Source organism: Amblyomma americanum, chromosome 1 (assembly GCF_052857255.1).
Source record: "Amblyomma americanum isolate KBUSLIRL-KWMA chromosome 1, ASM5285725v1, whole genome shotgun sequence".
Lineage (NCBI taxonomy): Eukaryota > Metazoa > Arthropoda > Arachnida > Ixodida > Ixodidae > Amblyomma > Amblyomma americanum.
The window spans coordinates 411,463,075-411,535,163 of NC_135497.1; positions in this window are offsets into that span (position 1 = coordinate 411,463,075).

The window sequence follows — 72,089 nt, forward strand, 5'->3', positions numbered from 1 at the left end:
AGCCAAATCAGGCCCTCCCGAATCCGGAGCGCGTGAGCGCCGCACCGGCGGGCGACGGGACTCCGGAGGCTCCGGCCTGGACTCGAGCGGACATACTAGGTGCGCAAGGTTACACCACCCGCGCTCTTGGCCGCCCGGGAGGCGAAATCTACGCACCTTTCTGCTGCCCGAGTCGGTGGCGCTCTCCCCGCTCATTTCCCGCTCGCGGCCTCTCGCCGAAACAACGCCCCCCAACTGTCACTGGGAGTGACCCAATGGGGTCGCGAGGTCGAAGCGGGAAGAACGGAATGTAGGGTGATTTACAGCGGTTCTTCAACAGAGCTTCCCTTGGAAAGGAGGACAAGAAGCGCGGCCGCCTGCATTCCGCTCGCGGACACCCCGTGGGGGGGGGGGGTCTCTAACGAGCAAACGGCAGCAGCGGGCGCGCACTCCGATCGCTCAAGAGGCCCAATCCCCACAGTCCATACCGTGTAAAATTTTGGAACACATTCTATACAAGGAGATAATGACACACTTAGTAACAAACAATTGGCTTCACAGCAACATGGTTTCCGTAAGGGTTTATCTTGCACAACACAACTGATTGAATTTTATCATGACCTCGCATCTGATATGGACAACGGCGGACAAATAGATTTGGACTTTTCCTGGACTTTCACAAAGCTTCGGATACTGTTTCCCACTCTTTGCTTTTAAGTAAACTTGTCGCACTAAATACTGACCGTACAGTTCTTGCCTGGATCGAAAACTATCTATCGTTTCGCCGAAAATGCGTGTTGTTGAATGGTAAGCAATCCAGTTTTGTAGACGTTGCATCGGGTGTTCCACACGGCTCAGTTCTGGGGCCACTTCTGTTTTTAGTTTACATAAATGACATCTGTTCAGGGATCGGTTCTAATATACGGTTGTTTGCCGATGATTGTGCTTTATACTGAAGAATTAGAAATCAATGTGATGTTGCCCAGTTGCAAAGCTATTTATTACTGGTTCTTGAATGGTGCTCGAGAAGGGGAATGAAGTTACCGCCAAAAAGTGTGTTCATGTTACCTTCACACGTAAAAAACGAAGTTAACATCTCAGTACACCATCAACAACAATACACTGACGCAAAAATCACAGTATAAATATTTGGGTGTGACATTCTCGGCCGATTGTTCTTGAAATACTCATACTGACACGGTGGTTGCGAAAGCTGCACAGGCCCTAAATTTTGTAGAACGAAATCTGGGTCACGCGACGCCTCACCTAAAATCAACTGCTTTTCTAACATACGCTCGAACCATGCTCGAATACGCATGTGCGGTGTGGGACCCATGGCGAACAGCACTGGGCAATAAGCTTGAAAAAATCCAAAACAAGGCTGCAAGGTTTGTCCTACGTCGGTACTCCAGAGGTGATAGCTCTACCGACATGAAAAACGAAATAGAGTGGGAAACTCTTTCTGCTCGAAGAAGAAAATTGCACCTTAAACTGCTGTATCAAATATTTCATGATAAAACCGGCATTCAAAAGGAAAAATAGTTACACAGGCCCCATTATGTCTCTCCTCGCATTGATCACTGGTTTAAGATTTTGGAATACCGTACCAGAACTAATATGTATGCAAATTCAATTTTTGTACGTTCTATCAGTGAATGGAATCGCCTTTCAGATCAGCAAGTGTGCTATATGAATGAAGATGTGTTTTTTTTTTTCATCATTCTAACCCCCCTGCTGCAGCGCCTTCGGGCTAAGCGGGGTAAAAATTGAATAAATAATAAAGAATAGTTGCGATAAATTTAAAGCAAAATGTATTTTTTGATCAGACACGCGCACTTCGTTGATATTACACAAGGCATCTGCACTTCTTATTTCGTTTAAATCTTTTAAAGCAGTAGGATTCGATCTGCATTAATTTTGCATGTCTTGTTTGGCCCCTCCCCCTTCTGTAGTCGCGCTTCATTAGCACAGCCTCCAGGTTGACTTCGCTTTCACGACGGGTCAACGAGAATCAGCGCCAGCGTGGCGCGCGTCCCTGCAAGCATCATCTGCTGGGGAGTTCTTTGGAGCGGACCCTGTTACTGTTTGCGCGCAGCCGTTATACTATTCCACTGCACGAAAAGTTGCGTGCGTGAGATGTAGTGGACACGAGCTCTTGGACGAGCGCCCTCATCGCTGTGCGCGAGCACTTTCGCGCAGTTAGCCATTGTTGAGACGCAAGGGGCGAAAACACTGCATGCGATGGGAGCTAGAAAGGTCGTTCCTTGCTTCATGTAAGTAGCACAGCGGTTGACATTTGCACTGGCAAATTTGTAGTTCACACGCGCCATGTTTGCGCCGATTTATGCCCTGATAAGGCGTTAATCAGCAAAAAGGACTGGCGCTTGCGGGGATTTAATAATATTTCGGAGCACCAATTCTTCGCAAACCTTTGGCCTGTATTTATGTTGAGCACCTTGTGTAACTACGCTATAGACGGCGGTGTCTCGTTGGTTCTGTGGGATTCTAATCGGCGCGTAACGCCGTGGTATGCAACGAGCCGCAGGTGGCTTAATTTTGGCTCCCAAATTTATTGAGTCTGTTTTAATGCCCGATTTCTTTCGCGCACTGAGGCGCGAAGTCGCTTAGCTGCTTGTCGAGTCGTTAGAGAACTCCTTTCCTCTCGGTCGCTGGTATCAACTGCAACTTTGTCACGACGCAGCTGCTGCCAGTACCTTTGTAAGGCTGCCATTATACCTTCGTCGCAACGTCACCACCAGCGTCCCATTCCGCGTCCTCCGACGTTCATCGCGCCGTTGAACTCAGCTTTTGACTTGGCCAGAAATGGCACGGACCCAGAAAGCAATATCGCTACGGATGACCGCTTTGAATCATTCATCATCCTGATGAGAGAGCCAGGGAGGGAGAGAGAGAGAGTACAGGTTAGGAATTGGAGCTGAATGGCTCTTCGCATCTGCACGGAATCATCCCCGGTGCGTAAAAGCGTGCCTGCGCTATGTGGAAATTTCGCGCCGCCTCCATCTTCTGTGCAGCTCGGCGTGGAGCTGCTTCAACTTTGCACTGGCGATGCGAACGCCACCGATGCGGCCAAACTCTTGCCGCGCCGTGAAAACTTTTGCCAGTCCTCCGGCCCGAGTGCGAGTGCACTGGCTGCACTAGCGTCAGGTCACCACAGTACTCCTCTAGACGCTATTGTCTTGAACTGAACTGCTCTAGCTACTAAAGAAGAATTGACAACTAAACGCCCTTGATATGCTTCCTCTTGCTTTTGTTTCGTAGTTGTTTAATGGAAAACTTTCGTTTAGAATGAACAGCCGAGTTAGTCGTAACTCACGTCAATGCGTGAGTAAATATTATACTTATATATCACTGTGTCTGCGCTATACTGTACATGCTCAGGGAAATCAGTTTTGTGAGATGGAACGTAAGATATATCACCGTGGCTTTTCTACGGAGACTGTCGGGTACGCATGCGCCTATTAGGTTTATAACATTCCTTGTGCCTTTCACATGTTTAAAACCGTCCCCTTCAGGGCCTTTCAGGTGTTTTATCCTCCGCGTGCCAGCCGCGCATCCGACTCCTGTCCACAGCATAGAGTTTCTTACTATTAACTAGAGGGAAAGCTGGCGCCCGCCTATGGGAGTTTGCATGGAGCTTCCTCGAGACCAGGTGAGCCACCATGGGCGCTCTAAGCACCATGGGGCGGAGAGCTACCGACTGCAGAACCACAACCTTTGGCCAAAAAATAATAAAAATAAACGTTCTTCAATAATAAAGATTGCCCTAACATTGAATATCCTGTCTATAAATTGCAACAAACTAGCAGAAAAGCATGTAAATGTAAAGTTTGCCCAAAATAAGCGATGACTGGCTCTCCTATTGGCCAAGTATTGCGGACAACAAAAGCCAATATTTCGTGCTTAACAGACGCACTTTTAAAAATAAATATGTTTGCAGAAAAAAATGTTGTCGCTTTAACACTTTAAGAGGTTTTTTTAATGGCACTTCGGAAACAAAAACCTTTTAATGGCGTCGTGTGCTGTTACGTTTTCGCTACTATGGCTTTTGCGCACTGCGTTTGCGCCAAAGTCGTCTGCGCGGTGGACGGAACGGGACACCTCAGTAACGCCACTGTCTGTTCCCCCCCAAAAATAAAACGACCGTCCCGCACCAAGTAGCACTCCGCCCCATGATGCTTTGAGCGCCCATGGTGGCTCGGGTGCAGCGGCGCCAGCTCTCCCTCTAGTTAACAGTAAGAAACTCTATGGTCCGCAGGGCCTGTTCGCGTGCATCTCGCTCACGCGCGGCCCGATTTCCTGTTCCGGCCCGATAATCGCGGAGCGTCCCCGTTCTACACCTGTTACCGATGCGGCGCTCAGCAGCAGTACTGCCGCTATTCTTGACCCCTGGCGGCTCTCTCGGGCCACGCGCTGCTCCGAGGGGCGGGAGCAACGACCGCCGCCTTATCTGCGCTAAAAAGGCGCCAGACCACACCGCGCGCTCTGTGCACCGCCGCCGCCGCATCTGGCGCCACGCGCGTCCATCTTCATTGCTTAAGCCTCGGTAAAAGCCCCGACCGCGACGCAACCCGCGGTTCCACGAGCACCGCGCTCTGCGACGAAGAAATATGACCCCGGGGACTGGGGGAGGGAGGGAGAGACACTAAGTCGCGGGCCGCGCGCTTAATAAGCTCCGGTCTCGGCTCGCGCTATCCGCCGCGGCACACAAACGCACGCACTGGCCACACTGAGTCGGCCCACGCTGGGTATCGGATGGCAAACTCATCAGGGCTCGGCCGCTGTAAGATCAAGGAACTGCTCCGCCGTAATGAAATCCCCGCGCGGGGAGAGGCAGAACGGCCGCATTGTCCCGGCTGCGCGTTCTACGCGCCCCGCGCAGTCGGAGCCCCGTGGAGGGATGACGGCGGATTGCGTGGGCGCCGGCAGATGATCGCGTTTTATGCGCGCGCGTCGGATTTCGTTCCAGGAGCGCGGAAATGAACGGAGTGTCGGAGAATTAAGCAGTGCGACTGAGCGCCGCTCCGCGCGTTATCCGAGTCCGCGCGTCGCTTCCAGCCTCTCGGGCGCAGATAAACCGCTTCGAGCGTAATTGCGCCCTCAGAGTCATTCATTTGGCCTTTGCCGGTCCCGGCGCGCAGCTCATTTTATTTCCGCATTCGGCGCCCAAAGTTGGCGCGGCAGGGAGAAAATGGCCCCCGTTTCGTTTCCACTGCTCCTGGTTGTGGGCCTTCGACATCGAGTCGGCGGAGTAATGAAGTGGCACCTGATCCGAGCCGTACCGATGAGAGCGTCGCCATGCGCAGATTCGCCGAGAGGGGCCAATCTGGCTGTCGTACTGCCCTCTAGAGTAGATCGGGCAATATCAGATCCTGTGGGCTCTGTCCGTCGCAATCCTTCTTGTCAGTCGTCCCGATGATGCGCCTATTATACGATGATGCCCGGGAGCTGGCCGCAGCGGTGATTGGCTCGAGGCTATCGCGAAACCTCTTCAAGATAAAAGATCTCACAGGACGGTTATTGTTGTGTAGGCGAGATTCAGCAACAGCTGCTTACGGCGGGCAATACAATGTCGTTCATTCATTGTTATTTGTATTCTTCTCTGCTAGTGTGCATGTGACGCCACTATGTTCGGACCACTCAGCGTGCGGCGCGTTGTGATGACGTCATGCGAGACATCACTGCGTGCTGTCCAATCAGCGTGGCGCGATTACGCCGACGCCTCAGAACCGGTAAACGTTCCCTTAGCTGCTGCTGTTGTAAAATACATATCAGCATGCGTGGGACGCTTGAGCATATCGTCAAGCGATGGCAGCCGGACGGGCGCCTAACAGGCTTTACTTTCGCTGCTGCCTCTCGTTTCCTGCCTGTTCACTCTCTTTTCCCTCCTAACGAAGTAAAATGTTTGTTGATGCACAATGTCCAGTTGCCTTCCGCATCTGAAAACTTGGCCTCCACGTGTAACGCCATTTCAAGGCGCTTTGTCGCCGCCGCACGCGCCTCGAACAAGGCGACGACGGAGATGGCACGGGGCGCGTAGCACGAGACGCCAGGCCGGCGTGATAGCAATAAGCGAGCCCCTCATTTCCCTACCCTTGTCAGCTCAATTGCTTAACGAGGGCCGCCGTTCTGGCACTCTTCATGCCATAGACAGCGTAAGAGGGTTCTCGTACAGCTGCCGCCACACCGTTCGATCACGTTCCGTGACACTCGCGGTAATACATGACTGCTGCTATGGAGGATGTTGGCACATATGAACACTCTCAAGGTTAAGTTGCACGTGCAGAGGGCAAAACGCTTTTCTGGAACAAGTTCCGGGCGTGTTTCGGGCTGAGCACGCGGTATCTGGCGATAACATGTGGTTAAAACTCGTAGGATTTCATCGTCATTTTTTTACTCCCTGGTCGCAGCGGCTGTGGGAGCTGCGGAACACACAGTTCGGTCGTTTTATACTTGTGCTTTTACCCTCTGTAACATAAATGCCCCTGAAATGGGAAAGTTGGACAGCTACCGCCATTGCTTAGATGGTAGAGCATCGTATGCGAGATGTACTACCTAGGTCGTGGGTTCGAATCCCACTGGGGGCGTGTAGTTGTTTTCTCTTACATATATTAGCTCGTTCCTCAGTTTCGCGCCGTGATCTCCACCTGTGACCTGCCTCGGTTGGCAGGTGGCAAAGTGGAGAGCCACATTTAGGAGAGAAACGGGAGGGAGGGGGGAGTGGCTTGGGCGTCCGCCTCGGCTGCGGGAGGTGGCCGGTGCGAAACCCATCGCCGAACAAGTATGGGCACGCTGTCCCCTGGCCCGGCGCCCGGCTTCTTTCTTTGTCGTAACGTCACAGCTAACGTTTAAACATTCGCCTTACACGCTCATGACCGTCCTTGGATTTTTTTTCTTCTACTTTGTAAATCAGTTATCTTTCAGGCATAAAATGATTACGCTACTCAATTCCCACTGATCAACACCACGAAACAATTCCTCTCCGCGGCTTCGGTGAGTGTTGGCTTCTTTCACATGTATGACGGGCCTGTCTGGGTCAGCCGTGCGACTTGGCTGCGTTTCTTCATCACCCTCCAGTAACGCTACTCAGCATACCCGTTTCGCGAAATTACACACGAGATGCGCCTCCATGCCGAACAGGCGGGCCTACAACAGCGCCCGTGCACAGAATGGAAGAGAGCGTTCGCCTGTATTGGACATATAGGCAAAGTCCCCGAGTTCTCATCACGCAGTGTGCTCTCGGTTCCCTAAATTGCCGGGCCTCTCGCTGGCGAGCTGTCCGACCCGAAGGAGAGCAGCGTGCGCAGAGAGCGGTGTTTCGCTTCAGCGCGGCCGGCCAGAGAAGAGAGTGTCTGTCGTCTGCCTAACGTCACGCGGCCCAGTCGAGCTTCAGGAACGAGCGGCACAATGGAACGAAGACCAGACGGCCGTCCGAGATCTCGTTCGACGGACTGTGTAAGGATTACTGTGTATTAAACTTCTCATAACGGTGACTGGGGAAGCGGAAAGCCAACTTTAGCCCTGGATTTTTCAGTCCATAAGGGTGACCGCGTGTGTGGCTTTTGTTATGCGATGTTGACTTCGTTTTCATTTATTTGCTCTTTTCCGTTGTCTCCGCCCTCAGTTTTCCCTTTATTGGAGGCTGCCTGCTCGTGTGTGTGCGTGCTTGTATTCATTTGTGCGCACGTCTGTTCCAGCATCCCGCAAACTGTAATGTGAATGCAGCAGGTGAAGCCGGAAAGAGCCACCCTTCTTCACACTGAAAAATTTTGTCCTCAGATTACTCCTAAGCAGTTTTATTTGCTTTTAATTTCAACAGAGGCTTGCGGGAGGTGCGGGGTTCGATCACCTGTGCCGTCGGGTAACCACCGGTGATACAGTGAGTGCAAGCTTTCCCCTGGCCTGGTGCTCGGCCAATTCAGGGGTGAAATGCTTGGGAAATGGGTCTTTGACCCCACCTTGAGTAGAAGAAAAAAACAACAACTTGTGCCATGGCGCTCTTTGGCCAAAGATGCCCTTGCGTCATTAAAATACATCATAATCAGCAATATCAACAGACAAAATTGTTAATGTAGGGTAAAGTACACGCCTCCTATACGTTTGCCAAAAGCTGCACAAATCAGGTAAGCTGAAATTTTTTCCATTTGGGGCGCCTTTGCTCTGGGAAGCAGGACGGGAAAGAGCAAAGGAAAATTCGGCGAGCGTCTCGAGATTTGGCAGTACTGACAACGGTTGAAAAAATTATGTTAGTAGTTGATTTCCATGGGCATATTATTTTAATATGTCTCCTTAGAAGCTCTAAATGCGAAAGTTTTAAAGAAATCGAGCATCTATTTTATTTTTCCTGGGGGGGGGGGGGGGGGGGGGGGTGCGATTTTCCGCAGCTAGGTTGGTTATTTTTTGCATTCATTTATTGGCAATGACGTTCTGCTACTCAGCCCTAGGTCCATGGTTCGATTCCGGCCGCGGCAGCCGCACTTGGATGGAGGCGGAATGCTACTGAGATTTACTTCTGCGGTGTAAAATTCCACGTCGTATATGTTACTCTGCAGCCCTTCAGGCTTCCGTGCCAATCACTATTCGGTGCCCAGTACTGTCCAGCATTGCGCACTGGCAGCTTGCCGTGCATGATGAACCTCGCACAGTCTTCAGTGATTGAACGGGATCTAAGACCACTAAAACCTTGAGGTATCGGGCGGCTGGCTCCTAAGACAGCAGCCACGAGAGTTCGTAATAGGCGGCACCTTATAGCTTGGCGCCGAAACGTGCCACTCGAGTCCCAGCCTTCACTGTGGACCAGCCACGACCGAAGTCGGACTAGGAATGTTTCTGGTGGAAATGCAGCGCCTTGTCCCGCGGCACCGCGGATCGTACGGATCGCAGCTCAAGAAGTCGTAAGAATTTGCGAGAACGGCCCTGTTTTCTGGAATACGTCGCATTCCTTCCCTGCGACGTTCGCGCGCGCGCGTTTCTCGGACATCGTGTGATTGAGCCATGCGCCAGCTAACTCCGTGCCCCCCTCCGGACGGGGTCGCGTCGCCTCGGCCGCAGAAGCGCGTTGGCGGCGTCTCGGCTTCGCCTCGGCACGTCGATTGCCCCGGTTCGCCGGAGGAAACAATGGCCTCTGGAGGAACGCGGACCGGCGCGTGTCGTTGTGCGAGGTTTCGCAAGGACTCGTATCCAGTGCGGAGGGTGTCCCCCTCACACCCCCTTTCGCGCCCACTGGCCGTGCCCTCCTCCTGCCCTCTGGCGATCAACGTAACAGATCGGTTTTCCGCCCTGGGAAAAGCCGCCTAACGGCGACCGTTACTCCTCGGTACGACGCTCCTGTTCTGATGCACCGCTGCCGGATGCTCACTTGAAGCAGACCGCTCTGCTCTTCCATGAATCTCTCTCCGTAGTTCAACTGCACAGTTGTCCTCACCTAGACCTCTTGTTTCCTTGGCGCCTCTTTACTACTCTGCACCTTGATGTATAAGCTATATTGAAGCACTTCTGTTTAAGTGAGTGCATTTACGGAGTATCCGTACAGCAGCGAGAGCGCCGAATTTGTGCCGTGTGTGTTGCGTGAAAAGAAAACGAAACTATAAAAAGCTATACTTTGAAATTCCCGCAGCTAACTCAACTACTCAATATTTGCATCTGCACAAAAACCACAACTACACGTTCCCTCACGAGTACCCGCCGCGGTAGCTCAGCGGTTAGGGAGCTCGGCTACTGATCCGGAGTTCCTGGGATCGAACCCGACCTTGCCGGTCGCGTTTCGATGGAGGCGAAATGCTAAGGCGCCCGTGTGCTGTGCGATGTCACTGCACGTTAAAGGTCCCCAGGTGGTCGAAATTATTCCGGAGCCCTCCACTACGGCACCTCTTCCTTTCTTCTTTCACTCCCTCCTTTATCCCTTACCTTGCGGCACGGCTCAGGTGTCCAACGATATATGAGACAGATACTCCGCCATTTCCTTTCCCCCAAAACCAATTATTATTATTATTATTATTATTATTATTATTATTATTATTATTATTATTATTATTATTATTATTATTATTATTATTCCCCCAAGATATAGCGACTATACCACCGTCATCGTGCAGGCGTTTTGAATGCGCTGTCTCTGCTGATCCCCATCGCGCCGGTTTTGTGCGTCCGTGCTTGTGCGTGCCATCAAAGGGAAAGGGTGAGGGGCGAGCATGCGTCGAGTTGACACCGGATGATACCACGAAATGCAGCCATACGAACCGGAGAGCGCGCACAGCATGCCATTCAGTTGCTGCTGTGGCAAGTCATGTAATACGGATGACTGGCGTCCCACTTAATTTCGGCTGACGCGATGGTCACTCGCGTTCGCAGCGGCAATACTAATCCCTTGGCCGTATCGTCATGTGCTGTGCTAGGCTTCTTTTGCGTAATTAATCCATGTTTTATTTTTATTTTTGTTATTTTATTTAACTGGCCCTTGTTTCGCACTTAAATTAGGAGCAGGCCCGACCATTAATGACCTGTATTATCTAATCCCACTCTTTACTGCTGCATACGCATCTTTTCTTTGCGATGCATTATGTAGCACAGGCAAGTTGTTTAATATATATTTTGACTTGTATTCACGGGAACAAATAAGTACCCTTGTCAGTGCGGTACGAGGAACACAAGTGACCTCAGTGGTCCTTCAATGTATGATGTGTTGGCTAGAAATTAAATGCTGGGCTTTCAAACAAGTTCGACCTTAATTACCTCCTGTAGCATGAGCCTGTTATAAAGAACAAGCTTAAGTCTGGTTACATATGGCTGAATGCGCCTGAAGAATGCGCCCGTTCATTCAAGCAGCGGTGGTTTTACACGAGAGAGGCGTTGGACGTAGCTGCGCTGTCGAATGCGCAACTAGTGGCTATGTTTAGAGCTTTTTGAAGAGCCTGCGCCGTTGACATCATGTCACGTCCTGCAGGTTATTAGGCGTTCGCGTCGGCTTCACAGTGTTTGTTCTGTGTCTCAGCATGCGTCATCGTATACGCTCGGGCCGTCACTGTAGTTGCTCATGTAGATTTTGCTGCGTTGCACCACTCTCAAACTTCGCTCGTGCGGAGTGATTTACTGAATACAGGACACGAAATTTGGGGGTCTGGCGGCCGGAGGCTGAGCCTTGAGTCTTGAATGGAATCCGACGGAGGAAGTCAGTGCCGCGACTGGTGAAATGGCTTTTACTTTTCGAATTTTGAAAAAGAATAAAACCGAAAACCAGGACATCTGCATCTATTCTATGATATTCTAACGGACACAAGAAACTACGAAGGCAGTAAATTGGTGCAACAGAAATTAGATTTGGCAAGACTTTCCGCTTGTACACACGTAAACAAAATTTTCAGGTCACCTGGAAAAGGAGAAGCTTCGTAATTTCTTCTCCTAAGTGCACTGAAAATGTCTACAGGCCCTGAAAATTAGTTTTTTTATTCATCATAAACCTCATGTAGTACGATACCACCACCAAATCACACAATTCCTCATTAAAAAAAAACAAGGGAGAGAAAGAAATCAGCTGCTTAAATAATCTACTTTAAGAAGTATTTATACGTTCACAAACGTCAACCTTCTTCCTTTAGCCTCCAGTACGAGAGATAACGTGCGTTTATGTGTGCATTCACCTCAAGTCACTTTTGGCCTCGAAGTTATGGAAGTATCGAACGTCACAAGAATAAAGAAATTAGCAGTGCCTCAGCTCGGCTATGCCAGGATATACGTAGCGTGAACGGCAATTTACCTCTCCTACTCCATGGCTATACCACACTGGCAAACGCCCCGCTATACGTATACCCCCACTGATACCTCTGCGCATGCGCACAAAATGAGAGGCGTTATCAAGCGGCTCCGGCGCAGCGTCAGACTTGGCTACTGCGCAACCGAGGCGCACAGCTGGGCACGCGCCGGCGCCAGTGCGTCTGCCGCGGCTATGACTGCCGCGGAATGCGCAGAGCGGCGAGACGCGCACGGCGGCGGCGGCTCCAGCGCACCAGCTTTGCGCCGTGTCACGTCACTGCTCCTCGCGCATGCGCAGCACGGCTCTCCAGGAGCCACGTGAAACTGCTGAACCTCGGCCCGTGTAGCTCAGGCTACAAAATTAATGTTTATTTTTTTGTAGAGCTCTAGCCATGCCTGAACCTTGGCTTTAAGATGAAGTTATCAAGCAAGTTCAGCCAAATGCCTTGTCTTAACGTGTTTTAGCATAGTTGTTACAGATTTATTTTTATTTATCGTGTGAGCTAGGTAAGTCAGTCTAAAAAATGACTTGGTTTAGCATTGCTAAGCACGAAATATTGTGTGAAAGCACAGTTTGTGCAAGTGGACACCACCGCCACCTACCTGAAAGCGAGATTGAGGGGTCCACAGAGTCAGGGAGCCAGTTATGCGTGCCTTCAACTTTTTCATCGTCAATGCCAATTTACCTAATGTACGCCGGCGGCCTATGCTTCAGTGCAGCGTTTCTGCACCATTATTGTCAACGCCAAAATGTATTGCTCTATAGTGCCATGTTTCCGCCACAACGTTGTCTACGCCAACACATGCAGCGCACATATCTCTGTCACTAACACCACATAGTTCAAGGCGGGAATATTAGTTTGATGGCAGTATTAGTTGAATCAGTTGAGGAAGAAGACGATCTGCAATGCGCAGCGCGAAAGTGTGTTGCAGTTTAACTCTACGCGTGTTCGGTTGCGGCGATAGCGTATAGTGGTCTCGCGCAGTGGCCAGCGAAGCTGGCTTGTTCGCGCCGCCGCGGGTTTGAATCCCAGTCGCTGATATTTATCTGATTTCTTTTTATTTTTCCATTTCACATGGCACAAACCGAAATACATCGCAAGATCTTGCTCGGGGTTGACCCTTTAGAATAGTGCCTTCGCACCAAAACACTGTACTGAGCAGCAGAGACAGTGTTACCTGCAATGCATGGAATTGTGACACTAACTAGTGTTTTTTTTTTTTCTTTCCGCCTTTCGCTCTCTTTTTTGTTCTGTTTGGGTATAGTCGAGGCGTCTCGAAGGACGCGGAACGCAGAAGGCGCCCGTGTGTTGTGCCATGGCACTGCGCATTAAATATTCCCAGTTTGTCGAAATTCATCCGGAGCCCTCCACTACGGCTCCTATATACCATACAAAAACGGCATATGGGCGTCTGTGGAAAAAAATTATGGAAATATGTTTCGGTGCATAGTCTTTTATGATTGTCTATACATACCTGAGAAAGTGCTCATTGCCAGCTACTAAAATATCTATGCCACTAGAGCTGTAGTTTCGGAACCATACAACTATTAGCTGTCTGTAATAATTATAATAATAATAATTGGTTTTGGGGGAAAGGAAATGGCGCAGTATCTGTCTCATATATCGTTGGACACCTGAACCGCGCCGTAAGGGAAGGGATAAAGGAGGGAGTGAAAGAGGAAAGGAAGAGAGAGGTGCCGTAGTGGAGGGCTCCGGAATAATTTCGACCACCTGGGGATCTTTAACGTGCACTGACATCGCACAGCACACGGGCGCCTTAGCGTTTTTCCTCCATAAAAACGCAGCCGCCGCGGTCGGGTTCGAACCCGGGAACTCCGGCTCAGTAGTCGAGCGCCCCAACCACTGAGCCACCGCGGCGGGTCCTATTAGCTGTCTGTCAGTCGAAAAGTATATCCCCCTGAAACTACAGCTAAAGACGGCCGTCGGAAAGGCTATAGCTGTTTGGGCTAATATATTTTTTTCAATAATTCCCCCGCGCCACCAAGCGGCCGCGCTAAGCACTCTGGAAAAACGGAGCACCGCGCTCGCGTCTCTGACTCCGCTAGCAAGCCTGTCTGCGCTATCTCTTCGTCACCGATGCTTCGCGCTGTTTCCTCGTCGTCCTGTAGTGCCCGCTGTTTATTTGCATCGCATGGCACAGTTGGGTGTTGCGTTCTACGGCGATGCATCACCAGCCGAGCACAGTATAGGCCCGGTCACATTAGGCAGACGCGACGTCGGCTGTCGGCAGGCCAGCGGGCGGATCCCGTCACTGATGCACTGATGACGTCATTGATGACGAAACCGGTTGGTGAATGGTCACCCGGCCTGTCCTCGGCAGGCCGGCGGGCGAGCGCAAACTTCACCCCGACGTGACGACGACCTGCATAACTGCGCTTCTCTCTGCATTACCCATATTAAAAATAAGAAAAACAACGGGCTGCGTTTGATATGTTCACATCTGAGTGCTCGCCCAGCGACGAACTTTTGGCCACTTTTTTTTTTAACTTCACTCGACGCTGGCCCCCATCCACGGCGAATAGGCCTAGCGAGTCCGCATGATTCGTGTGAAATATTTTCGCGTTTGTGGAGAGAAAATAAGTTTTAGCGACTGCAAATTGCCTTCGAGTGTAGTTTTGGCTAAAATGACCTGAAATCAATGTTTGTTTGCATCGTAGGGCATGTGTGCAATAAGCGGTAATTAAGTGCCGGTATGAGACGGATTGCCATATCTGAGGCGTCAGTTGCAAACAAATCGGGTCGTCTTAATTAATGCCAATGGTCGTCGAAAATACTTCTGGATAAAGTGATTTAGAATCAAATGTTTGCCGCATCAGAGAAGCCATATAAAATTGCGTCGTTTCCTATAGCGCCTGGCAAACAGAACAAAGCATTAGCAACAAAGGACCGTCTCCTGACAAAGCGAAAATCTTACCCGTAATCGGAGGTGCCCGTGCCGCATGGAAGGATAGTTGGGAGACGGTCCATATGTCCCTTGCGCCCACTAGAGTTCAAATGCGTCCCACATGTTTTATGGTGTTTTGAAGGCTGCCACGGGTAAAATGCCCTTGGGACCCTTGTCGATTTACCTTGTCGATTTCCTTTCTCGTGCTGCTGCAGCAAGGCACGCAGAACGTTTGACCACCACAACGATTCCTCTTCTCAAACATGTCGTACATCGATAAGGTCACTAAAAGTAGCAGATAGACTAGCAGGTAACTACCGCATCAGTCTGCTGCTACATCTTGCTTGGAAACACTAGGAAATAAACATTTAACGTGAAAGAGACAGACGCACACCGCTATAAAGCAGGGATGCAACACGGCAACACATTTGGCAGCAGCCGACGCGGGAGGCGATCGCTCCGTTCTGCCATCATGCTTTGCGCGAATCCGCCGGGGGATGGCACGGCGCAGCAATCTGTGTATATGTCTGTTACCTTTAGCCGGTCGTGACATATTTTTGTAAGCTTTCTGTCTTGCTTCTTTCATCTCTTCCCTCACGGCGCGGTCGAGGTGTTCACCAAGAAGTGAGAGAGTTTCCTTTCTTGAAAACCAATTCTCGAAAATTAAAACTTGAGGAGCACGGAAAGTTTGTTGCAGTTATGCGGAGTTCAAACTGAGGGAATCCCCATCGGGCTGTAGACCGTACCAAAGCGTCGGTTCGAAATAAAAGGAAGCTCGAATTAACAGGATTCTCGTGCAATCACACGCCGCGCATTGTCGTACAGGAGAGGACGGAAGTGAGGGGAGCACATGAAGGAGTCTGTACCCCCTTTCACGAGCTGCGTGGGGAAAGCTGAGAAGTGTGAGGTGCGCGACAATGTCGTCCATATGGTCTCATGCAGTATGGCCCTCCATCTCTGCTCGGAAAGACATGGGCGTAGATAGAACGGCGGAGCCTTCAGTTCTGTCTGCCCCTGTCCACACCCGAAACAGCAAGTTGGGTTTTGTGGCAGAGCCGCAGGTACTACACCCAAGCATCAGTTCCCATCCTGTTGCTTGTGTGATTGCGTCGTTAAACAGGCACACCTGAACAGCTTCGTGATTGGGATTGCATGCATGTTACGCGCGCACTTTCGGCTGCAGAAAACTGCGAAGCGCAGCGGCCAAATTTTCTTTCTCATAGACTGGAATTGACAAGTGCACTGCGTCCGTCAGTTGCACTTGCGGGGGCAGATTGCGCGTTCAATTTTTGACTGCATGCGGGAGAGGAAATTCCGATTTTTTGTGGCCTGCGCGTTATTAAGTGCTCTCTGGCCGACTTTACATTTACCGCCTTTTGCCACGAGGAGAAACGCGGGCACGCTTCTTCGTTTTTGTACCGCCGTGTACAACGCTGCGCTTTCTGCAAAACATGCATATTTTCCCTTACCGTCCATAACGTGCGCCACTCTGCAGACAAGGGAATGGAAAGAGGGGCTCGTTATGACATACATGACGGAAGCCAACAGTCACCGCAACCAAGAAGCATACGGAATGCCTTTTTATTATTAATTTTGCAGTTTTCATCAATGGGAGATTAATGAAAGCAGAAGAAAAAACCACATGCCGCCGGTGGGATCCGAAATTCGGAGGTCATGGGTCCAGATTTCACCGGCGGCATGTGGTTGTTTTTTCTTCTGCTTTCATTACTCTCCCATTGATGAAAACTGCAAAATTAATAATAAAAAGGCATTCCGTATGCTTCTTGGTTGCGGTGACTGTTGGCTTCCGTCATGTACGTAATTCTGGTCATTTGAGAACCCTCTATCGCTGTTTCTGCGGTGTTATTTTCATTCATTCTGAATTGCCTGTCTCTTCTTTGATCCGTTAAAGAATAAATATACCAGCCAAAAAAAAAGACGAAAAACACAGGAGAGAACAACGCAGGACAACGGTTGGACTAACAACTGAATTCTTTATTGAGTACAGACTGCCAGGTAATCTCTACGCATGCGCCAAGGCAAGACAGACACTCTAACATGCTCATTCAAATAATCAAATTCTTTTGTCGTCAGCGCTATCGATGGCGAACTGGCGCAAGCATCACCAAGCATGTTTAGCTATTTGAAAGGCCTCAAAGATTTCACGAGCCTTCCGTGTTTTTCCATAGCATTCAGTTGTTATTCCAGCCGTTGTCCTGTGTCGTTCTTTCCTTGTGTGTTCGTCTTTTTTTTGGCTTGTATATGTCTTCTTTAACATGCCATACCAACTGGCCCACCATTCTGCCCTGCTTCTTTGTTCGGTGCCATTGAATTCTTGCAACAACAACCTGTTCGATACACCTTTCTTTGGCTTCAACCCTGGCGCGTTTCCACTTTTTCCTGCGGTCTCGCGTACTGTTTTGTTAAATGGCATTCACTTTATTATTCGATTGCTGTTGTGTTTTCCTCGCTGTATATCGCTCTTAGCTCTATTACACTTTAAACCTTCCAAGTTCTTCGCTTCGTCTACTCCTTTGCTTGCTTACTTCGCCGTTATTCGTCTTCTGGCACACTCTTCTTAGAAGATATCTTTCACTTCTATTATTCTCTTGTCGCTGCAATGTTCTGCCCTCCGGGTTCTTCGAACTTCTACTCATCTCCGCGAGGATTTAGGTTACTTTCGTTCTTTTTTTTCTCTCTGCCGTCGTTAGCTCTCGTCGTTTCAATCTCCGGCCGCCTTATATATTTGACTTTTGCCCCAGAGTTTGCCTCCGCCCAGCCCGCACGCCGCTGATTGCACCGCTGATCATCAGACGTCCCGCAGTCACAATGGCGCGCTATTCAGGCGGCTGCTTCGTCGCTGTGGCGGGCGGGAAACTATTATGCGCGGTTATCGGCGAAGTGGCCACCGAACTTCTCCTCCCTTTCTGCTCCCGCATCATACCTTCCCTCCGTCCTTCTTTCTGCTCGTTAATTCACGATTAATGCCCGCCTAACGACGAGCCGACCGAGGCCCCCTCCAGCGTGTACTATCCGGGCCGGGTGTTTTGTTGTTCGCTTCATTCGCGTGCGATTCTCGGTGTTCGTCTTTCTCCGTTCGTTGCTTTCGGTTTGGAGCCCCCCTGACGATTCGAGTGACTGGTTCCCTCGGGTACGCTTCGGTACCCACTGCCTGCTTCGTAGTTTTTCGATATTTTTGCTATCTTTTCTTAATTGATACTGGAATGCCTGAAAGCTCCCTGCTATCAACTTTTTCTTCGGATTTTTAGGTTTCTCCGCTTGCGTCTGGAGGACAGGCTCGGTGGTCTAGACCGTCTTCGTTAGCGGGTCGCTTCATCAAGCGCTGTTTAAGATTGCTTGGGTGGGTTAAAAAAAACGGTACGAAATTAGGTGTAGGGAATATAAAAGTGAGATAACAAGCGCGATTAATGAAGTCCGAGTTTGTCATTTTTTGTGCCAATTAAGGGCAAAACGCAAACGGGCCACGAAAGCAAAAAAAAGAAAAAGAAAAAGCATTTCAGTGCGAAAGGCGTAGTGTGCCGTTCAGTACACGGTTTTGTCCGCTTTGCTCGAAATATCAAAGGAAACAGTCGTGAATGATGAGCACACGTATGTTTAGTGCAGTTCCTATTGGATATAGGAATATTTCGCATTCTGTCTCGTCGTTGAGAGTACGCGAAAGCGTGAAAATACATCGCCGGATAGGCGTATAGCGCATTCTAATCCGGCGTATAACGCATTCTAGGGCGCCTCGGATGGGTAGTCGCATACTGATGCCCTTTTTATATAAGGGAATGGGCTAGAGGGTAGCTTATACCTGTGCTACACGGGCGTTTCGAATGCCTTCCAAACGAATGTCATTCGACTCGACTGCCAAACCTGCGCTGCTACACGACGTTTTTGAACCGCATTCGGTTCACATGACATTCGAGTCGACGGAGCCCCGCGGAGAGATTCGAGATTTTGGAATGCCTTCGAGGCGCAAGCGCGACTACTCTCTACCGCAGCGTCTTCGCGCCATAGGTGGCAGCATAAGTTCTGAAGAGCAAATACGTTCGTTAAACGATGAAATTCTAAATACTATACTACACGGATCTTTTCCAGAAGTTTTGTTAGCAAGCAAATATTTACCGCATACTCTGGAACCCATCGTAGGAAAGAAAGGCAGCCATTTTGGCCCGGTGCCAGTTTTTTTCACTTTGTGCTGTTTCTTTTGCTGTGTTTTGTCTTTTTATTTTGTGTGCGTGTGCGTCTGTGTGTACATTTTAAGTGAGCTTTTTTTTTATTCAGTGAAGTTTATTGCACTTTTTTCGTTTTTGCAACACACGCAGGAGATACAGCCCAATGTGGCCAACAGACCGCACACAAAAAATGTCAGGGCTGTGGGCTTGGGCCTCTGTTAGAACAGAGGCATTTAGTAACGAATAAATAGTAAAATTTATTAGAAATGACATATTACTTTTAAAAGTAGCAATTTTATAGCGGACTGTAACTATACAAATTAATTGTTGCTGCTATATTTGTTTAAAACAAAACTTGACGGCAGCAGCGCCCCTGTAGCTTGGCGGCAGAATACTGAAGCTTTCGAATGCTTTTGGAATATTCGTGTAGCACCCTGCGGGTCCGTCCAGTCCGAATGCCATTCGAAGTTTCGAATGCCGTTCGACTGGAATGTCATTTCAACGTACCCGTGTAGCACAGGTATTACTTCCTTTATACTCTTTTCTGTTTAGAGTGTAGGCATACAGCGCACATGGTATTATCCCTGGCTGCTTTCGACGCTTGAGGAACGTCCGCGATGAGGTCCTTTCCTTAGCTGGACAGTGCGTTTGCCGTACTTTGCAGCATTCGGTGCTTTTGCCCTCGCTGATTTTGCTGTTTAACGCGCCGTACCGTTCGCCCGTTCTTTGTCGGCCTCAGCGACGCAACCGGCTGCTTTCTCACCTTTGTCTGCGGCTACATAAAGCCAGCTCAAACCAGCTCGCTTGCACTGCCACGACGGCAGCCTGAAAACGAGCATTTGAAAGCGGAGAACAAGTGATGATAATGATCACTATAATGATGCTGTAATGTTACGTGGTGATGATAATTATTGTTATTATCGTTATGCTGTATTGAAAAGGTAGTTCATTGGCCTAAAGGTTCGAGTTGTGAGATGTGGATGATAGGTCATGAAGACGACGGTGTTCAACACGCAGTTTGAGAGCTGCGCGATAGGCGGCGGAGCTGGCCGAGTGGACGAAGGCATCGGAAAACGAAGCTGCTGCGTTTGCACCTCACATTCTGAAGGAAAGGTTCAGAATGTTTCGGGTAAGTTTGGCTTAATGCTGTTCAGGTTCGGGCGATGTTAGGCTGAGTTTGCCGAGAATGAGACCTAATACCATTTCATGCTTTAACGGGAAGGCGAGGCTGGAGGGTCAACTTTTGAAGCGCGTTGCACGGATTGTCATGAAATTTTGAGGGAGCATGCATCCTTCTGCCGTTAGAACATAGCCAGAATTTCATTCTCTAGCCTAGAGTGTGAAAAAAGTTGTTCACATCGCAATCAGCTAGTTTAAGAAAGCTGTCATTTGAAAAAAAAAATACTTGCAATTTGTTTTCCTTTGTTTTTTTCTGAATGAGAGGCCCCAGGAAGGCCTCTCGTACCGTCTAAGGGGAAAGTTTCGTTGTTTTATAACCACTTTTTATGAAAAATCACGGCACCGAAGAGCAGCTGTGGTTTTTTTAAAGTATCCGTTATTTGAAAATGCGCAAAAAAATACAAGGACATGAAGAGCACAAGGACGGGCGTGTCTTTGTTCTCGTCCGTGTCTTTTTTTTTTTTGCGCATTTCCCTTGCTTAAGTATGCACGACCGACTCGCCCAACAACGTGCACTCTTAGACCGTTATGTTGTTCCCCCCAGAATTTCGGCCCAGAATGTACCTTGAAATTTAACTTTAGCTGTGAACATAAAAAAATAAAGATAGTTTTCCTAAATATGCAGTTTAACCCAAAAAATCGAATTGAGCAAAAACGACTTTCAAAGTTATCAGCGTCTTTAATTTTGTCTGACAGGCTTTTTTTTTTTCTAAATTCAAAGCTCCTTGCTTCACGGGTAGGGGATTCTTCTTCGATGCGATGGTGCTGAGTAGTAATTGCTTGCAGTTTTTGACTCCTATTTTTCAGTTCTTGAACTGTGCAGCGACTTTGTTCATGCTCGGAAACTCGCAGAAATAACCTTTAGAATAAAGTTAAGCGGCGTAGGCAACAATAAAACTGGTATCGTATGATGAATAAGGGCCAGTAATTTGTCTTCAGAGGTCACGAGGTGCGTTTCCGCTGATCACTCACTCAGTTTCTTTTTGCTTACCAGTTACGGTACTCAAGACCGTGATTATATCGTTTCTGCTTGCGTTTTTGGTGCGTTTCTGCTGCAGTGTTCTCGCTCACGTTCACGGGGAAACACCTCATTTGCTACATTTCTACTGCGCAGATCATGACCAAACTTGGAAGACACGTTCCTCGTTAGTTTACAAATCTCGTGTAATCAGGATCCAGAAGTGACTTGTTACAATCAAGATTTTTTTTTGCCCCACATCCACCCTTAAGACCCTGTGCGGTTAGGTTATCCCACTTTGGCACCTCATATTGCGGTCTAGCCGACGACCCTGCATATTATCAGCAGCATATTGTAAGGTTCGTTGCACACAGTGGCCCCCACTGCTCCAGTAAGACAAGCGGCTGCGTACCGATTCAATCCACAGGGGACGTCTGACACGCAGTTATCACGAGCAGCCCTGGTCTCATTCTCTTCTAATTGTAAGCGTTGTGATGGAAGAGAGTGCATCCGGTCCCTTATGCCTTAGGGTGCTTGGCGTGTGGAGTTAAACGAAGATTTGCAGAGAACTGGGACCATTTATTCAACGGGAAACTAAAGGTGCATTAATACTTAATAATGAAAATGAGCGGCATGTGATTTTTTAAAAAAACTGACGTATTCTGCGAGGCTGCATTTAACGCAGAGCTTCTTATTCCTGATCAGCATTACGCCTAAAATAAAACGCCTTGCAGGCGCGCGGTTGCAATCACCCTCCCCTCCAGTCTCTCGCCGCGCTTTCCTGTAGAGCACCCAAAACAGTTTGCACAATGAGCGTATGTCCGCGCAGAAAGCGACGTCAGGCTGTCTATTTGCCGCCTGTCAAAAATAAAAATAAAAGCCTTTGAGCTTCAGCAGTGGGTACATTATTGTTTGATGCAGCTTAATTTAGTATTTGCTCTCTAATTACGACATAGAAATTAAATACTTCTTGCGGTATACCGTTAATTTCTGTCACTGCGTGTTAATTTGTTTTTTTGTTTCTCTCTCTTTCCAAGTTGGGTGCTGCTGTGGGGGGACACTGTATGCATCTAGTGAGCGAACACAAAAGTTCGCCGCTGTTTCACACTCGCTACTCGCCGTCGTCTTGGTTGTCTATACTTTCCACACAAGCAGTCCCGCCCGGATCGACACTCCGTAATGTCCCTTTTTGTGCAGCGGCGCTATTACGATGCATGTACGGAGTGCAAAAAGGAAAAAAAAAACACGCACGCATAGGGAACAGCTATTTTCCGCTCTGCATTTGTTGCGGCTATTTTTACTCGTTGGGTATACTCTCGTTTACCGGTGCATTTTTTTCTTCTTTTTTCGATTTTTCCCTCCGCAAAGATGTTGCGACGGATGACTTCCGGTTCTGTCGCTGGGGCTGGCGCAAAATCTGCGCGTTGTTGCGCGGCCTAATTTCCGGTGTGACACGCGATGCGCGCTGTTGCCGACACGTTGGACGCGGCCGGTGTGACGCGGAACGAGGTAATTAACGTGTTCCCCCTTCCCCACCTCCGTTCGCTGTGTCAACCGTGCGCAATAGGGAGCGTGTCTTCTATTGGTTCGTTAAAGAAGCGGCCTAATGCGTGGGTGTGGAAGGGTACGAAATTAATTTGTTTTCGGGCGGATGAAACCGGAAGAAACGCGCACACCGTGCTCCTATAGGGTCTGAGCATTGTCACTGCTTCTTCCCTGCGCTATTAGACACATTTGCATATGCAAGCGAATGCTTAGGCGCATAGGGTCCGATTTTTCGCGTCATCTGGCTTTTTTTTTTTTTTCTTCGTGAATGTTACGCCAGTTGCGCACAAAGGCGGCGTGTCGGGTGCACCTGAAGGACGCAGCGGGGATATTAAAGCGGTAGAACTTCGTGTTGGCATTTAGTTGGTGCGCGTTAAGCTGTTTGGAAAGCGGTGCGCACGAAAAGTCGCCCACGAAAACAGGACAAGCGGTCTCGTGTATGTCTTCCGTCGTTAGGGGTGCATTTTCGCGTGCAGCGTCTTTGAAAGACCCTAATACGGCGACGACTTTCCAGTAAAATGAAAGTGAACTCAGCAAAATGTAACGCACTGCATAGCGACCACACTTTGATCTGCGGGCGCCTGCGACAGAATCTGTACGGGGTATGCCAGCAGACAGCATTGCTGCACCCCGGGGGCTTTGAAACACGGTGCTCTATATATGAGTACAACCGTGCCCATCTCCTCCAAGTCAACCCTCGCTCGTTGCCAGCTGCTATATTTTTCCGCCGTGTCGCAACGTGAGAGAATCGACCCACTGCGCCGCTGCCCACCGCTCCCTCTGCTTGTGGGCCGAGCACTTGACATTTCGCGCTCGTTTTGCTTCCTCCGCTGTGGCAGGAGGGCGCGTGTCCCCCTTTTTGTTTCATTTCGGCGCGTGCTGTAAGCGCAGCCACCTTCCGATGTGCGCCCTCAAGTGGTCTCGGCTGTGTGGCGCAACGGATGTCTGCGCATGTGTGGCGGGAGCCGAATGCCCTCCGGCGGGGACACGTGGCTGGTCGGAAGGGAGCAAACAGCGCGGCAGAGAAACCAGGCGCGGATGGCGTTGTTTCTGTGGTGTGTGGCTCAGCGAAGGTAGGAAAGGTAAATAGACTGGGGAGAAGTAACAACACCAAGAGCCACCAAGGCGGGAAATTGTCTCTGACAGGATATCACGCTGGTGGATTGTGGAAAGAAATCGCAGGAGGGAGAACAGGGCCGAGAGTCAGTTTACTGAATGAGCTCCCACGTAAGGTATCGCTCTACCGTGTCGCGTTCCTTCGTGCGCGCGTGCGTGCGTCAATAAACTGCCAGGAATTCGGGACAACCGCTTCCAATTCCCTTTGCTGACACCCCGCTTAGAAGAATTAAAGAAACTGCATTGAAATGTACACTGCTTGAATATATTCTTGCATCTTTTTATTTCACTTCGTAGTGTCAATCCTCTCTTCTATTTTCTTCTTTTTTTTTCTTTGCGGGCACATAACGCGTTCTTGTTAGGAGGAAAATTTTACCTGTACGCGACGACCGCCAACCGCTTACTGTCTTCTTTTCGTCTAGGTTCAATGAATCAATCATTTTGTTTCCTTAGAAAAGGAGGAGTACGGGACTAAAAGCTCGGACTGCTTGACAAGGTCCCGACCCCTTGCAAGTTGGCATGACAGCAAGATGACGGCCAGTCATATACAAGAAATAAAAGAAGCGTCACGAAGCAACGGGTAATACAGAGTGAAACGAGACGGCAAGCAGTCAGACAAGCAAAAAAAAAGAGGTAATAAAAATAATCAACACACGTAAGCAACAGTGGTGAACAAAATTGGAGAATAAAAATGCATGGTCTAGTCTTGCAAATAAATTTTAATGCGAGAGTTTAGGTTTCTGGAGGTATCAAAATTCGGTCGGTCTAATAAGTTTAACAGCGAAAGTAATGTACAAGATAAAGATTGTTCATGATAGGAGGTTCTCGGGGTGGGTACGAACCACATTTCTTTATGTCCGGTCTGGCGAATATTTGTATTCTGTCGGAGTTTTGCCGGATGAATTGTATCATCAATGCCAAATTTTACGAAACCTTTGTAGCACAACATCAACCTATAATTGTAAAAACAAAACACAGGAAGATTTCATATTTAGAAAATGGTTCTGCGGAGTACGTATAATGGACATCAGCTATGTAACGCACAGTTCTCTTCTGTAGCAAATGTAGTTTCTGCAAGTTTGTCACACCAGTTGTGCCTCACACCATGATGCAGTACTGCATGACAGATACCACCAGAGCATTGTATAACATTACTTTTACCTTGGTCGCGAGAATTCGACGCAGACGAGCAATGGCCCCAATGGCAGGTGATAATTTTGATTGGAGGGGATCAACATGCTTATTCCAGGTAAGGTGCTTCGAAAAACGCACCCCAAGGATATTGACGAAATCTACTATCTCTAACTGCTCACTGCCCAGACACAAATTCATATTAGTGGTCAACAACTTACCTATAGGCGTGTACAAGATTCCTTTTGTTTTCTTAGGGTTGATTTTTCAGCAGTTTATCGCGCACCAGCGTTCTAAGTCAGACAGCGTCTTATTAGCCTTTATTTCTGTATCTGTTTCAACGGTGCCTGTAATAAAGATGGTTGTGTCGTCGGCATGCGAAACGAATGTAGCGTTATCTGTGCAGCGTACTATGTCATTTACGTAAATCAAAAATAAAAGTGGGCCCAAAATGTTTCCTTGCGGCACACCAGTGATAACTGGCTTCCTTGAAGTTATTGCGTTACTGGCATCTACGAACTGTGACCTGTGGGATAGATAATATGTGAAAAGCGAGTGGGCGGTTCCACGTACACCATACATTTCTAATTCGTTAAGAAGGATGGAATGATTAATTAAATCAAAAGCCTTAGAGAAATCTATGTATATGCCTAGTGCCACATGCTTAAGGCTGAATGCGTCTAATTTTTTTTTCTTTTGGCTCAGGAGGGCTGTTTCTGTAGAGCGGCGCTTTCTAAAACCATGTTAAAGGTGTGCAATCAAATGGTGACCGTTACAGAATGAGAGTAATCGCACATGCATTATTTTCTCAATGTTCTTAGAAAATACTGGAATTATTGATACAGGCCGATAATTATTTCATGCAGTTTTATTACCGCACTTGAAGACGGGAACAACGCGGGTAATTTGCAATCCCTTAGGCAAGGTACCTGTATGTTATAAACATGGGCGAGAATAGGGCTTATAATATCGAGCACACAGTTTACACGGCGAATCTGGATACCGTCGGCATCTTGTAACTTGCTATTGCTTGTAGCTCTCATACACGAAAAAACTTGGTTTGGTTTATGGGGGTTTAACGTCCCAAAGCGACTCAGGCCATGAGGGACACCGTAGTGAAGGGCTCCGGGAATTTCGACCACCTGAGGTTCTTTAACGTGCACTGACATCGCACAGTACCCGGGCCTCTATAATTTCGCCTCCATCGAAATTCGACCGCCGCGGCCGGGATCGAACCCGCGTCTTTCGGGCCGGCAGCCGAGCGCCATAACCAATCAGCCACCGCGGCGGCCGAAAAAGCTTCAGGAGAGCTAGTTGGAGCAAATAAAAGCGGTGCTCCATTCCTGTTTACCGGAAGAAACTGAGCGTTGTTAGTGAGGCTGTGTTCTACGTCCTGATGCGGTGCTAGGGTAAATACCTCATTAAATGCATTTGGTACTGCATCTCCGGAAATTTGCTGCCCATCATGTTCCAATATATCAGGAATAGCTCAGTAGGAGTTAGGCTGTAACAGCGCATTCAATTTGCGCCAAAGTACATCACTTCGTTGGTTAGCAGGGTCACTAAATATTCCTACAAAATAAGCATCTTTGGCAGCTCTAAGTTTATTTGTTAAACTGTTTCTGTATTTTTTAAACTTCTTAAGCAAGGCTTCATCCCTAGATTTCACAAATTTGGCATATAAAACATGTTTTTGTTTAATCATGTCAAGAAGCTCAGGGGTCAGCCAAGGTTTCCGCGCTTTAGAATACCTCGTTTTTTTTTTTTTTGCTTGGAAAGTGTATGTCATATAATGGTTTAAAAATATTAATAAAAGCGGAATATGCAGAGTCCCTGTCTTGTGCACGATAAACGCTATCCCAAGTTTGCTGAGCAGTGGCATGGTGGAAAACCTCCAGATTTGATGGCGTGATTGACTGAACATAAACTAGTTCCTTAGTTTTCTGAGTCACATGATTGATTTTACTCACTAGTAAAATGATGCCTAGGTGGTCACTGATACCGGTGTACAGAACGTCGGCCTCTAATGAATGAATATTTATGTTTGATATGAATACAACTAATAAGGAGGCGCCGTCAACAGTCACGCGTGTTGCTGTAGAAATTGTATTTGAAAAACCGCAAGTTGTAATTAGGGTCTCGAAATCCTTTTGCAGCGGAGAAGATGACAGCATGTTTATATTGACATCACCTCCTAAAACTGGGTTCATTTTTTCTTCTGTTGCATAACTGAAAAGCTTTTCAACGAAAGCAAGAAAGCGGGTGGCATCGCCTGATGGTGGCCTGTACACAACAGAGAACAAGTTTGTACGGTTTTGTAGTGTTAGTACCTCATAATCAGAAGTTATACCAGTGAAATCGTCGACTGGTTCAGCAACAATATCATCTTTGAGCAAAAGCACTACACCGCCCCTCGCTTATCCTGTCGACTCCAGAAGAACGATTGATAACCAGAAAGCAGGAACAATTGTGATGTGGGCGTTGACCAAGTTTCGGTTGACATAGTGGCCGTAATAGGTATTCCGAAGCTGTGTATTAACATGGTCAGTTCATCTGTCTCCTTTGCGAGCGATCGAACATTCTGATGGAAAAATGTCGTTGCTGGTTTTTTATCTGATATAAAATCATTTACCTTGGACGGCACATAACCCATATTTTAAATAAGGAGCCACCAGAAAAAATGGACACAACTGTTGTTCCTACGTCATTTTCTGCAAGTCATCAAGATGGCAAATGGGGACAATGGAGCTGCCTTCTGATTTCCGGGCGAAAATCTTGGCATTACGACACCAGGCATATTTCCAGCCAAGTTCTTTCTTTTTGCTGTTGACCGCTCCAAACAAGCGTTTCATGGGAGGAGATAAGTGTTCAATGATGTAAATCGGAGTGCTGTGCTCCAACTCCAACTGTATATCTTCTGTTGTCAGCCGTTTTTTCCTTGCTTTCTCAAACAGTCGCGCTTGGCCCTGTGTGTGAACTGCACCACAATATTAGGGCTATCAGCGTTACCGCTTGTCCTGACCCGGTGGAAAACTGCAGCATCAGAATCCTCTAAAGGTACATCAAGTGCACCTGCAAGTTTTCTGGTTATATCCAGGGTCTTTTCTCCTGGCTCCGTTGGTACACCTTTGATTTCTATGTTGAAACACCTGGCATGCTGTTCATTTTGCATGAGCCTTACTTCATGATCCTTGAGTTTTGCGAGCAGGGCATCTCGGTTCTTTTCCAGACCCTTCACTGTCTTCCTTAGATCAGAGTTTTCATTTTTCAGCTCACTCACAGATGTTTTCATTTCCTCATAGTTCGCAAATTCCAAGCATCCCTTCATTTCTCTCAATTCTTAAGTCTCTTTCCAGGCATTCGCGCAGTTCTCTGAATTCATTCTTCAACTCACGTTTACGTTCTTCGAAAAGTTTAGAGGGCTCTTGCTTGCGTGTCATTGCTACCAGAGCGTGGGACAAAACGGAAATAAGCGAACAAGAACGCGAGTGAAACAACAGTTTATCCGCATGGGAACACAAAAAAAAATGTATGTGAATGAAAGGAATGTGGCAGCAGCAGCTACGGCCGTATGTGCATCCCACTATTTAAGAGGAGCAAAAAAATCGCCAACATATGCAGGCTGAAACAAACGGTTCAGGATGCGGGCTCGTGGCCGCAACCGCTGCTGCCAACTGATGCGAAGGCGCTTCTTGCAGCGCTTTTAAACCAAGGGGCTTGGGATCCCGCGCAGGCGCGCTGCGGTGGACGGTAGGCGGTAGACACGGCCACGGCCAGGATGATTTTTCTTGGGGCGATAAGCGGCGCATTCGGGGTAGATGAAGTCTTCTTGCCGGCAGTTAGTCTTCTTGCCGGCAGTTCCCTGTAGCTGTGATCTGTACAGGCGGAAAGAAACGGTTCAGGATGCGTGCTCGTGGCCGCAACCGCTGCTGCCACGCTTATGCGCTTTATGCGAACGTTACGTTTAACACCTTGAGCAAGACGAAGTAGGCTTTATCAGCTGCCCCGCCGTTCGCTGTGAAGTCAACGAACGTAATTGATCTGTACGAACAGAGAGCGCAAAGTCATCCAGTGAATATAGTGAATGCGTATATTGTCCGGGCACAGTTACCTCCAAATGCTGGTTGGCGTCATGCTGCGTATCAGCTCTATTATCTTCACAAGCCGCGTTTACATGAACGCGACAGAATTCGTCTGGAGTCGATTTTTCGAGAAGAGCAGGTTTTGAGAAGGAAATGCGTGACTCGTCCTCTTCTCTCTTCCTTGATGTTTTTGCACTTTCCGTGAAAAAGTTGACTGGGATCGATTTATGTCGCATTCATGTAAACGCGGCTTCATAAAGCAGCTCGATTAAAATAAACGCCCGCACTGACTATTCTAAAGAATAGCATAGACTACCGCCATTACGTATACAACTATGGAAACAGTGCTGTCTAGCGGAACATAAGAAAAGTCCCCGGTCCCCGGTGCCACCGGGTACCCACCGGTGATACAGTGGGTACAAGCTTTCCCCTGGCCTGTTGATCGGCCTATTTAGGGTGAAATGCTTGGGAAATGGGTCTTTGGCCCCACCTTGAGAAGTCGAAAATACCTTGTGTGATGGCGTTCTTCGGCCGTAGATGCCCTTGCGCCAAAAAAATCATCATTAGAAAAGTCCCCGGTAATGTGCCTGGACACGCCTGTGTATATTTTGGCAAAGCGTTTGAGACAGCGTAGAAGTCCTTTAAGCATGTTAAGCGGGGGTCGACGAAGGAGAAATTGTGTTCTGTCGGGCATCCCGTGTAATGTAAGCCAATAGATTAGAGGAAAAAAAAAAGGTCATATAAAGGGTGGTAAACTCTCAGAGTATTTTGGCGACCAGCCCCCGACTGGAGCCGAGCGACGCGAAGGGCGTTAAGCAAGAAGAGCGTTAAGCAATGCTTAACGCCGCTCCTATTACGACCGAAAATGCTCGTATGCGTAATAATGGCAGTCATGAAGCACACACTGCACCAATTTGCCTGACATGTCGCCATCCGTGAGCCGAGAAAAAAAGGATGCGCTTAAAAGGTGAGCGCTCCCAGTGCGCCTTTGATTACCTGACAACGCCTGTATCCTGAAGCCGCTTCGTAAAAAAATCGTTCAGCGGGCTACTGCATGCCCCGAACAAGTAATTTTATGACTCCCGCGACGCCGTGGGAAATGATAACCGTTAGCTGCGCGACTTTCCTGACTCGGCAGCGTGAATGCCCCTGTCAGGGAGTGAAGTTGGCACAATGTTATTGATAATCGCGTGGAGCAAAGAGGGCATTTTTTTACCTTAAGATTTAGTAAACGATACCATTTAATGCACTTTAGATGCGTTGTTTCAATTCGGAACTTGAAGAGCGTTGTGTGAAAGCACAAATTCTACGACACATTGACACTCGACGAAGGGCCCCTCGTAATACCATTAAGTACGGTTTCATTCTTACTCCTCTTCATCTTAGCCTCCTCCTTCTTCTTCTTCCAAGTTGTAGTGCTTCTTTAAAATTTTGTTTTGCAAAAGATTAGGGCCACTAACGCGGGCTGATAAAAAATTTGCAGTGGCTTAGCTCGGCTATGCCAGGATATACGTAGGCATAGCTTGGTTAGCCTTGGTTAATCTTTGTTGCAAGTCCAGGTTAGTCTGGTTGTCTGGCTAGTTGTTTTCACGTGGTTCGCACGCCGTTGGTCTCGTGACCAGTCACGTGGTTGGTCACGTGGTGCGGTGCGAGCACGGCGGGAATGCGAGTTCGTGGCCAGTGTAGCTTTCGCTACAAAAGTCAAGCGCAGGTTGCTCAGAACACACGCTGACATTTCGGATTTCGTGCGCCTTGTTCAGATCGCGGAAAACACTTTCGCAATAAAGCCGTCTTTACTAAAATTACGCCTTTTGTGCTGTGAGTTGTTGCTGCGCAAATTTCTGCCGAACTGCACGTCCGCCGTTTTAATTAGTCGATTGAATAATTTCACCATTGCAATATAAGCATGAGCGTGTATTCTTAAGGCGGTTGCCAAGATTACTGATTCAGTTTAATTCCAATAAGGAGATACAGTTCTCATTCTATTCTCTCGGCTGACGCCACAGCGACACCACGTAAAAAGCATCTATAAGCCTGGCGAAAGAACAGCCCATTTGTGTAGTGTTTATGTTTAGCGGCATTGGTTTAGCCGCGTCGCAAAATGCTGACCCCCGAAAATTTCCTCCGACAGTGACGTATACACAAAGCCTCGCGAACAACTTGGGGACACATTTGTGCGCCACGCCGCCTCCAAACTCGCCGCTAAACTGCGCGAGGCAGCACATCGGTGACTCGAATCGAATGGTGGAAAGAAAAATTCGGTGACATTTCCTCTTCTACTCCTTTTTCTCGAGGCCATCCAAGCCGGAGATTTGTTGACCGGAGCGCACTCTGGTTCACCCACTCTCGCGCGCTGCGCGAAGCCTTGGAAAACAAACGAAACGAGGCCCAGCGTCAGGCGCGTTTCTTACCATCTTTCTCAAAGCTGGCGTCATTTTTTTTTCTCTCTCTTTCGGGTACAAACTTCCTTTGTGTAACGACATGACATCCTCCTCCTCCTCCTTTCGCCCCCGCGGCCTGCCTAGTCGAAGCCTGGCTTGGCCGGTGAAACGGCAATGCTCCGTCGTGTTTGCGCCCGGCGACAATGGAGCGCCTGTCGGCAAGGTAAACAACGTGCGAAGCGAGACAAAGCGGCGGGACGCCAGCAGGGGAGGAAGGGGGCGCCCGATACGCGCATCCGTCACCTCTCTGCTTGTCGCGGGGAAGCACGAGCGTTGACAGCGGGGGGGCCGAAGGAAGAGCTCCGCGGATTCTCACTCTTGCCCGGCACCTTGCATGCATCGCGTGTGTGTTAGCGCCCCCGCCCAGGAACAAGAAAAATGGGCGGGAAAGGACGTTCGTACACTTCCAGTGGAGGCGGCGCATTCCTTTACGTTTTCCGTTTGCGGTCTTACGTGTTTCGACAACGTGGACTCGTACAGCTACGTCTACACGCAGTCGATTTTAACGTTACCAACGGCCCAGCCTTGTGGTCATCGGAAAGCGTTGCTGTCTTAGATCATGGAGTGAGCATGCCTCCACTGCACGGTGATGGAGGCGAAATGCAAGAGGCCCGTGTGCTGTGCGATGCCAGTGCACGTTAAAGAACCTCTGGTGGTCGACATTATCCGGAGCCCTCCAATACGGTGTCCCCGTGGCCTGAGTCGCGTTGGGACGTTGAACCCCCATGTACCAAACTAATCGACTGCATGACGTAGCACAGCGAAGAGCCCACTGCAGCGCGGCCTCTACAGCGCAGAGCAGCGGCGTGAATTATTGTGCTCCCACCTTTTTGTCAGTGTGCACGCGCATCGTTCAGTGCAGTCGTGTCGTACGATTTCCCTCTCTGGCTCAAGTGTCCTCCGATTTCGTCGGCGCGCTCGAGAACTCCCTCCCAAGTTTAAACGTCAAAACGCTCGTGCTGTCTCTGCGCGCCTACGCCCGTCAGCAGTCAGGAAAGACCAAGGAATGAGAGCGCGCCTTCGGTGCAGCACTATAGCGCGGAAACCTCTGCACCTAAACTCCCTCAATAATTTAAAAAGTATATAGCCTCACTGTTCTTAGCGTCTTGGTATAGCGAGTGCCGACAGCCGCGGCGCTGCGATGCCGAAGCAAGCACGCTCCGGCCACGGTCGCCGTGGGCCAAGGACCGCCAAAAGGCTGTGTACCTCATGAATCTTATAGGGACCTTGCCTGCACTACTGCACACGCTTTCTAGTGTAGGCTTGCGCGTCGTCCTAATGAGCTCCCCAATGATTACGTAATTCAGTTCCGGTTTTTCGGTAGCGGTAAAAAAAAAAAAATGTGCGCTTGTTTCCACATCGTGTGGCGAGTCTGCTGGCAGAACACCTCACTTCATGTTGCGGCAACTCAAGCCTTTGAGAGAGCTATGCCATCTGGGTGCTGGCTTTGGGAGCACGACAGGGCATCCTTCCTCTGCGGCCTGGTTAACGTCTCGGAACCGCAGCGAGATGGAACTTCGGTGTTCAGTCACGTGCTTTCGACCCATTTGATGGATTACACGCAAGCGTCATGTACAGAGACAGTTCGAAGTCTTTCCAGGCCGCAAGTATTCACACGCATGGATTGCTCTACGTGACCGACGTTTAGCTCTCGAGTAGTGGGATACAAAGGAGGGCGAGCAGCGTAGAAGGCGAAGGACTGCGTCTCCGGGTGTCATGGGAACGGCCGATGGGGAATCGGTGCGCTATAAATACCCCCATCGAGGAGCTCCCGTAAACAAACTGTCTTTCTAGAATACAGTGACTCGCGTGTGCCGCGGTGTCCCTTCCCGCGGGGCGGTTCCCAGGTCTGTTCGCCCTCGTGTTCTGCCACGCAAGCCGCTAATGACAGGCCCGTCTCCGCTGTTGCTGCGCGTCGCGGTGTTTCCGCGCGCCCAACTTGGACCACGGGCAGACGAAGAGGGCGGGCGCGTCATCTGCGTTACAAGCGACTCTTATAACGTTTGATGGCCACCCGTCGATGTAGAAGCGTCGCGGATGCCCGCGCACGCGCTCACAAAGGAACGGGACCACCAGGTCTCCGCCTTCGCCGTAAAACGCCCCGAGCATGCCCAGCTTGTTCATCGTTTCCTGCTTCAGTGTGCAGTCTTCATCACGCCGGCACAATAGGCGGGTGAACGGGCTCACTGCGTTCACCGCGAGTGCCTTTATTTCTGTGCTGCCTCGATTTTGTTTTGACTGCGCTCGCTCGGCGCGACCCCTCTTTGTTTCTATTCCGTGCCTAAAAATGGATGCTCGGGGCGGCGGGACATTTTATACGGTGCTGTCAGAAAGAATGGCGGGAAACCGAAGCAGCGTTTCGTCATCCTTCGTCCAGTGTTGGTGCGTTGAATTCAGTTTTCTGGAAATGCCAAGCGTGGAATGGAACATGATGCTCCCGTTTGTTAGCGCCCTTGTTAGATGAGAAAATGAAAAGAATTGCGCATGACGTCTCGCAACGGCAATGGCGCGACGCGCTTTCGTTTCATTTTCTCCCACCATTTTCTCCCATTCTTTCCCGACTGACGTTTTTGTGTCCGGCCGTTTCAATGCGCGAATGCGCGCTTTAAACTAACGTTGAGCAACGGTGCTCTCCCGGCGTTTCCCTCGCGCTGTGACGATGCCAGCTTCTTTCGCGTTGGTCCGCGGTTTAAACGCTGTCGCGAGGAATGATTCAGAGTTCCTGTCTCGCTAAGATGAACGAAGCCTCGAAGTCGAGATGATCGTGACGCAAGTGAGTTCAGTAGACATTGAAAAAAGGGGAAAAAACGGCGTTCACTGGTCTCCTCCACAGCTTTCAGCGAGGCATTTGTCGTTCTCAGCTTTATACCTTTCCGGCATATCAGCTCGGCCTCTGCGCAATGAACTAACATTTGCGACACTGGTGAGGCGAGATGAGCGCGCAACATCGAGCAATGACATGCGCGTATGCTCTTTCTCCCAACATTGGATTCATTTCAGCCGCCGGTTTGCAAAGGCTTATAGCCTCCGCCTCTTTACCTGCAGGTTTTTCAGGTATCTGCGGCGTCACGGCGTTTAAGTGTCCGCATGCAAGGTTCTGCACGTGCACGTTCCTTGCGATGGCTGCACGCTAGACAAATGCGTAGAACCGGACTTACCCACAAATTTTCATTATATTCCGTTTTTTACGATGACCCGTATGCCGCGTAAGTGTCGTGGCCGCGGCGCCTACTCTGCAGTGGCGGTGCACGCGAAATGTTTTCTTTTTTTTTTTCGAAACGCAGCGCGATCACCGTTCGAAACCTTCGGCTCGCAACAGTGGTCCCTTACGTAACCTGTGCCGTTGGCGCAGTCGGAGCCGATGCCCTCGGCCGACAGGAATGAGGGGGCCATTGATTTGATGCGTGACACGCACGACTCGTGGTGGCTGCTCAGCATTGTGCAGTGTAGCGACCTTCGCCAGTGCATAACATTACTGGTTCAAGGAGGCAGTGGCTGAAGCGGGAAAATTAATCGCAAACAAAAGACACGCTCTCCTCGAAGAAGCGGCTCCACTGCGATGGAGGCCGGCATTGGGGGGAAGTTGTCAGTCTACAGCAAATTCGGTGAGGTGAAAATTATTCCGAGCAAGGCGTAGTGCGCTGCCTCGCGTATAGATAATGAGGCTGCGTTCGATGCAAAGCATAAATGCACGTAACAAAACAATTCTCTTTTTTTGCAAGCTGTCTAGGAAGGAGTAAGGTAATGTTTTCCATGCCCACAGTGCCCTTTCCTCTTTTTTTTTCCTAGTTCATCTAAATGACTTCTGAGAAGAGGTGGTCTAAATGACTATACCTCCCTGCGTTGTAAAAGAAAAAAAATGCGAAGAACATAATTTTTTTAATTTCTCACACGACTGGTCTTCTCGCTTTTTTTCTTTTTCCCTTTTTAATCCTCTTTCTTGTCGACGCAGTTTAGCCTTTTGTAAGCACGACAGCCACGGGGAGGCCAGTGACCTTTTGGTCGCTGGAAACCCCACGCAGCGGCGTCTGCTCATTTCGTGGCAGCGATTAATCTTCGTGATGAATTGATGGCTGGACGTGTATGTATATACGTGGACCGGTACGGACTGACACAGGGAAGGCTTTCGGCACACCAGTAAGGGAGGAGTTGTGTGCATTGTGGTCTCCCTCTTTTCGCTCTGCACGTCCGGAGACGGACAAAAGCCCGCACCGCCGAGTGAGCTCATCTCCAATAACCGACGGATTGGGGACGTAGTACAAGCCTGCTGCTCGCGCCTTCAATATTAAGAGGCAAATCACTCCAGCGTGACGTCTATGGCTCGGGGGCAGTAGCCACCGCTATAGTTGACATTTTCCTTTACTTCCTCATTTCTTTTTTTTTTCTTCCGCGTTATCCGTTGCTGGCAAAAGTCGGGCTTGAAGAGCTCCAACAATCAGCCTGTCTCCGACCGGATCCTCGAGAATAAGCGTGGTCCTTATTACGGGGCGATTGGACGTCTTTTCTTTTCTCTCTTTTTTCTTTTAGCTAGCGCGCTTGTTCCCTCTTTAGTTCTCACGATGTGACCGAGTTCTCGAACAGGCACGCATTTTTCGTGTTTTTATCTCACGAAGATTCGATGCGGTTCTCTGTATTGAAACCAGCACCGAGATTGTATTTCCGCGCTGTCGAATATAAAAAAGCCAACATGTGAAATGCGCGTCTTGAAATACGAGCAGAAAAGGAAAAGAGACAGAAATCGGGCATGCTAAGGGGGCCCGGACCTGAGAAATATGTCACTGCGCGTTTACGGTCCATAACTGAACTCTCTCTGTATGTAATATGCAATAGTCGCACACTTTCTTCTGCGCTCTGTTATTTGCCTCGGAGCCACAGCATGTTCCCTAAGGTATATGGACTCTCCCGAGCTAGCGCCCCTGATTCGAGATTTGAAATTCAAATTAAACTTCCGTTCCCTGTCGTCGCGCCGCAGATGTCGTCATTGCTCTTCTTCGAGGGAGCAGCGGGGGAACGCAGTGTGTTCCCTTCTTTCACCCCCCCCCCCCCCCCCCCCCCCTTGAACGCACGCGGACACAAGTGCGCTTGTGCCCATTCGACGCTGCAGTGTTATGTTTGCTTTCTCGCCTGCACTTTCTTTTTTTTTTTGTCTGTGGCCATATTCAGGAACATCAAATCTTACGAATGGGCCATGAAATTGCCGTTTTCTGCCTGTGTAGTAGACAGTCCGCTTTCGGGAGCAAACACAAATGGGCAAGGGATTACGCAAGAATACAAATTCAGTACTTTCACTGATTTAGGCTAATCAAGCGTAATTTGCATTTCTTGCGGCGTTCTTAGTACAGTAAGCTCAGCCCACACATCGAAGCGGAAAACCTGCCCGCAAAACCTTTTGCGCTAATGTTGTGCGCCCTTTTCTTTTTTTTTTTGGCACTGCAAGTATTGCCCAGGCAGCAGCTATGTCGAGCTCCTTTCCATACTTTCCTTCTCCTCCTTTTCCCCTTTTCATTGAGCGCTGGCTGTCGACGGTGGAGCAGCGTTAACCTGCGCATGTTAACCTGCGCATTAACGCAGCGTTAACCTGCGTTAACCTGCGGAGGGCGAAGCTCAAGTCGTGGCTATGCGCGCTTTTAGGTTCTTTGCTGAAAAGCTATAAATCTGTGCTCTTCATGAGAATCAAATGTATTGTCGCCGCGAAGGAGCAGCGCAGAATACCGGGGCCACGCGCGTGACAAGTTCAGCGAACCTCCGCCTCTGCCGCCAACACCGTGCACCCCTCCTGGAAGCGCAACACCGGATGGCGCAGTTTACGCACCTGCACTGCTGCACGTCTGGCTCCGCGTCTGATGATCGGATCCGAGCGGAAATGCAGTGGCGTGCGCGGCCTCTCCTTCGCGTGTGCGCGTGCCCCGTCGCCGCGGGTCGGTTGCTGCGCCACATTTTTTTTTTTCTGGGCCACCTGTGCTTCGTGGCCGGTGTCGAAAACAGGTGTTTACAGCAGGTATTCAGTTTGGGCCAATGTCTAATCGTTTCGCGTACCCAGCAATGCATGATAGGGAGAGATTGCGCGTACATGCGGACGCCACTGATGTTTCTCCCCCACCCCCCACCCCGAAAACAAAAACAAACAAAAAGTGCGAAATGTGGAAGTCAGGCTGTTGCAAGCGGCCAAAGATACTTCTGGGCGCTGAACGCGAAGGCGCATTCCTTTACTAAAAAGAGCTAGGAGCTGTGTGAAAAATACATCGAAATGTAAGTTTTACGTTAAAGCTTCTCTGTCTCTTCTGTTCCGGCCCTCTGCCGCATGCCTGCCCTATACGTCGGCGGTGAGGAACGATGCTCAGGTTAGTGGAAGAGAGCGTGGCGTGCAGTGCATCTCGCGGGCAGCTCCCTTCGGGGGCGTGTTACGGCCCCGGGGGACACAGTGGAGGTATCAGGCCTCTAGGGGCTCGGGCTGTATTATTCAAGGTGTATCCATGTTTGTGGAGTGGTATCCGGCCAGCTAGGTTCGCACCCGCACGATACACGGGCTCTGGCGCAAACTTCTTTATCCGCTCGCTCCTTTCTTCGAAACGGTGACGTTCGTAACTCGATGCGGAGAAAGTGAGGCTTAACGATTTCTGCTGCCTTCAGCTCCCGCAATATTGAAAAGATGTCTCCTCTATGCTGCCCAGCAGTGACGTGAATAAGCCCGGAGAATTGAAGTACAGAACACAAGTTACTCGGCGTACCGCTAGCAATGGTTGGTCCGGAGCGACGCGTTGGCTAGCTGCTCATGAGTCAGCGAGCTCCCATACCCAGCAACTTTCATAAACCAAGGAAGGGAGCACAATTCCCCTTGTTCATCGTGGAAGGCCACGGAGGGGGCGGCTTCCTTGTACACACCGCTAACGTATTCCTTTCTCTTTGTTTTTTGAGCCGCCCAGGTGCAGCCACAGCTCACAAACGGTGCCCGCGGTATTTCGCGCCGGTTGCTGTTCAGGCTTCACTTAATTAGTCGCTGGCCACTTGCTGAAAACGCGTTGTCTCTTTAGTGAGCTTGTGTGCAGCGTCCCGACTTTCTAGGACGCTATAGCCTCGCCATTGTCCTCTGCTGCTTTTGCCCATGTCCGCCTTCTCTGAGCTCCCTTTGAGCGTTTGATCTTGCCGCCTACCTTTTTCACTTGCTCTTCGTTTTCCCTCTCTCTCGCGCGCATCTGCGACTGCCCAGTGCGCCTACGTGACGGCTGACGGTGGTGTTTGTATTTGTTAGGAAAAGTGCCAAAGTTTCAGCATGCGCAAGCCACGGCGTCGGCGTTGTCGATTGCGCGAGTTACTGCGGAAATAATTAATCACTGAGTGGAATAAATGTTTACATCAGAACTGATTATAACCGTGGCGCAAAACGGTGGCAGAGCGCCACGTTTTTTTTTTTTTCACATCTGTCGACAAATTGGGGCATTCGCGGTAATAGGATTCGAGGGGGAAACCGGCGGAAGATGGGGAATGTCGCTGTTGGGCCCACCCACGTGCGTCTCAAGCACTTCATCCTCTCGCCACTCTTCTCACTCCTTTCACTCTTTCCCTCGCGGAGTGGTTAAAGTGTCCTGGCAGTTTGCGCGCATTTTGTTCTTGCCCTCTTCCTCTTTTCGGGACACAGCTTGCCGATTTTTTTTTTAGTAGGTTACGTAAACATCGCTGTCACCAGTGAACACGACTAGTCCTAATGAAGGTTTGGCTTACGTAACAGAACCTTATCAGGAGCATTCATTGAAGAACCCCCGTGCTTCAGGCCCACACTACGTGCGCTTCGTCTGGACGGATGTTGCTCGAAAGGTCAGCGTTGCGCGGTGCTTTTTATGACAACATGACTTAGAGCACTGTGTGGATATTGCGCGTTGGAACTCACTGAGTTGATATAGCTGTCGTGCCTAACCGGAGCACCGGCCTCTCCAGCACGCTCCCAGGTGTAAGCACCTTTCCAAGTGCGAGCCTTGCTTACTATTTGGGGAACCTGGACGCGCCCGGTTTTTTTTTTTTTTATCCAGCGTTGGAATCTCCCCGGCGGCACTCCGGGGTAGGAGAGGGAACGGGGTATGACAGGGGACATTATGTAAACGCAAATGCGCCAACGGACAGATCGCTTTTGTCGCGGCTAAGAAAAGGCGCCCATACTTCAGGCCAGGGGTCGGGGCGGCGGCTTTATTCGACGTTCAAGCTGCACAACTGCCGCCGGTGATTGTCCGATACGCTCCTTCTGGGCCGACGTCGTTCAAGTACTGCCCTACAGGCACTCGCTGATCCAGTGTGCACGCCGGGACTGCAGTTATCCGACCTACTGTGATACGCGAGAACCGCTGCATCCGCGGGCACAACACAATGTCTTCAATGTTTAGCCTCCCAGAGCGAGATGTAGGGGGTGGAGGCGATTGTCTTCAAATATATAAAACGTTGTGAAATGAGTCAGTAAGCTCCAGAAGTGGTGTCAAAAGTCTTTTTGCTGGTCAATCGATGTGGCTTGCAAATAGCTGAAATTTACACTACATTCGCTGCTAGTGAGTGCAGAGCCACTTGTCTGTTGTTCTCGTACAGACACGCTGAGGGCATGCCAGTGCCGTTATTATTTCATTAAACTTTTCTTCTGCATATTTCTTCCTTCATTGTACGTGGTATGATCACGTGGGTTGCACTGTACTGACGTATTATCGAAGCCGTTGTGCTGTGATGGGTATCGGAATTCGAGACTATTGTCCCCGCATACCGCTTCTGTTTAAGAGCTCTGTCAGCTCGTTTTTCACCAAGACACTAACGCAGAGGCACGCAATTACTGCAACTTCTGCGCGCGCTGGTTGGTTTTATCCCTTGTTGTGATCGGAGACCCCGACAGCGGGAACAGACGAGCCCGGCAGGCGCCATCGAACTATGTTTGACCAAAGGTGCTGTGGTCTTGAGAAGAGGATTAGGAACGGCTCCTGGCGACGGTGAGTTGTGACGAAAGGCCTCTCATCCCTTCGTCCGGAGTATGGAATGCGGCATTGCTCCCGAACTGCGCCCTCACGTGGACCGGCAGAAAGACGCGAACAAAGGCGCCGAACCCGCTTCGCTCACTTGCACGTGCGGCCAGACAAAGCGGGGGCGGACACGGCTGATTCATCTTACCCTCTGGAATGCCCGGGGGCGTCAGGACGCATCTTTACACGCAGAGGATCACCGCCTGCTAAGCCAACGACCTTGTGCACCTGCTCAACCGGTCGGAAACAGGATTCCAGGACCTCAAGGCGCCAGGATTCATTATCGCCTGTGCACGTGTTTGTGGGGGCGGAGTGGTCACGGGGTTAGGGAAGAGACTATGAAGAGAGTGTCTGCCCATTGGACGCTTGATCAGCCACCGGTTTCCCTAGCTAGGTGCCTAGGGAATATCCACTGTATTTAAGCCGCGATGTGGCTGGTTTCACGGCACTTCATCTCTGACTTTTGGTCTCCCTGCTTCTGTTGTAAATATGTAAATAAACCTTCAAGTTTCCAACCCTCCTGAAGGCTTCCCTCCGTCGTCTGCAGAGTTCATCGTCATGCGGTGAAGACCTCGGTCCCGATACCCAAGCATATCACCCCTGAATGAAGCGGCTGTGACAGTTATGCTTATCGGCCCGTTCGAAAAAAGGAGCGCCTAATTTACTCCGAAGCAAAAAAAAATTAATAAATATCGGGACGCACGCTGTGGTACGCGGGCAGATACTGCGGACTGACCCGCGTCGTTGCCGGAAAAGTGCGACATTAGCCAGGGCCGCGCGAGCCGCGGTCGTCCCTGCTTCGTCCGCTGCAGTCAGCGGCGTGGCCTCACTTCCTCGTTGGCGGAGGGCGTGCGTTTCTTCTTCGCTGGGGGGGTGTCGACTTTGCAGCGGTGATATAGGAGCCATGAAACTTTATTGCTGTTTTCATTGCCCCCGAAAGACTTTTCAGTGGCGCTTTTAAACTAACGCATCGGGGAGGTGCGCACAGCATGTATCTGTCGTAGGATAAGGATGTGGAATCACTGACCCTTCGCTTAAGAGCAGAGTTGAGTGAAGAATGAGCACTCTGTTGTGTTCCCGTAGGGGCATTTATATGAACGAAACTAAGGTCGCTCACAACTCTCCCGCATCAGCGGTGGCGTTTTTTATTCGTCATGGATACAGCAGACACCTATGGTGCCCTTTTCGCTGTTAAGAGCATGTGGCAAACTATCTCTGACATGAGCAAAATGCTATGCCTGGAAGGGGGTGTTAAGGTAATAGTGCGAAACTTACTTTCGTCTGAGGCATTCGTGCTGTCACCTTTTTCAATGTGCGGCTATTAGAAGAAGCCCCGTGCTTTTTTCTTGTCAGGAGAAAAAAGAGAAGAGCTCTGTCTGGTAGTCTGCAAAACGAAAATAAAAAAAAAAACTGCTAATCTTTTCCGCGTCAGCTCGCATTTGTTCTCATTTCCTTTTTCTGCTATAGACTCTACAGTAGGCAGTTTCATGAATCTACCGTGGAAAGCTGACAAAAACGCGCGTGCTTTTTTTTTTTCATAACCTTTCTCTAGAGCGGAAGAAGGCACTTAGTGTCTCATTGTGTTTTCGCGTTAATTGTTGGGGCGGAAGACACCCACTCGTAAAGCGCGCGCGCGCGATGTCGCTTCCCGCGCATCAGAGGAGACTCGTGTACCGCGCCTGGTTTTTCAAGAGCGAGCAAAACAAAAAGAACGACAGAAACGCGAGAAGGCCTCGCCGCCGCGGGTGGCTTGACTCATCGCCACGACGCCGCGAAGCAGCAGTCGGCCCTCCTGGGAACGAGGACGGCTTGCTTGTGTCTGGCGGACAGGAAGGCGCAGGCACGCGGCTGCCCGAACGGAGGACGCCTGTTTTCATCGCCCGCTAATGAGCGTATAACCGATGGCCTTCGTGCGCATGCTGCTGCACGGGCTGCGTGTCCCGTGACGCCGTGTTTATCAGTCGGCCACTGCGTTGCTGACTCCGTGGGTCGTGATTCACGGTCCGAGTTTGAATAGTAGACGAAGAAATCGCTCGCTTCCACTCCTGCGGGAACGATTGCGGCTCCTCTCTATTTCTATTGCAGTTAATAGAAACACTATGATGGCCTGGTGATTACAAGGCTTTATGTACCGGAAAATGTGGCATATCTTGGTTTTATATGCTTGCAGATCGCTTACTGTCCTTGAGTCTTGGGGACAGTGATGACGTCGTTTGCTTACTGTCCTCTGCCCGCCATCAGACGCCAGTTTCATCGCACGGTTCTCATTGTTTCCGTTTGGTCGCGGCTCGGCAGTACTCAAAACAAGCATGAGTCAACTCCAGAGTCAAGCGACTGTCATCCTTTCCGTCCTGTTGCAGGTAGTCTGGCTTCGGAAGCGCATGAGTCAGCGCAGACTGACGTTGTTTGCCTTTCTACAAACAGCCATTATTCTAAAATTAGGTGCTTCTTGTTTTCCTCACATTTCCATTCCATATTCTGGAAATGACGTCACGTACAGCAGGCTGCGAATGAGACGCGAAGATTGGAGTTTATGGCTACTGGTATACAGGCTGTGCTATGAATAACGTTTTGGGTGTATTGGCCCCCATCCGATGAACGAGGTCTTCACCGCGGCGCAGCACTCGCTTCCCACACTTTGCATCCGGCTGAAAAGATTGCTCTCGTGCTGGAGCTCAAAAATTAAAAATATTTACTCCCGAGTTCTCTCGGCACGTAGCCATAACACAACCATAGCAAACGTTTATTATGCTGCTAGGCGCTCGATGCTGCCTGCAGTCGCGATGAACGCTCGCGGAATATGCGCCGCCCGCTCGTATGCGTGGCATGTCTTGACCGAATACGTACACGACGGCACCCAGCTCAACGTAAAGAGAGAAAAGAGGGGGTCATGTTTGGAATATTCAGCGCGAGGGGCCGTCCGCGGCGGCGACGCTCGATTTCTACCTCGTGGCGCTCTGCACGGACGCTCTTGTTGGCGCCATAAACTCGCCGAAAGCGTTTAGTCTCCCGCACCACTCAAGGCGCACTCACTCAAACGCCCCCCTCCTTTCCCTCGCCTGCCGGCGGTTTGCGGAGGCGTGTCACCATGGCGACCAATTTAATCTAGGGACTTTCTTTTGAGAACGCTAGGGAGCTATGCCATGGCAATACCTATACCCGCACTCGATTCTCCCCCTCCTTTCAGCTCTCTGTCGCCGGCCTATGTACATAGACAAGCTGGCCATGCTGTATAGATTTCCCTCCTCTTTGCACTCTTCGCGACGTGAATCCCCCGCGCCGGTGCAAATCACATCACCCCCTCTTGCTTACTGTAGAGCAAAAACTCCGCGCGGTGCTTGCAAGAGAGCAGTTGGGCAGCGTTGAGACAAGGGGGCTTTGCAAAGACTCCAGCTGCGTTTGTTTTCGCTAGAGGTTGAGTAAAGCGCGGACGTAATCCCGCATTCCTTTCCATTGTTTCATGCTCCCACTGGTGGATAGTGCTTGTTTAGGGAGAGAACACTGTCACTTCAGATTGAAGACGAGGAAAAATGCGAGTCTTGCAATGTTTCGATTCTCTTTCGCCTTCTGTTCCTTTGTAAAGATGTGATTTCTCTTGTAGCAAGAACTTTAACGGCAGAATCAGATAGATACCAAGACAGTCAGCCCTCCATTGCACATAACATTCTGTTTAAAATTATCAATCATGATTGACGAAAAATATCTCAGAAGGCAAGTAAACACAACTGAGACATAAATTAAACAATGTTTTCATTTTCGCTTAAGTTTTCCTCAATCCAATGAGGTTTCGCCTTTACGTAACGTGTACCTCTGATGCATATGCAGTTACGGTGCTCAATAATGCTGTCTTTAGGAGTCGCATCTAGGTCCTTGGCCGTTTGTGCGCTTTTAAGGGCTCATTTTCATATAGCTGCTAACCTTGTAAACATAGGTGTCCCGAGCTATAACACTGATGTCGTACATTGTTACGTTAGTCCATCTAGTTTGGTTTGGTTTGTTTTTTGACGTTTAACGTCCCAAAGGGGCTCAGGCTTTGAGGGACGCCGTAGTGGAGGGCTCCGGATAGTTTCGACCACCTGGGGTTATTTAACGTGCACTGGCATCGCATAGTACAAGGGTCTCTAGCACTTTCCTCCTCCATCGAAATGCAACCGCCGCGACCGGGATCGAACTCTCGTCTTTCGGGCCAGCAGCTGAGCGCCATAACCACTAAACCACGCGTCGGCTTAGTCCATCTAGTGCTTAGGCTCTTTTTAGGGGATACTAATAGGGGATAGTAAGTCAAGCTGGATGGATTCCTCATCGAGAATATTGGGGTCTTTTGCACCAAAAGGTGGCTGCGTTGCTGTGAAAATCGCAAATGAAGTTGCTGATTTTCAGATTTCTGGCGGTTATGACGTATATTCTCCCGGTTTCCTCAATTTTATTACGTGTTCCTTCTCTTCTGGTGACCTCAGGAAAACCAGGCGGCCCCTGCCGAGCCGCGCCGAAGCTCGGGCTGTCGTTTTTATCGTTTTTTAGTGCGCTAGCACTTATTTATAGTGGCCGTTCCCCGCATTTGGTCGTTTTCGGTCCTGTCCGAACCCTATGTCACGCGGCAGCTCAGTTAATCGTGAAAGGCTGCTCGGAATGAGCAACCTGGATCGCAACCCAACCCAAGCGCCACCGGTGGCTGCGCCCGCCATCGCATGGCAGTGGCACGTCGCTTGACCGCTGCACCACTGCGCCAGGAGTGGTAGGAAGACCCCCAGGCATCTATAAATGTCGAGAATGTCCTTTTCCGCATATATAAATAACCCATTATCGCTGTCCGAACAGCGGCCATCCGTCAACACTGGGTCTGAACCCCGGAAACGAAGGGAAAACCGAACTGCTAGAGTACCTAATTCGCATTTGGCCTAACTGCGCAAATCCGCCATCAATTTTATTTTTTTGTTATATTCGTCAAGCGCCGTTCGCCGAGTGTATGGCTCTTGAGATGGACGAATGAGTGACCCGTGCATCGGTGGGTATCACCTATCTGGCGTTTTCGGCGCAAAGCACCCAACAGCAATCGAATAGAGCATTTAGCAACGAGGCTTCATTTCACGCCGGATGAAGGCAACCGAGCACTTCGTGTGTGAATGAGTGGCTGCAGAAGAGAAGAAAATGAGGGATAAGAACTCCCTGGTGCGATACCCGCTTCTCCTGTGACGACCGAAGAGTTTCCGCGACTAGGCAAGTAATACTGGTGCAACGTTAAAAAACAGAGCTTCATTGTGGCATAGCGTCCTCGTACTATGCTTGTATGCCTCTAGGCGCCGTGTCCCGTATAATCCATCACGAATGCGCGAAAAAGGTTCGTCGATAGCCTACCTTGATTGTTAGTGTTGTGGTGTACTTACATTCGGCATGTGTGTGTATCGTGTGTCGTGCTTGTCGCTTCGGTAAGAGCCTGGGCTGTTTTACAGCCCTGCGACGGCCCGATGGCATGCGCCATGTTCGTCCGTTAGCTGAGTGCTGGATTTCGTGCCGTGTACGGTGTTGCTGGTCGTGACGCGCGTGTGAGCATGCAGGGCGTTTCACCAAGACTGTCATCACTTTTGGACAGAGGATTTGGCGTTAGAAGGGCGCTTTTTTCGGCATAGCATTGTCACTGGTTCAGTGCATCAGAATACAGCTAAAACGGACTAGCCAGCCGGGGGGTCAACTAATATTGAATAGTTCACTTTTTAACTATTACTGTTAGTCTCATTCTTTATTGAGAGGCTTGTAGCCCGCCACAAGTAATATCCATATCAGTTTTTCGATTTTAGAAAATCCCATTCTGGTCGCCGCTGCAGCGCCAGGAATTTAGGGGCCGCACACGGCCGAAACCCAAAGCGCGCGACCAGAAAGAGCGCTAGCCACGCCCACAAGTGCGCGTCACACATTGGCGCGCCTGTCGCCGATATGTGTACATAAATCCTGGCTACATCGCGCCAAAATACATGCGCTTTCAAGAAGCTTGCAGGCAAAGCAACCTCCCCAGTGCACGTTACTCGTCGAAATAGCCAAAATTTGTTGGGCCACAGCGCCGATGGTATCCGCATTTTCGAAATTCTAAAAACTGATATGGATGTAACTTACGGTGGGCACACACCTCTTAGTAACTAAGGAGCCTAACAGTAATAGTTAAAAAGTTCACTATTCATTATTAGTTAACCAGCCTGCTAGTTAGCACTTCTTAACTGTATTCTGGTACACTAAACCGCTGACAATGCTAAGCCGAAAAAAACGCGCTTCTAACTCAGAAAGCGCATTTTTAAATATTCTGTAAAATCCATGGTGAAACACCCAGTGTACGTTTCCTGAGTCTTCAAATGGTTGTCTTAATCACCGATCGCTACACTTAATAAGACGCCTCTTTGGCGCGCTGACCAGCTTTTCGCGTCAGTTGCGAATTTCTTCTTTCATAGTTCAAGCAGATGTTTCTGGCCCTGTGGGACGACATCATCTCTGTTCTCGCAGTATTTCCTTCATGGGAGCCTTACTTTTTTTTTACAGCCGGGAATAAACTTGGCAGAAGAAATGGTTAGAGCTTAGACTGGATTGATTTTCGACTCCCAAAAACGCAGCACTGGAGTGGAGAAGGGAATCACTCGGCAATCGGCACCGTCACCTGCTGGCGCGGTGTCTCGTCTTTACCAGTGTCTAGGTGACGAAATTCGGTCCTGTACTCCTCATATAATGCTGATGCTGGAAGGCACCATCCAAATGAGAAAAAAAAACTTATGCAATACTAACCGAAATTGTGCACTTCCTTTCGAAATTATAACTTATAAGTGGGCGGCAGAAGTGATGAGCTGAACGTGCATTGCGCTTTGACAAACTATGCGCACGGCGCTGGCCTCCGCTCTGGGAACTGTCGGCATACTGTCAGCATACTATAGGCCAGCGAAATTTCGTTGTGGCGGTTATTGCTCAGCAATCTGAGAAACGAAGTGAGAGAAAAAAAAAGTCCCTTAATGCTCACATGCGTAGAGTTCTGCGCGATGGTATTAGGCAAGAAGGTACGGTGGCGCCATCTGCAAGCTGCGCTTCCATAACGCGGAGAGTGGGATCACACGTCGCTACTGTGGGAGCGTCTGCTTGGACGCCGCCTGATGCTTTGTTTCCCTCGCATAGCCGCGTAGTAGCCTGGGGTATTTGAGGTGATCATTTAGGCTAGGCTTGAATATCAGTGCGCATATTTCCCGACAAGTTACATAAAAATAGGTGTAACCATTTCAACGCCTTACTTTGTTCCCATTGCATACTCCTTGCGGCTGCTGTCACAGAAACGTCCGCAGTGGGCAATAAATCTTGGTTGAATATACGTTAGCTGTTTGTGGGCAGTGTTGTGAAAAAACGGTGCAGTTACAAGTGGCACATGAATTATTTCAGGGCTTACAGCCAGTTGTTCCCAAAGCGTGGGGACAGTCGTGGCAAATTCGGGGCGTTAAGTATACATGAGCAGCGCGGCGGAATGTGTGCAGAACGTTCAGAATTTCCGAGTTTGCTCTGCTCACACAGCACGCGAATATGCTCAACGCTTCCTACGTTTCGGCCGTACCATTTTCCTTAGATTTGCCGTGTGGGATATCATATCTCATATCTGCATTTTCCTGCGGCGGCTCCAGGCATACATCGTTCTTGATTTGCTCGTCCTGGCGACTCTGATTTGTCCGTAGCGTAGGGTTTTCAACTGAATAGATGATGTGTCTGGTTGGCTCATGGTTTTGCTTTGATGGGTCGTCGGCATGTTTGGCGACAAGATTAGACTCGGGTTAAGCTCTGATCGGATCTGTTCGCGCCGCAGATAGAAGTTGATGAAGGCGACGATGTGCAATATGCACAGCGCGAGAGTGTGTTGCAATGTAACACGAGCCGTGATCGGCTGCATGCGGCGATAGCATGCATAGTGCTCTCGTGCAGTGGCCAGCGAAGCTGATAGCTGTTCGCACCGCCGCGGGTGCGGTTTATTTATTGCAAGTACCTACAGCGCCCATGAGGCATTGTTGTAGGGGGGATATAGCTACATACAATAACACATGAAAAGAAGATATTGGGGAAATATGTGAGCATGGTAACAACAATACTATAAGTAGACTAAAAAAAATACGTAACACAGATCGGCACAGCGCTGCAAAAACGTACGAGACCTGGAAGAAATACATCAGATCACCATTTCAACAGCACTTTGGAAATAAGGCGCACAAACCACATCATTCGGAAGCTTATTCCAGTCCAGAATTGTGTTAGGGAAAAACGAATACTTAAATACATTAATGCGGCATTGATAACTCTTAATCTTTTTCGTGTTGTCTAGTCTCTCCGATATGTAACATGGCTGCTTTAAATAAGTGTTTTTATTAATACCGGTGCAATCATTGCAAATGCCATGCAAGAACTTCAGCCTGCAAATTTTTCTTCGGGTTGCCAAAGTCTTCCACCCAATACGGTCGCGAAGTTCTGAGCTCTTTATATGAAAATTATAATTCCCAGTCACAAACCTTGCAGCACGTTTCTGTACCCTTTCTGATTTGTCAATGAGTGTACCCGTGAAAGGGTCCCATGCCAAACAAGCGTATTCTAATACTGGCCTGACATTTGTTAAATATAATGTTTCTTTTAGTACCTGGGGAGATAATAATAATTGGTTTTAGGGGAAAACGAAATGGCACAGTATCTGTCTCATATATCTTTGGACACCTGAACCGCGCCGTAAGGGAAGGGATAAAGGAGAGAGTGAAAGAAGAAAGGAATAAAGAGGTGCCGTAGTGGAGGGCTCCGGAATAATTTCGACCACATGGGGATCTTTAACGTGCACTCACATCGCACAGCACACGGGCGCTTTAGCGTTTTTCCTCCATAAAAACGCAGCCGCCGCGGTCGGGTTCGAACCCGGGAACTCCGGATCAGTAGTCGAGCGCCCTAACCACTGAGCCACCGCGGCGGGTGTACGTGGGGAGAGCTTTTGAAATTCCGTTGGAAAAAATACAGAAGACGAGAAGCTTTGGCAGTTATCATGTCAACGTGGGCTGTCCAATCTAGGGATGCTCTGAGTATAACACCAAGATACTTAACCTTATCTATAGTTTGGATAGTGTCATGGTTTAAGAGGTACGATCCTAAAATTTTCTTTTTTTTTGTTTGTAAATTGCACATGGAAACACTTAGATACATTCAGTGCCATGCCCCACTTCAAGCACCAGTCACAAATTTTGTCAAGGTCACCCCGTAAGACGCACAAATCATCAAGGCACGTGACTGAGGAATACAAAACGCAATCGTCCGCATACAGTCTGACAGTGGATCTGAGGCCGACAGGTGTCATTGATGAATATGAGGAACAGTAACCGTCCGAGCACAGAACACTGTGGCACTCCAGATAAAACATCCACAGGCGATGATGACGCACCATTTATTACCACCTGCTGCTGGCGTGCGCTTACATAATGTTTCAGCCAACCGAACATGTAGTGAGGGAGGCCAAGGCATGATATTTTTTGGAGAAGAAGGTGGTGCGGCACAACATCAAACGCCTTCTTAAAATCTAGAAAAATGGCGTCTATCTGAAAACAGTTGTATATCCCGGATGCAGTGTCATGAATGAACTCAGTTAGCTGCGTTGCACATGACAGCCCTCATCGGAAGCCGTGCTGCGCTGATGTGAAAAAACTGTTATCTTGAAGGTGTTTCACCAGTCCAGAATAGATTATGTGCTCCAGGGTTTTTCAGCAAACAGACGTCAAAGAAATGGGGCGGTAATTGAAGACCTGGCTGCGATCACCTTTTTTGTGAACTGGCGTGACATCTGCTATTTTCCAATCATTAGGTAATTTCGCGGTCTGTAGTGACTTGTTGAATAAAGTAACCAAAAACGGACTAATACTCTCTGCGCAGTGCTTTAGAATAAAGTTAGGAATGCCGTCAGGACCTTGTGCGGAATGCGCATTTTGGTTTTGTAGCAGTGATTTGACACCTTGTTCGGTTATAACCATATCTGGCATTGCATTCAGCTGTTCCTGCTTTTCCGTAATTGTGTCTGAGGACCAAGCTGAGAAGACGGAATGAAAATATACCTTGAAACACTCTGCTCGTGCTATGTCGTCTTTCAATAAACTTTCGCCATCCTTGATGGCTGGAATGCCAACAACATCATTTTTGTTGCATTTGATAAAGCGCCACACTTGTTTTGGGTTCGTTTTTAATTTGTCTGCCAATGAGGATAGGTACAAGCGCTTTGCTGTCTTTAATTCGCTCTTAAGGTTTGCAGTCAGGATTTTCAGTCGTGCGTAGACAGATGAGTTTTTTGTTTTACAAAACCTTTTTTCAACCTGAGCTTTCTTTCTAATTGATGCACGCATTCTTTTATTGATCCATGGTTTATCCGCTCGTTTATTAGGTGACATCAGCCTTCCGGGAATAAACTGATCAACGAGAAACAACAGCTTATTCCTGAATGTTGTCCGCAGTTCGTCTACATCACAGGAAGTAGAACTATCTCTTAAAACCGTAAGAAATGACTCAAGTTCCCTAATTATGGCTTCATAGTTACATTTTTCATACATGTAAACTTTCCTATGACATTGCTTCGGCACTTCTATTCGTTTGCATACGACTGTTGCCGCTACCACTTCATGATCACTAATTCCAGGTATGGCTACTACGTTTTTTACAAGATCACTTCGATTAGAAAATAGCAAATCTAAGGTATTGCTACCGTTCGATCCAACACGTGTAGGAAAGTCCACAAATTGACGCAGCCCGTAAACACTTACAATTTCATACAGTGCACAATGATGTGCAGAACGACTCCCTTCAGGATAATGGTTGTTCCATGTGATGTCTGGCAAGTTAAAGTCGCCCGCTGACAGGATAGGTTCATAAGCTAGAATGGACAGCGAGCGGGAGAGGCTGTGTAAAGGATCTTTGCTGGTGGAAGTAGGCGGCCTGTAGAACGAGCGCACGGCAAGACTGTTTCCGGCTGAAAGGATTAATTTGCACCATACAGATTCTGATCGGTCGTCACCACAGTCCAGAGGCACACTCTGTATTCGGTTATGCACGAGAACAATGACGCCCCCGCCATGTGCATTACGGTCCTTGCGATAAGCTGTGTACCCAGGCGGGAAAAGTTCAGCGCTTGAAATATCGCAGTCGAGCCAGGACACTGTCCCAATGACAACATCAGGCTGCGAAATGTGAACTAGGCCAGAGAATTCCACAGTCTTATTCTTTATACTTCTGCAGTTAACAATAATGACGGACAGTTGACCATAAGTAACTGAGCAATGCCTTGGAGCGGCATGGTTTGGTTGCTATTGCACAAGTTCCCGAATTGAACCAGTAGCCTGATCATACACATAGGTTTTTCCCTGCATTGTTAGTCGGTCGAGTTTAAGAGTGTACTTGAAATTGTGCTGCTTTGCATAGGCAATAAGCTTATTCCTCGCTTGGCGGATATTCTTAGAATAATCTTCACTTAAAGAAAAACCAGTGTCCTTAAACTTTGAAGCGGCAGACAAAAGGCGCTGCGTGTCCTTAAAGTGACTAAATTTTACAATTATCGGCCTTCTCTTTTCACTGGATTCTTTGCCAATTCTGTGGGCTCTTTCTATTGCAGCCGGGCTAATGGCTATGCCCAGGTGTTTTTCGCAGATACTGATAACTTTAATCTCTGATTCATCCCACGTTTCTTTAGCAGTGTCAGGGATACCATAAAAAAGTAAATTGTTCCTGCGCGAACGGTTCTCCAGTTCGCCTTGATTAACTAGTACATTACGCATTGCAACTGCTAATTGATTACTCTGCGATTCTAATTCTTTCACCCCAACTGTTGGTATCGGAGTCAAGGATTCTATTAGGCTATCAACTTTAAAGCTCAACAAGCTCCTGAGCCAACATTTCTGATCGAGGACCGGGGTTTTCTTCCACATCGCCGGATAGCAGCAGGCGCGCCCTTAAACCTGTCGCGGATATTTATTCGATATATTTTTATCTTAACATGGCGTCCCTGTTGCTGGGAAACGGCACAAAAAGAAATCAAAAAAGATATTCATGGTCAGTGTTTGTGAGCGTATAAGTGCTTTCGCAAGTATTCTCAAGCACGTAGCTCGAAAGATCGAAACTTGCGCACGAAACAGCAGAACACGCGTCTTTCCCGGTGTGCATTCACGAAGAAATAACCATGCGAACTTTCTAATTTTCTCGCTCTACTGTGGCAAGGTTATTCCTTCTCATTACCCACAATGAAAGGCAACAAAATCGGATGATACAGAACAATGAAGCTTCGAACCGTTGTGAAAATACACATGCTAAGGACGCCGGGTATATTTCTTTTTTAATTCAGCGCACGGCCCCTTGGCCAAATTGTAAGTGTAAGGTACGAGACAAAAATTGACAGAGCCTAGCTGCTTATATAGCGCTCCTTCCCCTAAGCATCCATCCCGCGGCGTATAAAGACGATTTTTTGGTGATAAGGCTGCCAGTACGTGGGCTTCAGACTAAGAGAGGAGATAATGTCGCTGTATAGAAAGCGAAAATAAAGCGCAAGACAGTCCGGGCCAAACCCAGCCGTCACCGCGCTTCCGTGGCATACCGCCTGGAGCTGTGCCCAAAAATCTTCACAAAACCTATAGCAGTGCCAACGCCTTCAGTGATGGCGCTCGCGTGGAATTAAGGAGCTGCTCCAGTTGCAGGCAGCTGTCGCTCTTTTTTTCCTAGTTTTTTTTTTTTTTGTTGCGACGGGTCATGTCTGCCGCCGCGTTCAGGACATGTGTCTTCTAATAACTCAAGGAGAAAATGTTATATACCTCTTCCTGAAACACTGGGATCCATAGTGATTACGAGGAGCGTAGCGCCACAAAGGAACAGTGTCTTGGTCCCATGCATTATTCATGAAAGCTTCACATTTCGTGGAACTCAAAGTGACTGTCTGAAAGAAGAAGAAGAAGAAGAAGAAGAAGAAGAAGAAGAAGAAGAAGAAGAAGAAGAAGAAGAAGAAGAAGAAGAAGAAGAAGAAGAAGAAGAAGAAAAACGCGCATGCACCGCAACTGGGTGGCGCCCGAGTGCGCACAACTATCTCTATCATACTGCAGGGGTGCCGGAGCGAAGAAGCCTTTCTGGCAGCCGCCGCACTTGTCAACAAAACTGAACTCATGCCATGCAACATCGTACAAGGCACACGCTCGGTATGTCGTCTTTCCTGTCGACAGCGCAAGTGGCAGCCGACGTACGGAAAATAAGTTGAATTCAGGCGCCATTCCGCAGGCATCATTTGTTGTAAGCTTAGCCAACGCATCGTTGAATATGCAGTCTTTCCGGTCTCACTGCGATGCCCGTTAATATTTTCGGATCCCAGCTCAAAACCACTATCGCGCCCTGCACACGAAACAGCAAGAGAGAAATAAAAAAAACTGTGCGAAGATTCAAGCCGTTATATGCCACACTCATCTGTGCTTAGCGAGGAGGGTTTAGCTCGCTCAAATGACATGATAGGAGAAGCGATGAAGGACAACTTAATAAAGCTGATCCCCTGGGAGCGAGAATGCGCTCTGAAAAAGCTTTTACTTTTCTCATGCCCTGCTCTGACGATACCAGCAGATGGGACGAGGCTCATTTCGCTGTTTTCAGGTGCCGTCAGATCAGCGCACGTTCACAGCGCATACAGAAATGAGTGCATGGGCGGGCGCGCCTCGATTCAGCGCCATCTCTCTACACGCGCGGTGTTCTCGAGGCGTAGCCTCAGAGACTCGGTGCCGCTGGCACACGCTGGGACTTCTCTCCACCCGTACCATTGATGGCTCTCTCCTTTAGCCTCCGAGACTTGTAAAAGGGTTCGGGCGCGCCGTCTACTCTAGTGGCCGCGTTTCCTCTCACAGCTCAACTTCGCCGCTTCTCATGAGAGGGCGCTTTCTGGGCGCGCTCTCTGCGCTCTCGGTCGAAGCTCTAGCGGCTACGAAATCTGTGCGGGATCTCAGAGGACGCGCTCGAAATCAGCGGCTCTGCGCTGTAGGGGGCGCGACTACTCACAATGTGATGAAGTTTCGCAGCGTCGCTACGACATGATATAAAACGCGCATTTTGTTCTCTAGGTGTAAGTTTACTTCGTCGGGCTTTAATACAGCAGAAAAAAAAATTTTGAAAAAGCGTCATTCGTGGTTGTCGTCAGCTGGCTGATGCGTCAGAGGCAAACTCATTTGCTCACGTTTCTTGTAAGGTGTGGTGCACTGATACCGCCTCTCGTTGGAACTATTTAGAGTATGGACTTAGAGCCGTCTCTGGCATCTTAGTCAATGCATGCAGAGGAATAACTGAAGGTTTGATACGTTTCATCCAAGTTAGTAATTACTCAACATCTACCCGAGCCCAGCCGCACGGCTTCAGAGGAAAGCTGTACAGCTTCCCGAAGTTTCGCCGCTGTTTTGGTGCGGGGCTCGAGCCCATGGTCCGCGTTCTTCGGATGTAGTCGTTCTGCCAACCAAGCTGACCGGGGTAAGACATTGCGTTCTACGAGTGAATGCCAACTGGGATTTTTCACGGTGTGTTATGTAACTGTTGAGACGCATGCAAACGACGTTAACTTCACAGACCGAGACGAGTTTGAAATTCGTCTGCATTTCACGGGAAGTGGAGAGAGGGGTGCATTTATATTTTGGAAACTAGCGCTCTCATTTGCTCCAGTACACTTCTACGGACTTCATCGTAAAGGCTGAATGAATAAAATAGCCCTTTGGTGGCTTTTTTTTTCTCAGCAATTTCCGTATTAGCTTCTTCAAAAGACACAATGCCGCGTTGTCCACGCAGGTTGAAGGTCGACGCATCTTTGCTGCGGTTTTTCTTTCGTTCGATATTATACGTAGAGCCGTAAATTCAGCCACGGCCGACTTAAGGAGCATGCGTTTCCGGCCTAAAAAAATAAGGAGAAAGAAAAATTGGTCGAAAAACAGCGCTGAAAGTAAACTGCAGTTTTCCTCACAACGACACAGCATTTGGAATTGCCGGCGCACCGTTTAGCGGCGCCATCCGGGAGGGTCGTTATGCGTATGCGCGGTGGCAGGCCATCCGTCCGGAGCGTCCATGCCAGCCGCCCCAGCTCCAGCGTCACCGGCCGGGTTCTCAATAGCTGCGGCATCACTCCTATGCTCTCTCTCCCTCTCCTCTTTCCCTCTGCACAGTCAATATCGCGCTGCCCCTGCTTTCTCTTCGGCCGGCGGCTATTTCCAGCTGGACCCCTGGCTTGAGACCAGTCTACGTTCTCCTCCATCCGCCGGTTTTCTGTTCTGCTCTCTTTCTTTCTCTCTCTCTCTTTCTTTATTCTACCGCTGTGACTTCCTTCCTTCTGAAGTGCTGTGGGGCTAGTCTCACGTTTGGTGAGCCCGAGTATCGACCAGCGGCCGGGTTTCGGTGTCACGCGGACGCTGACTGGCACCCTGCACAGCGCACGCCTTCTGGATGGGAATTCGTGTGGGCCAGCATAGCATGAAGACCCATGTTAAAAGGAGTGTCACGTCAGTTTCTAGGCCATAATAACGAGCCATCACGCAGCAGTCGTTCGAAGTTTCACTTATGTGAAATACTTCACCACATCATAAAATTTCGAATTTGTGTGTTTTTCTTTCGTAATCTCAAAGCTTGTGTTGCAGTGGGGGATCATTTTAGTTAATTATTTTTAACAACTTGTAGCAGGCTTGTAGTAGCAGATCTAAACAGCGAGGTAACGTGTAGCCTACGCAGCACTTACCGCATATAAGCTTTGTTAGAGGGTAAAAGTGACAGCCTGGACTAGTTGGTTTTCGCAAGAGACTGCATAGCATCAGTGCACATGTACAAAGACGAAGAAAAAGCACCGGACAACATAAAACGCACTGTGGCACATGATTTACATTTGCCCGTCTTCTAGAAGACAGTGACGTAACAATGGCAGTTGTACGTAAAGGACGGCTACAGGCAAAGGCTTGGCCTTGTTTCTGATCATTTCAGTGTCTTCTTCTTAGTTGCCTTTCGATATCGGTTTTGACAGGATTTCGCCTCCGGGTGAGCGATATTTCAGACCAGCCTGAATGGACGGACGGACGGACGGACGGACGGACGGACGGACGGACGGATGGATGGATGGATGGATGGATGGATGGACGGATGGACGGATGGACGGACGGACGGACGGACGGACGGGCGGACGGGCGGACGGGCGGACGGGTGGACGGGTGGACGGGTGGATGGATGGATGGATGGATGGATGGATGGATGGATGGATGGATGGACGGACGGACGGACGGGTGGATGGACGGGTGGATGGATGGATGGATGGATGGATGGATGGATGGATGGATGGATGGATGGATGGATGGATGGATGGAAAGCAAGGAAGGAAAAGAAGGAAGGAAGGAAGGAAAGGCAGGAGCGTCCCCTTTGAAACGGGGTGATGGCAGCTGCCACCGTGCTCAGCTTTTTCTTTCCTTTATTTTTGATTAACTGTAAGTTATTAAAGTTCGCCATTTTCTTTATATACGTCTTCCTACATTTTAACCTTATGTCACCTCTCTGCTTTTGAGGCACCAATGTTCCAGTCGCTTTTCGCTAATTTCCAGCGCAGATTTATTTACATGGCTATTGTTATCTTTAAACCCTAAGGCCTCAGGAAGAGTTACTGTGCCTGCATCGACACCGGGATGGATACCATCACATTTGACTGTGAGGTGTTCTGTTGTTTCTACAGATTTACCACGCACAGCACATGTGTCATCTTCGTTAAATTTTTTTTTTGTAGCTGCGCGTTCTAAGACACCCTCACCTAGCTTCGAAGAGTAGGGCACTGCCTCTTGAGTTATCATAAAACGTTTCCTTCCTGGTCTGCCTTTTCCAGTATCGATATAGTTCATGCTCCTTTTCCAATGAATCTATCTGATTTTTACTTTTCGCATTTTTAACCTATCGTATAATGCTCTTTCTTTCTCCGTCCTCGTGTCCGGCATACTCACTGGTTAGCTTCCTAGTTCTTTTCCGCCATTGTGAGTCAACGCTCTTTCTGTACAGATATTTAAATACCTTAGCTGCCCACCTGTTATCGTTCAATTTCCTCAGGCGTTCTTCGTATAGTATTTTACTCTGAGCTACCCGTGCTGCGAACGATGCCCAGCCCATATCCCCCTGTGCTGCCTCGTATGTGGTTCTCCCGGGGGCACCTAGTGCTAATCTTTCAACAGCTCTATGATTCACTTGTAATATCTGCCACTGAACTTCTGCCCTCAAGCACAGAACCGCATTCCCGGAAGTAAGCCCCGGCACCATTTTCCTTTCCAAATACCGCTGAGTACTTCATATTTGTTGTACCCCCACAATGCCCTATGTTTAATTATCCCAGCATCTCTTCGCCCGTTTGCTATGAGCGACTGTCTTCGTTTACCCATACCCCGAAGTATTTGTATTCAGCCACTCAGGGTATTTCATGGCTTTGTATTGTAAGCTCCTGATCAGTTGTATCGTTGAAAATCATCACACCTGACTTAGCTCCGCTAAAACTGAAACCTAGGCTGTCTCCTTCGTCTCCACGGCAATTAACTAGAGTTTGCAAATCTTTCTGGCTATCTGCTAGTAGCACAATATTGTCCGCATACATTAAACCTGGCGTTTACTAGTCGCGCCACCTATACGAGTTATGCCAGTTGTCACTCTTGCTACATTCTGCGTCGTCCCCTACTTCTTGGTTAGTGTCCTATTGCGATAGCACTATACAGTCTCTAAGCTTTAATACTGATACAGCGTTCCACAACTCCAAGGCCTGTCAGTAACTTACTGCGAATATGCAAAATGCAGAGTGTTCAAACGAATCACTCGTGCTCGACAGTGATCGACTTTAGCGTAATATTCACGGTGTGTGGTATGTGTGGCTTACCTTCCCGAAGCGACACATGCCCTATGAGAGACGCCATAATGGATTCCTCAACTGGGATTCCACGCCGCGATTCTGGGATCATTAGCCGAACGCCAAAGCTGCTGAACCGTAGCGGGTAGTGAGGGCTCTTTTTTGTGTGCGATGAAATAGAGGTGTGTTGTGCATATATATAGGACTCTGGCACCAGCCAAGGGTTGAAAAAGAAATTCCGACGTTTCGTCACCAGCTCGGTCTCAGCGGACTTCAGCCAAATATGTTCACGTTCAGGAGATCTGTGGTGTGTGCGCCTTATGCAGCTCGTTGAAAACTGCTACAGCAACAGTGCTTTTTGCCTTATGCAGCTCGTTGAAAACTGCTACAGCAACAGTGCTTTTTGTAAGTCCGTCCAACGGCTCCCTTGATATAAATTATCTGCATTCCTCATTAAGAAAATGCTTCTGTTCATCGCCAGGTATTAAAGCAATGGTGATTAGACTTTACCTCAATGCTGTTGTATTCCGCACATATGAACAATCACAGGAGTGCGCTTAGCTCTCCACTGGGGAAAACTAGAAGTGGGTAGTGCCTGCGTCGCGAATATGGCGTGGGAATTTGGAACCACATTAAAAAAATTAAAGGCTTAACCCGCTCTTCTTTTCCTGAGAGTAGCTCAGATCTTGGGAAATGGAAATGCGTGCTGTGCACAAGCGCGTTCTAAAAAGTTGTGCGAAATTATCCTTGTGGAATTCGTTGTGCAATTTTTGCCGAGTCATTTTGTAATGATGTGGAGTTGATTAATGTGTAGTGGCGTCCTGCAAAATGTATGGAGGATCTTCCGTTATTTCGTGATTTATTTTCTAAATAAAATCGTTGCACACCGCAAAATGAGACCGTCTACACTTGACGACCCGCTTCTTTATCACTAGTGTTCTTGGCAGGCCGGCACAGGATTGGAAACGCTTGTAGAAGCATTACTTAACGTTTAATTAGTGCATTCGTGCAATCAGAGCGACTTTCATGCTGCAGTTATAGCCCAAGTTTTGAGCATATACTTACGTGGTGGGATCATTCACGAATTGACAGGGCTTTAAATTTTCTGCCTTTGCGCACTCAAAGTCTTCTTCAACTGTCAGCCACGTGCGTAATGAATAAAGATCGGCATTCGCGCGGAATTGAATGCGGAAATAAAAGGTAAACCATGCCAGCAGAAGAGCTGCCAGGCCAGTGCACGGCCGCTATATCCAGCTGCACGCGGGTAAACTGTGGGTATCGGATGAGGAGTCATTTTTCCCCGGTTTGATGGATTCATGAGAAGGGAAGTTTCTTGGAAAGTGGGAAATTCGCGTGCGAACGCTACGCTGCCTCGTGTTCTCTCTCTGTAAAAAATTCTATGCGAGAGGTTTTTAATGGACTGTGAATCATTTCGACAGCATAAATTAGTGCTTTGTAACAGGGTAAGAACGAAACAGTAAGTCTCCAGTCTTCTTTAACATGTAAGCAGCAGCAGGAGACTGCTGCCTACATCGTATGGCTTCCATTTTTACTAGAGCGTGCACATGAGGGTGCTTAAGAAAACGAAAGTTTGCTTTATAGGAAGTCGGGTAAATTACAGAATGTGCAAAAGTCGGGCTAGCTGATTCGCAAACAACTACTGCAGCAGCGCGGCCGACACGACAGCATGAAACAGTAGAATCGAGGCGCCCGTGTTGCCTCTGTTCTCTGTTTCTCTGTGTGCTGCGCTGTTCCGAAGACGACAGTGCATCAGTTCTCGCGCCGGAAAGAAACGCACTCGGACGATATCCACATAACAAAGATCTGGCGTCACAAGGACGCAAAAGGTGTACCCATACCTCTCAAGCACAGCTCAAGAGCTGATGCGTTATCCCGTTGCTCTACATGCGCCTGCACGTATACAATCCTTGGTTGCCACGACAGAGAGCGCATGCGCAGAATTCTCGCCGTGCTGTCTGCGGGGCCCGTGGTGGTCTGAAATCGCAAAGAAACGAGAACCACTGCGTGCGTGCCTTTGTGTGTTCGAACTGCCGTAAGAGTGACGGCTCAGCGACAGATGAACGGAAATCTTGGTAAATTTTATTCTGGGTAAATTTTAAATCTTGGTAAATTTTAAATCTGTAAATTTTAAATCTTGGTAAATTTTATAATCTTGGTAAATTTTAAATCTGTACAGTGGAGCTTGACATTCATCGAATTATTCTCTACATGCATGTGGTTGCTGCCTTCCAGCTGCACTTCAGTGCTGATCATTCTCTGTTTGCTAGAGCCACACTGTACCATGTGACGAGAACAGAAAGTGCTTCCGCGGTCTAAGTTCCCAGGGAATATCGCGCCGCCTTGTGGCATCCTGTTTGCACGCTGGCGTGTGTCTGTGCTTTTCAATGCTGTGGGTAAGTACTACATAAGTATATACGCCTCCGTATACCGGGTCACACAATGAAGCCATAGGACAGATTGTATTGTGAGGTCCTCCTCCTTGGCCTCACAATAAAATCTGTCCCAATATAGCTTCATATGTGACTCAGTATTCGCTGCCGAAGAGCGTGAATAATGGGCCAGGGCAGTGTGACGATTATATCGTAATTCTATTTGTTTCCCAGCTTCGGTATTGGCTGAGGTGCCTCCATGTCCTCGTTATATTGCGGTAATGAACCAGTCGGCATGACGGATGATAACGATGGAAGACGATCGATGGAAAATAATTGCTTTATTATGACGACCCTGGTTCTGGCGAAACCACTGAGATTCCGCTATTTCTGCGTATAGACCAGAATCCAGAGCCGCTCTCGGGCGCGGCCATTCTCCGCCGACTGGCGAGCCGCGGTGCGGGCGTTTCACTGGGGACTGCGGGGCCGCGCCTGCATATAGCCGCGATATACTTCCCGTAGGGCGTTAAAAAAACGTTGTCCAGCATACTTCCACAACGTGGTTGTGTTGCAGGAAGTCTTAGCGTTATCAAAGGGATAAAATTGATGCGTTAATCATGACATTTAGTTCGGCATTCACGTTAAGTGTGCCGGCGCTTACCACGCGCTTATATCGCCACCGTCTGGGTGCTCCATCACAGAGTAAACTTTTTTGGTCAATATCAAGCATTATGTGCACAGCTAGCATGCAATTTCAGCTCTAATGCGCTGTTAATCCTTCCTGTCGGCCATAAAGCACCCACCACAAATAGGGCTTTCTTGTCGCCAGCTACGTGGTGCGCCAGTTACATCAACAAATTAACGTTGTGAGCTCAACTGAGTCGCAGGGCTAACAGAAAGCAAATTTTGTCTTGGTTTATGCTATCTGGCGCATAAAAACGTATTTTCGCTTAATTTATGAAAGATTGAATCGCTATCAGCAGAGAGGCCAGCTTTCACGAATTCTACGGCCCGAAGCCGCGTTTATTTTCTTTGGAAGCTTTCGGCGCGTGTGACAGCGTCGCGTAGCCGCTTGGCCAAGTGTCATAGAATGTAATAAAATCGTCTATATATTGCTGGTAGGTACCAACAGCAGAGAGATACTACGGTCAGCCCTTTACTCCGCCGATCCCTCTGACATACATGCGGAAATAGCAACTTAAATTGGTAGCGGTCGAGCTTACATGCCCGTGCACGAAATGTGTTTAATGGGAACAACAGCCAGCTCAGCGCACGGATGTCGAAGACGTACTGGTGATTGAAAACACGCGCTTCGCCTGAGCAACCTTCGGTCTGCAGCTGGCCGATCCGGTTACGGCTTGTACATCACTGCGTCATCGAGTCAAATCAATAAATATACATTCTGATAACATTATCATAGATGGTAGCGTACGTAAAAGACGGCAATAAACGACACGCCAGCGCAAAAAAAAAAAATGTGCTTTTAAGTACTGGATTCCAGTCCGCACCCTACCTGGTTGACTACCCTCCGATATGTGTGTAACAATGTGTGTCAGATAACCGCAGAACGGCCTGGAAAAATGTGAGTAGCGATGCACAGGACACACCCACATACGTTAGGTGACAGAGCGCATCAGCGACGGAAGCGAAGAACACGTAGACACGCATTTTACGCGCCGCCGGCGCGACCCGCCCGCAGTCCAACGTGCCGCGCGCGCCGACAGATGGCGACCGGTGTCGAGAGTAGGAGCGCTCCCGCAGCCTGTGTGCGAGGGTAAAAGAATTTGGTCAATGCAGTAGCCGAGACTGGTCGTTGTACAATAGCACATTTGACTTAATGACCCTTGACCAACCCAACGAGGCGTTTCAATGAGTTTTGCTCCCTGAGCGGCAGCTTTCTTTAATTTGGGAAGTGGAATTGAAATGTATGTAACATGCCAATGAAAGTTTGGGATGTCCTCTCTGCCAGCAGCACATCATGTGTTCCATGCAGCTCCCACCAACGGCGATGCTCTTTCGCGACCGATGCACTGAATCTCAGCGGGCCGCAAGAGAACAGCGTTGACCACGCCAGCGGCGCTCTGCTTTGGTGATTTCTAAGTCGTACGCAAAGCGCGTGTTCTCGAGATGTTCCTTAACTTGGGAAGCATCCAGGCTTTCTTAGGCGCCTGGTCCGCGGTGTAAGAAGCAGTTGCAGAAGTATTTACAGGAATTCCATTTCTCAATAGAACTTATCCGTCGTTTTGCAACGTTGCCAATCTGTGAAATGTCAGCATCACCATTAGCGCTTAACTAATGGGCCCGTGTTCACAACTATGAATTCATGCAAGCGCCTTCCGGTCTTCACTGTTTCGATGCCAGGTTTTTGTTTTATTTTATTCTTTACGAGGACGTTCACTGGCCGACTTTTGTCGCGCGTGTGGACGTCAGGGGAAGCTGCCAGCCTGATCGATGCCACTATTTATCGGCTCCTCTTTCACGCATCGACTCCGATGGCACTTCTATCGAGGCCCGCTCGAAGGGGGCTGCCCCGCCCGCCAGGCGGGAAATTTATGCGCCGTGCGCTAGCGACGCTTCCCTTCGCGGAATCGTGGTCGCTCGAAGGGACGGGGTGTGGCTCAAGCCGCGTCGTGCGGGGAAACCGCGATCCTTGACACACAGTGGGGCAACAACGGTCTCCCTTTTTCCGCGTAGTAGTAGGCGGGGCTCTGTTCTCCGTAAGCGGAATCGGTCGTGTTGAGGAAAGCCGAAGGGCTGGTCGCGGAATCGAATCAAGAAGCTGTGCGCCCTACACTCTAATCACGAATACGCCTATATGGGAGTGAAAAGGGAGTAAACTGTCCTCCCACACCCTTTTCTAAAAGGAAGCGCTGTAGGGGACAACTTACTCCTTTTTTTACTCATTTCTTTTTAGGGCGCAGTGGCCTGAGAGCGGTCAGCAGTTAGTTCCCTCTGCCTTATCTCAGATGCAGTGCACTTGCTGTGCGGCAGCAAGCAACGACCGAGGGACGAAGAATTGATGGGGAAGAAGAGCCGCTAGATTATACGGCATTTGGTCTATATAAATCGCTCCGCATGGCGACGGCGGGATACGACGATAACTCTTGTTAGATTCTACGCTCTGTGTTCATAAACCGCCTCTCTGACCGGCCGGCTGTGACGGCAACGGAGGCGCGGCAGAGCTGGAGCCAATCACGGAAAGAATCGAAATGGCCGGTATTTTACTCCGACCAAAATTTGCTCGCAATACAGTAGCGCACAGCGTAAAGGTGCCGATATCCACGTATATACCAAACTTTTGCACCCACAGGAAACAACGTGGAACTGAGGCGGTTACTGAAAGCCGCATATTTCACCTTTAATCATGATAGGTCTGTCCGTGGCCTCTTCTTTTTTGTACTGCTGAAATAAGCTCACACTGCATGTTTTAATGCAGCAAAAAACAATGCCGAGTTCGTTCTTACTGATTCGCAGTACGAAGGGCAGCGTTTCTAATTCTCGATGCTCGCAACGGTGGTTCAAGTAATCAGGGTGGAATTCCCGCTATGCACAATGAAAGCTCTCTACTCTCTCTCTCTCTCCGCTCGCATGCAGCTACTGCCTATGCACAGATTGGGGTAAATCAAAATGGTGGTCGTTTCACTTTTTCTTCGCCTTAATTTTGCATCTTTTTTATTTCTTGCAGCGTGCCCTGATTATATGCAGCCGGCATTGCGCTATTGAGCTGGGAAGGTATTCTTGCAGCTTAAAACTACAAAAATTATGCGCCATGTTCTTCAAGGAGGGTGTAATTTAGCACAGCCTGTGAGTTCATTGAATGAATGAATAAACGTTTATTGGCAGAAGTGTTGGTTGGAACTGTTGCGGATGGGGTCCTTAGTCCAGGGCCCCAGTGGCTTCTGCTGAGTGCTCGGCGATGACCAGCAGCTCCTCCTGCATGCTCTTCCAGAGAGACGCTGGCCAGCTTCACCTCCCGCTGCTTCAGGCGGTCTAAGGCGATTGGGTTTGTATGGACTTGTCCACGTGATATGGGTGAAAGTTTGGGTGCCGCCACACCAAGGACATGCGTCTGCGGTAGTGTTGGGTGAAGGCGACGGAGGTGGTGAAGATCCGGGTATGTGAAATGTCTCAACTCGCCGGAGAGGGTTGAGTTCAAAGAATGGAGGCAGGTTAGGGCAATGTCGGGCAAAAACTGAAACTATACGTGTTGTCACTCCAGCGTGTGATGTATGCCGGTGAACAGATTCCTAACGTGCTCTCTTGCAATCAATATCGAAGTGTCGCTACGGTTGAACAATTGTCGGCAGAATAATCGCAAGGCTCAACTCAACTCAAAGGAGAACAAAAAAGATTCCAAGATCATATCTGTTAACCTTAGACAACTGAATTCACTCTAGAGTGAAACTTCGTGGCAGAAGCGTTTTATCTGTAATCATTAATATTGAGAGACGTGAAATCGTGTTCATCGCAATGGTTTTGTGGACTGGCATCTATAAAATCATAAAGATTAGGTTGGAAATTACCATTTTTATTCAAATTTGAAGCGGCTGAGAATAACTGCGAACAGTGTGGCTGATTTTGTAATATGTATACCTTCCAAAAACATGCTGCAAGCACAGACCACAAGCACTCCACGTTGTTTATACGCAGTGTGGTTACAGAGTTCATTTCGCAAAACTGGCTCTCGGTGTTAGTGAATGCATTCTTTTCTTTTTATTATTTCACCCTGAGAAGATGGTAATTTTTGGTTTTCTTGAAGCCTAAGGTCTGATTGGCGGTTGCAAGTTTTGCGTCTACGAATTTCAATGTTTATTTAATAGAATTTGGGCTTTGTTCGCAAATCACACGCCGCTACGAAAGGAAGACTGCATAACTGTGCGCTGAAAGTGTGGCACCGCAAAATTCCCTGCAAACTTTGCCATCGAAGCAGCGATGTGCATGTATCGCTTTCCTGGACAATCAGAAACTAGCGCCATCTGTTCGCCGGAACTATAGGAAAACCGCGTAGCTCAATTAGCGGATTTTATACTTGCAATTTTGACGAAGCGTCGCGAGAGATTCTGCGTGAGGGCGGTGATTATCATGGCCGACTGTGCCTCCTGTCTACAAAATCTGGCTTTCAAAATGCTTCCTGCGCTCACGCCAACTATTTCCGACGGCCAACTATTTACGGAAAATCAGTGGGATTGGCGAAAAATTCGAAATTCCGGCGATGATTTTCAGTGTCCCGCGGCGGGTGGTGGCTGCCGTGCATAGTAGAAGCGTTTGTCCAGATTTCCTGGGCTTGATGCAGCGACGTCAGCTTACCTAGTATAGCAGCCAGTCGACCACCAAGCCAGCCTCGCTTTCCCTGTTCCGGAAGGCGTTCATTAGTTGCCGCCCCAAACGCGCAACATATCAGGGATTTCCCACCTGCTTGCAGTGCTTCGCTTTGCACGCGTCCCGCGGTCGCTCCAACAAGGCGGAGAAGACAAAAGCCCCGTTAGACTGAGAAGTACACGCGTGACTCACGGAAGAGTTCACGGAGGGGGAGGGGGACAGAGAAGACGCCATGTTGGAAGGACACAGCGTGTTTGCATGTCCCCTCCGGGCCGTGACGTGCCTTGGGCGACCCAGATTCTCTCTTGCCGAAACAATAAACGCAGCAGCAGCAGCAACTGCGAAACCCCAGCTCGGCGAGCCGATGCGCCTTGCTCTCCCGAAGAACGGAATAAAAGTGGGGGGCAAACGAGGCGGCGTGAAGGTCCGCACGAGAGACACCGCGTGCGCGCACGTTCGTTGCAGATGAGAGCCAGGCAGCCCTTCGCTGCGCGGGGCTCGCCTTGACAGCGCGTGCGGCAAGGGGGTGGCTTTGCGCTTCCACGGCGCCGCACACTTGGCGCCCAACGTGTGGCGCGTCGCTCTTTTGCGAACATTCCGGCGCTGACCTCATTGCCCGATCGAGCGTGTCCCGCGGCGGGCGCCGCTCCTTGCTACGACAAGTGCGCCTTTACGGATGCGCGCGCGTGCACGAAAGCCAGTTTTTGTTCTTCCCGGGCGCTTCCCCAAATACGCGCGCAGTAAGCCGTGTAATTCTCCGCAGCCTGCACAGCGCCACGGCAAGGAGCGCGCTTAATTCTTTGGCGGAACCTCTGTTCGGACGGCGCTGCCTTGCTCAACGTTTTGTATTGTACTTGGGCGTTATTGGGCAATTCCCGCAGAGGCTCGGTATTACCTGGAAGCTTTCTGTCGTTTAGTTCTTCCCGTATACTTTTGTTTATTGATCGCGAGGCCGCCGTTTCGCTTCGCAAAGCGAGTTTTCCGCCGTAGGTTCAGCCTTAGTCAAAAGTGTGCAGCCCAGGGGGTCTGCCTCCAAGCCCTGTAGTGCTAAGCTGCGTATACGTGTGCGGACGGGAGTTCCGTAAGCTTAGTTTCCTGGGATTTGGAACACTGACGACACATAACGAGTCGCATTGCGTGGCCCAGAAGCAAACTAGATGGGCTGTATATGTTTGACAAGGACTGGTCATTCTCGAAAGAACTACTTATGGGCTGCACCATGTAGCGTCGCCAGAAGCGATGACAGTTCATTAGCGAATGATTGCGAGCAGCTAAATGTGCAACCCTCTGTAATATTCGCTACTGCGGGTGAGGGTTATGCGGAATACGTTCTGTGTCATGCTTAATTAGCGCGCGAGCCAGAACCACAATCGTTCTTAACCGACGACAACCGCCTGTGCGCTCAACGTTCTTACGTGGGAACAAGTCCTTTCAGAGTAGGCGATTTCTTTTGGAAGCCCTCTTTTCGTTACCTGCCTGCTTTTAGTCATGGCTGCTAGTTACCCACGAGTGCAGGCATTCGAGCATGTTGGTGTTTCATATCGATAGAGGCAGCGCAAGCAAACGGAGCAATGTGGAGATCTACCGAGGTGCGTGCGTGCGTGCGTGCGTGCGTGCGTGCGTGCGTGCGTGTGTGTGTGTGTGTGTGTGTGTGTGTGTGTGTGTGTGTGTGTGTGTGTGTGTGTGTGTGTGTGTGTGTGTGTGTGTGTGTGTGTGTGTGTGTGTGCGTGTGCGTGCGCGCGCGCGCGCGCGCGCGCGTGCGTGTGTGTGTGTGTGTGTGTGTGTGTGTGTGTGTGTGTGTGTGTGTGTGTGTGTGTGTGTGTGTGTGTGTGTGTGTGTGCGCGCGTGCGTGCGTGCGTGCGTGTGTGTGTGTGTGTGTGTGTGTGTGTGTGTGTGTGTGTGTGTGTGTGTGTGTGTGTGTGTGTGTGTGTGTGTGTGTGTGTGTGTGTGTGTGTGAGGGGGAGGGAGAGAGAGATCAGCGGCACCATTAATTTTTCTCTTGAGGGTCCCGTTAGGGACATTACGCGAGAAAGACATTGCATACAATCTACTCACTCATCCATTATGTACTCTTTCTTTCTTTGAGACCGTACGCCGGCGTTCACTTCAGGTGGCGCTCCGTGCGCGCACACACACCGTTATACCGGTGCAGCGCGCGCTGAGGTAGCTGTCGCCTTTCCTGGAAGCGTTTTCTCGCGAGCGTAATTCGGCGGACAGTGCTACGTGCACCAGCCAGCCCCGATCTGCTCCCCGCTCGTGCGACGGCCTGTTAATTAAGACGGCCGACCCCGTCGCTTTCATTTTGCTCGCTTCATCAGCGGCGCGGCGGTCCCGATGTCGACGTCCTTGTTAGGTCTGACAAACTTCCTGGTTCCCGGAGAAAGAGGGACACAGGAAGAGGAGGATGGCGAACGGTTTGCGGAGGAAGTCGCCGGCGCGCATGCGAATGTGCCTACGTGCTCGCATACATGATGTGCACGGGCAGCGCGCGTGCGGACGGACGGACCGCCTTCTCCTCCTCCGCACGTGCTCGTTCCTCATTAGATTTGAAAGTCCACTCAATTAGAAGGACCCATTAGGGGACCCGCCGCAACAATGGGCAACGCGGGATTCGAGGCTTTTTGGCCTCTCCGTTTGGTGACCCGTTACACGTAACAGAGGGCAGCCGTCGGTTTTACCTCCGCCCGCGGTCGTCTTGCGGCAATCGCTGGGCGCTCCTTCGTCCGTCTCTCGCGAGATTTGCTAGTCGTCGTCGAGAGTATGGCGCGCCGTGGCTCGGCGCGCGAGGTCGTCATAATCGTACTCGCATGCTTTGTCGGCGCGCGCAGGACCTTGTCACTGGAGCCTTGTTAACCGCTCTTACCGTGAGACGTGGCGCTGCTTTTTTCGCACGCGATGCGGCGCTGTGCCGTCATTTCGCGGGAAACTACGCGCACCCCGAGCTTTCCCGCATGGGCCGCCGTCGTGTCTAAAGTATGCCGCGCGCTACTCTGTCAGCGCATGTGCCGCCGCGTGACAGAGACATCCCGGTGCTGTGACTGCGCCAAGGAGGCGTCTCGACGTCTGCGTAAGTGGAACATCTTCCAGACGGCCTAATCGCTCGGCGCCGTGGGAATAGATGTTAATCCGAGAATTTCGCCATCGAGAAAGGAACCTCATTTTTCGTTGTGCATGGCTAGAGGTCGGCTTAATGAAGCGCTCTCGTGAACGGACTAAGACGATGGAGCGGAGTCGCTGAGTACTGCAAAGTTAATGCTGCACCAGCAGCTGCACTTAGGAAGCTTTTCCAGCGGAGCGCTTTCCCTTTTCTCCAGTTATACTAAAGAGTGACAATAAAGATAGTTATGACGTCCTCATGGGGAAGGGACGCAGTGAAACATGGCTAATAAGGACATTATTTCAGTGTTTCTCAACATTAAGGGAGCCTGTGTGATCGAGGTTCCCATGCAGCATGCAGAAGAAAAAAACGGGAGATAGCGCAATCTTGGACGGTCAGTCGGCTTTGCTCAGTCAGGAAAATGTCACGTTAACTTTTCTAGGCCTATATTATACAGAATCAAGTACGATGGTTATCCTCTCTTTGCTCACCGTCCCCTCGACATCACTGGAGAATTTTGTACTTCGAGCCCCCAAGTAGTTCGGGTAGTCCTGACGCGCATGTGCACAACTCAAGGCACTCCTTGCGTCTTGGGTTAGCGTTTGGAAGGGGGTGGGGGCGGGGGGGGGGGGGGCGGTTGTCTTGTGGTAGAGCACCCGCCTCGCATTCGGGAGGTGCTGGGTTCGATCCCCAGTGCCGCCGGGTGCCCACCGGTTTTTAATGGGTACAAGGTTTCCCCCGGCCTGGTGCTCGGCTCTTCTGGGGTGAGATGCTTGGGAGAAGGGTCTTGACCACAGTTCCTCTTACGGATCAGAGATAAGTTCCGCCGTCAAGAAACCCTAAATCCGCCTCGTGCGGTAGAAGCCCATTTATGGCCCTTTTTTCTCTCTCACAATGTCGCACTGCCGGAAAAACCGGACTTGCCTAGGACCGCAGTGATACTCTGAAGTTTTCGCTTCTGACAAAGGATCATTTACAGCAGTGTTGAACTTGACGCTCGTTAGAGCGTATACGAGCTTTGAGTCGAACTCTTCACTTGGGAGTGAAACACGAACCACCTGTGCAGGCTGAGTGTTCGAAACTGGGTTTGCCCCCGAAAGGGCGCAGCGGGGTTTGCGGAGCCTCCTCCAAGCACACACCCCTGAAGAAGCCGGGCGCCGGGCCGGGGTGGCTTGTACCCATTTTTACTGGTGGGTGTCCTGCGGTGGGTTTCGAACCAACCACCTCCCGCAGCCGAAGCGGACGCCCAGAACTAGCGTGCACCCCAGGCTCGCGTCAGCGCCGATTCGTCGTTGCCGCTACGCTGTGTCTCGCTTTCACGGCAGCCAAAAGGCGCCCGTTAACTTTGTCCGAAGATACCCGCGCACAAAATCTTAGCGATGAAACAAAACAAATTTTCGAATTGCTTCCAGATTTATAGAGCGCTTAGCGATTATGCCCCGTTTGTTCGCCATGGACATAAGACATCAGGAAACGCGGAAGGTTCGACCAGGTTAACGTTTTCGTCCGAAAAAGAGGGAATCGAAAGCATTGACGTTCCGTTAACACGTTGCTTTTTAGCTTTTAGTGATTTTTTATTTAGACTGACGTACATAGAACGGATAATAAATGAAACTGCGAGACCTAATCATTGGACGTTTCCGTCGAAATGGCGCTGCACGCGGGAAAGAATATAAAAAAAGGTGTAAAACATTAGTTTATTTTTGCGTTTGTTTGGGTTATACGCGCATTAAGCGCTGCATAAAATTAACCAGATATTTGAAACAAAAACATTTTTGCTTGTTCAGCACTGCTCTTCTTGGCCGCAGTGGCGCTGCAATCAATGGGCCTAAGCCAGGCGCCGCTGCGTAGAGAAGACCCCTGTTCTGAAGTCGCTGGTGCGCGCGTCGCATGCATCGTTGTGGCCCGCTATTTTCTTGGGCATCCCAAGCGCTGGGTTGCCCTGTTCTAAATCTGTCCACTGTCTCCAAGCGATACTGTCCCTTTTCCAGGCGGCGCATTGTCCGTGGCAGAGCCCCGATCAGCTCGAATGCGTAGGCACGCGAACCTGACCGCACTGTTCACGTATAGCACGGCATATCGCGCGCAGGACCGGCATCGCTCAAAGCTGGAGGTCACGCCATGGCGCTCTCGAACACGGTGGGCCATCGTTATTATGGTCGTCGTTCGCCTCCACTTTCTTGTTCTCGCAGAAAAAAATGAGGCGCTGTGGGCATTTTTCGTTCATCTTTGTGAGCATGTGGCACAGATACGAGACGTCAAGTATTTGTGTCATATTTTTTACAGCGGCCACCCCGGGTGTTCTTTGCTGATTTCAAGCAAGAAAGCGCAACAAGCTGTGAAGGAGGGGAGCCAGACCTTTGTGCCGCCGACAGCTGTAATTGGACGGCGAGCCGGACGCAATCCTTTCGCTCCCGTGTTTGCGTCGTTGCTCTTGCGCAAGATCTCGTTGATAGCCAATATTATGCGTTTGTTTGTTTTTTCGGACACTTACTTTTGGTCTGCGATAGCGAAACCATCTTCTTCAATAACGCATGTTGTTGGGCTAGTTTATGCCCTATGCTATAGCATAACGAACAACGTTATGCTATAGCGTATTCTTTCCCAACTATAGTTACAAAGCACATGCGCGACAGAGAAGAAAAGAGACGGATAAGACAAGGCGCTTTTCTCATCTCAATTTAGTGATGGCTAACACACACGCACATTTATAGCTTTACATTCACAAAAAAAAAAAAGCAGACACTCGTCAAATCACAAAGCAAACAACAAAAAGGCGTCATAAATATTTATCTACAAAGCCATGCTCCCTAGTGTGCAGCTTCACCATGGGTTACTGGTGCAAGTTAACCCCTTTTTATGAACGTGAAACGCCTCCATAAGCTCACGTGGTACAGCGTCCTTTCTTCTTACGAGTGCAAGCTTATGGCTTATGTGGGTTTGACGTCCCAAATCGGCTCAGGCTATGAGGGACGCCGTAATGAAGGGCTCCGGAAATTTCGACCACCTGGGGTTCTTTAATGTGCACTCACATCGCACAGTACACGGGCCGGAAACACAATAGGAACTTGGTGTTTATTGGCCACTTTTTTGTGGTGTGTGCCACACGATGCGCGTACAGTACTATCTGTGGCCGTCTAAT